Source organism: Dendronephthya gigantea, unplaced genomic scaffold (assembly GCF_004324835.1).
Source record: "Dendronephthya gigantea isolate DGI-Jeju-01 unplaced genomic scaffold, DenGig_1.0 000258F, whole genome shotgun sequence".
NCBI classification, from domain to species: domain Eukaryota; kingdom Metazoa; phylum Cnidaria; class Anthozoa; order Malacalcyonacea; family Nephtheidae; genus Dendronephthya; species Dendronephthya gigantea.
The window spans coordinates 102419-174507 of record NW_021163268.1 but is presented as its reverse complement, the minus strand read 5'-3'; the positions used below and the strand labels follow the sequence as shown (position 1 = coordinate 174507).

General features: G+C 37.5%; 1 protein-coding gene across 1 annotated transcript; it reads left to right on the top strand.

Moving 5' to 3' along the window:
* The first annotated feature begins 24646 nt into the window (after positions 1–24646).
* On the top strand, positions 24647–48041 carry LOC114540968. The gene is made up of 25 exons (XM_028560956.1): positions 24647–24691; positions 25260–25364; positions 25654–25764; positions 33233–33337; positions 33630–33740; positions 34307–34411; positions 34704–34814; positions 35757–35867; positions 37482–37586; positions 37874–37984; positions 39593–39697; positions 39985–40095; positions 40662–40766; positions 41055–41170; positions 41661–41823; positions 42119–42229; positions 42795–42899; positions 43192–43302; positions 43864–43968; positions 44257–44367; positions 44935–45027; positions 45341–45451; positions 46017–46121; positions 46415–46525; positions 47672–48041. The coding sequence occupies exons 1-25, from the start codon at positions 24674–24676 to the stop codon at positions 47762–47764; spliced, it is 2649 nt and encodes an 882-aa protein (XP_028416757.1). The 5' UTR covers positions 24647–24673; the 3' UTR covers positions 47765–48041.
* Positions 48042–72089: the final 24048 nt, after the last annotated feature.

Here is a 72089-nt window from a genome sequence, read left to right as displayed (position 1 = left end):
TTGAGAACGTTTGCAAATGACGAATACCTAATCTCACTGGCTGTCTGAAAACCGTCAAATTTGCATATCGGGGGGATAGCACGCGGAGTCGGCAAGAAGATGCAAGCGCAGGAAAAATCTAATTTTTATGCCAGTCTGAAATTACGGCGCTTTAAAAAAGTTTTTTTATTAAATTATAAAGGTAATTTTGAAGGATATTGTTTGGAAGTGTATTTAATATGTGATTATTAACGCAGCGTTTGTAAAAAAGCGTAAAAAATGTAGCTGTTATAAGAAATATCTCGGACGTACGTATAGTAGGTATATTTAGTTTATAAAAACCTTATATTTTGCGTCGTGTTGCCTCTGTCTTGCTTTCAAAACAAAATTATGTACCTTTAAATATCTCGCGAAGAACAGGCAACAATTTAAACTACAAAGCTACAATTATGGGGAAGGAGAAGACTAACGACAAAGTATATTGTCTCAACACTGATTTTTATATTTGGTAAGTAATTTTTATGTAATGTTTATATAAAGATAATTTGCAGTTAAATATTTAAGAAATACAATCCATAATTGTTTGGTTAAAAAGTACTTTCCTATCAGGGCTAACGTATATAAAGAAACATAATAAAATTATATCATAATTGTCTAACAAACACAATTTGGGTTAAATTACTCAGATTCAGTCCCTTATATGGCTTAAAATACTTTCTCACCAGGAATTATATATACGTAATAAAAAAAGGCAAGTCTTCCTTTTCACGATTACCACACTCATGGGAAAGGGAAAGCTTAAAACTCTATACTTTTACCAATAACATAACGGAAGTAAATCTATGCTATTGCTATACACAGTAGAATCATGCATGATTGGTGTATTAAACTTGAACTGCATTAAAAAAGCTCACCAATAGACATATTACGACTTTTTTACACGCCAGTCAACCAAACTCTTTTAAGTATTTTCTTCGCCAGCATACATCATGTTTATAAGAGTCAATGCGTATTAATGTTGATTTCACGAATCACGACCATACATTTAATATTATGCAGGAATAGTTGACGTGCGGCTTTTCACAAAGGGCCCGAAAACAAAAATCTTTGGTAAAGTACTCGTCCAGAAAAACGCGATTTGAGTTGATCCCTCAATTTTCTACCAATAGAATATTGCTAAATTAAGGTTTCAGATGACACACAAGCAACGTTTCGTAAAATCTCGTCAAGCAGGCAATCCGTGAATTTCCAATAAATAAGAAAATTGAAAAAAGAACGGCTGAAAAACCACATGAGCAATTGATAAAAACATGAATAAAAAAGAACGTAATGCCGAAGAAAACTATTTTTTTTGTTCATTCATACCCTGCCAGCATTCCTTTAGCTTTTTTTCATAATTTGAGCCCAGATCACTACGAAAAATGCATGAAAATACACGTTTTTTTCTCGTCAAACACGACTTTGCTGTTTGCCAAAAACGTGTGTGTAATTTTGATGGTCTGACCGGCTTTGTTCAAGCCAAATGACGTAACAAGTGCTGGGGGAGGTCAAGTGCCAGAATGTTATATTATTATATACACAAGTGCCAGATATGAGGTATTCTGCTATTTCATTGGTTGGCTACTAGACAGATATTAGCTTATATCTGTCTAGTAGAGATAGTAAACAAAATGACTGAAAGATTTGGGGAGTTAAGTGAACTAGAAATTCGGTAACAGCACACCAAAATGCACCGAAAGGGCGACAAAGTTTGGAATGAAAGTGTTTGACGGTAGGCGAAATTTACAGCAAAGAATTAAGAGCACTATTCTTGACGTTTTTCTTTTGTTGGTGTAAGAAGTACGATACAATTTTTTTCAACATTAATATAGACAGTCACTTAATAATTTTTTGAATTTCTTTCGCCCTATTTTCAGAGTGGTTCATCAGCTCAAAAAAATTTGACAAGTACATAACAGAAATGTCAAAAGCAAAGCTGAATATTTGCTTAAAGCAGTTTTACACGTCCGCTAGGCAGAAAGACGGCACAAACAACGATGAAAGCTGTTGGGGCAGCCATCGAAAGGTTTTCAAAGAAAACATCAAAGAAGGGATTTAGCATAGTTGATGACCCTACGTTTGCTGAAGCCAAATTAGTTCGTGATGCTTTTGTTAAAGATTTGAGAGAGTCGGGAAAAATAGCTGGTACAGTGCATAAAAAACCAATTTCCAAACATGAAATTCAGCTTCTTTTCCGTACCGGTGTATTAGGTCCAACAGACACCGTAGACCCCGCACAACTCTTTCGTACAGTTTGGTTTTACTTGAGTTTCTACTTCGGTAAAAGAGGCAGAGAGAACCAACGGCAACTGAAACCAAACATGCTCATCCTGAGGTCAACACCAGACGGTAAAGAATTTTTCGAGCTCAACCGCTAAGTCGCAAGTTCTCTTTTGGCAACAAAAGATCATCAAGGTGGCCTCAATGATCCCGAAGATGAATCCGATGGAAAAATCTACAACATACCTGGTTGTAGCACCTGTTCTGTTCAAACAGTAAAAAAATATTTGAAGCATCTTAACCAACCTCGCAAGCCAGGGTCTTTTACCTACGCTCCACTGCCCACGCCGCGGCAAAGACCCTGGTCATGTGACATCGCAAAATCTCCCAAAATATGGGAGATTTTTAATTAGCGCTTAGTTCATACCATAGGAGGAATGGCAAAGTCGGTATACCATTTCTGCTATTTTTAGCACTTGTCACAATCCACTAACGCAACTAAAAATAGGGATTCACACAATAAATTAAATAAATAGAGCTAGTGTGGCGCAGCAAAAAACTCAAAAGAACAATAAATTGTATGTGTAGACTGTATCATCGTCGATAGAATCGGTTTTAGTATCGTCACAAGTTCTGTTGACATTCAATACAGACACTCGAAGGCCTGTCCTATCTTCTAAATTTGGGCGTTGATGAGCGAATTCAGAGGTCAAATAACAATAACGACACAGGTTATTTCGCTTTGCGGAAGAACAGCGCTCAATATTCATTATTCAGTCCTTAGAAACACGCTGTTTTAACTGATGTGATTTATGCGCTACTTGTGTTCCCACCAATCCCCACACGGGAGAAGCGTAACAAAAGAATCACGTGACCAGCCCTGACCAGGTTCTTTGCCCCAGCGTGGGCCGGGGAGCGTAGGTAAAAGAGCCTGGCTTGCGACAACATGGTCTGGTACACGAACGCGCCTGTCGGTAAAAGAACTCTTGGCAATTTGCTTCGTGTCAGGACGAAAAGAGCAGGTATCGATCCTTCTTTAACCAACCACTCTATCAGGGAAACATCATTAACAGTTTTAGCAAATGCCAACGTCGAAACCCGCTTGATCAAGTCGGTAACTGGCCATAAATCCGATACATCGATCGAGTCATACAGCAGCCGGCCATCCGCACGTCAGCAAGAAGTTATGTCTTCCATTTTGAGCAACTACATAGGCACTAACGGCTCAGAATGTTCTTAAGGTACAATCGAAGAGAAAGAGAATCAGATTCAACACGAATCTAGTACTTCAGCGCCTTGTGTTTTTTCCGAATACGAATGTCAACAACTAGGCCATCCATTTCAAACAAGCGAATTCCAAGAGTTTTACGGCCAAGAGTCATGTGGTTAACTTTCACCACTGCGCTGTTAACATTTACAACTGAACTTCTTTAATCCTGTTAATGCAATTTAACCTCTTGAACGGTTGGAAACTGTCGAGTGATGTTTGCTCAATATGTTTGCTCTTTCGAAGAAGTTTGCATGCCTTCGACACAATTAGATTAAAGCCTTCGACATAATTGTGTTAATTTATTAAGTTGTGCTTGCGCATGACGGAAGCAATGTGAAAAAAATAATTCAGTAATATTAATTAAATTATGCAATGTGTTTGATCGAACTATATCACCTCATATACGACTCGAGTTCGCAGAATACTTGTTAAGTATACAATTAATACAGCTAGAATGTTATAATATATAATACACAGACACGTGTATGTTTAAAATCGTATTATTGACTAAATTTTCGACTTTGATTGACTTGAAATACTTAACTGTTTATTTAGTTTGCATGCATCCAATTTTAACAAAATGCATACATTATACTGATTATAGGAATAAAGGTGTCACGCATGAGAAATCAAAATACATAGTTCACACCCCTCACTTAGTTCATCTTAGTTGTTGTGATTTATATCAAATGAAGATTAGTAAATGCAATAGGATCTGAATCCACCTTTCGAACTACAGGCCGGTAGATAAACATCTTCCTTATTAGGAGATTACATCAATCCATGAATCAAACGGTTGATTTATTACCCATCAAATTGATGAAAGCGCAACAAGACGTCGCAGACCTCGCAAAACTTGGCCATAATGTTCGCACATTTGGAAGAGCTGGCGTGGGAAAGACTACAGTTGTCGAAGAAATAAGGAAAAGATTAACTGAAAATGGAATTAAAGTTGAAGTTCTATCATGAAGTGGGATATCGTGCATGGCTTACAACTGTGGGGCTAAAACTGTCCACGCCCTCTAAGGCTTGAAAACTGCAGAGCTGACAAATAGTTTCTTGATTGAACGTTCCCTTCGACGGCAGAATATACTCGAAAACATAGAAAATGCTAACGCAGTAATTTAGGACGAGATTTGAATGTCCAATGAACGTATTTTTAGTTCAGTAAATCTTCTTCAACACACTGTCTTAAAAAATAACCATCTTTTTGGAGGTGTTCAAATCATTGATTTCTGGCAGTTGAAGCCGATTCCAGGTCCATTCGATAAAGGGAAAGTGATAATATTCTTCGGAGTTGTTTGAGAAGGCATTCAAACATCGATTTAAACTAAAAACGATTTGGCGTCAAGGGGGTGAAGAGTTAAAGTTGAAAGCCGCATTAGATGAAATACGAATGGGACAATGCGATGATGCGACAGAGGAATATCTCCAAGATTTATCCGAAGAACCTATCTTGCATTGCAACTCAAACGAGCCTCCTGTTCATATTTTTTTCAAGAGATTGCCTGTCAGCGTTCATAATTTAGATGTTCTAGCAAAATTACCAGGAGACCTAATGATGTTTGAGGGCAGCAACACGGGTACCCAGCAACGTCTGGAAACCACAGTTCGCAAGATTGTCAGTTTAAAGAAAGGGTGCGATGTAATTCTCACCTATAACCTTAACGCACAACTTAAAAACGGCTCTCGAGGAAAGTTTGTTGGAGCAGAAAATGATTGTTTGGTCGTAAACTTCCCACAAATCGGAAATGTCGCCATTTCTAAAGGAACATGGTACATGTACGACAGATATGGGACAATAAAAGCCAGCAGAACCCAATTTCCCATCGCATTGAGTTACGCAATTACCGTTCATAAGACGCAAGGTATGACGCTGCCAAGTGTCGTGATTCATTCTTCCCAAGAGTTTGTTCCAGGTCTTCTCTTCAAGTTATCGGATTTCATCGTCGGTTCTTATTGCCACCAATAGTTAAACTGTCTTGACATCCAAGACTCCCGTGCTCCGCACTTTGATCAGACATGCTGCAAGAATGTTGTTCTCGATGACAGTTTCTTTGACGAAAAATGACGACGAAATTCTGTATGGCCCCAAAGGTGATACGCTTAGTGATGCAGTGGACGAGGACTTCGTAGCCATCGCAAGAAAGGCTTTTGAGGCAAATGAAGGGAGCTCTGTAGAACTGGAAGACGTCCCATTATGTATGGTGAATTCTAGCAACGAATTGTCCCGACCTCCCATAACGTTCAAGATAGAATCGTTTTTTGGTGACATCGTAAATGATTCGTCTCACGATTCATTCAGTCAATCCTTCGATCGGCAGCATCGTACGCTCTTGCTCATATAGACCTATTTCGCCTACGAAGTGGAATATTTTGGTGTCGGATATATGCGTTGTTTGAGGATCATCTGTCCGAAAATTGTGACGATTTGCACGTTACAAACAGAGAATTCGCTACAGGGAAAGTTCATCAATTGTTTCTCACTCAAGAATATAGAAGTGATGTTGCCAGTGCTTTTAATTTTGTCTCAGAAAGTGGATTAAAATTGATGATGGACAAGAAAGTTTGGCTGCATCCCTCCTTCTACATATTTACCAGCTATTTGTGGGAAAACTGGTCTAGCTAACCCGTGAACGAGAAGCAGAAGAATCAGTGGAGTTCCACGTGCACGTAATGGGCGCAGAAGGTCGAGGGAAAGTCAGGTATATTGGTGGCTGGACAATAAAGAAATGCCTCGATAAGTACCGACCCTATATGTCGTAGAAAATATGTTTTCAACATCACCAGCCGTTCGCGCGAATATAATTGTTGAAATGAAGAAAATCACCTTATTGGAAAACCATGTTAATGTCTAACGTGAATTCCTTGAAACCACCTCAAGCAACATAGAAACGCTCATTGCAATCGAAGTACGACAATATAGGGAGCGAGGACTGTTGCACGTAAGTGACAAAACGTACGAATTCTTCTTGGCACTTGAACAGAAGCGAGAAAATCGAATTAAAACGAACATGCTTGCTGCTCTTCAGAATGATTTGATCGATGACGCAGTAGCAGAGATCACTACATGATGCCCATTTGCGAAGAATGTTTCAAAATATGTTTGCCATTGAAGACGATAACAAGGTGAGAATGATAAAAATGAAATTTACACAAGTCAAAGTTCTCTGGTGTCTCAATAGTGAAAATGTCAGAATAACATAAAACGTAAAATATTAAGGCATATTATTTATATTTTTTACAAATATTCTGATTCGTAGGACCTAGTATATCTAATATACAAAGATGTGTCAGAAGGGTATCTGACTCGTCCCCAGTTGCTTTCGTGTTACGCAAACAAATAATTATAATTATATAATGGCATGTCAACGCGCGGAGGAACGCGCGGAGGGTAATGGGAAGCCGAAGGGAAAATAAGCGACTGGCAAATCCTGCATCCAAGATGGCGACACTCAGTGTGGCGACATCATTAGCTGATCGCAATATTCATAGGCCATTTCATGACGCGTTTCAAATAAACAAGGTTGTTTGCCCTGAAGAGGAATGTTTTAACTTTTATTTTTTGAAAAAACTGGTCTGGGTCAACATCACCGAGTCATTCATAAAAAAGAAGCGACGAAAGAGAGAATTAAATTGGCTTGGCAAACTATGAGGAATTTTTATGGCGAAGAAACCCTGCGATACATCTGTGCTCTATCCGAAAGAAATTGAAAAAAGAGTTTATGAATATTTAATTTATATTGACTTGGATAGAATATTTATGAAAAGTCATTTGCATGACATATTTGCATACGCATGAATAAATTTCCGTTTAGATTTTCGAAGGCATGTGGTTCGATGTTTACGATGCCGAAACGTCTTAAAAAATGGTGAAGTTGTTTGGTAAAGATGCTACCAAAGTCGCGAAGTGTCACGGCATGTTTCTGGGGCACAAAGGTTTATTAAAGAGTTACGCAGAAGAAAGTAAACCTTGTAAAGTTGGTAAAAAACATTTTCTGAATTAGCGCTGTGATACGTAGATATAAGAAATTCATTCCATATGTACAATGATCTAATAAAATGCTACCTCCATCAGATAAAGCATTTTCTTTTTTAGCACATCTTCAGCCAAACTGTTACGCATCCTTGAACTGGGATTGAGATTGAATTGCTCCTCTGTTAAGTTTTCATGGATGTGACAAGAGTTGTTTGCTTGGTCCCATTCATAAGCCTCCCTCCGATGCACCCAAAAGATATTTTTCCCATCTTTAATTTTATTATGTTTCTTTATATACGTTAGCCCTGGTGCAACTCGAGTGCTATCCCTCCGCGGTATGCAAATTTGACGGTTTTCAGACAGCCAATGAGATTACGTATTCGTCATTTGCAAACGTTCTCAAAAGTCAACAGCGCGGGTCCAGCATCGGCCCATTCAAAAAATGAGTAAAATATCAAAAGCTTTTCGCATTTTTCTCCCTTCGATAACTTGTTTTCAATATTAAGGCGGCCTAAGGTATAAACCTTTAATTTAAGATTTAACCATTTTACAAGAATTTAAGGAAAACACTCGTGTGATTTAAAATTAAATACTCCTTAGTCACCGTTTAATCCGAAAATACTTCAATTTATTCCTAAAACTAAGCTAAAATAACAAGAGAAATAAAATCTACAATACTTTTACTATACACTGACTATATTTTAATGATTAAAATCAGTTATGAAAGCGAGAAAAATGCGAAAAGGTTTTGATATTTTACCATAGGCAGCTCAATGGCGAATGGTTTTATTTGAAATAAAAGTGCGCTAAACATTGAAAATTAGAACAAAGCTATCCGTATTTTGATAAAATTTATTCATGCTAACTAAAACCTGACATCCTGCATGTGTATTACGCCAAGACATGTCTTCTGGATTGTCTATGCTGACATTGTTCAGGCAATGTAGGCATTATATATATATATATATATATATATATATATATATATAATATATATATATATATATATATATATATATTATATATATATATATAATATATATATATATAATATATATATATAATATATATATACACCCATTTGCAAAAACGTTGGCCGTAGATAGATAGATACTCGAAATCTAATTAGAATTGCATATGTTGTGTAATATGATTGAAATCCGATGCAAATGTAATCATATGCAATTCTAATTAGACTTCGAGTATCTATCTATCTATCTATCTGCGGCCAACGTTTTTGCAAATGGGTGTATATATATATAAATATATATCCCTAAGACTAGGCTAAAATAATCCCAGAAATGAATTCTACGATGACATGCTTTTAGTAACAAATGGTGAAAAAATGAGCAAATACGAGGCTGTTAAAAAATGTTACCCACAATCGCATATTTCAACTTTGAGCCTAATTAAAGCAGTGCATATAGCAAGAGAAAAAAAAATTAATCACGAACATGGCACGGCTTGCACTGGTTTTGCAACATGTTTATTGCAATTATTTACATTTACACTTTTTAAAAAGAAATTATACGCCGATGGCTTCAACTTGACCACCATCTCTATCGATACATGCAAAGTTGACATCGCCGCCGCATTGCTTGGAATGTTCTCCTTATGTGATTTATTCCTACTTAATATGCATCCGCGGGTAGTTTATTCAGAAGCAAAATTCTTCAATTAAGTCCCAAAGAGAGTTAATTTTCAATCGTTTTAGTCCCAACTCTGAGAGTTAAAAATATGCGATTTGGACTAACACTTTTTATCAGCCTGCTATTTGCTCATTTTTTTACCATTTGTTATTAAAAACATGTCATTCGATAGTTAAAAGCCTAACCTCTCCGAATGTGAAAAAATTCGTTAATCGCATCATTAGTTCACGTACAATAGCGCGCCATAGTTGGATTACCTTTTTTTATACACCCTGTACAGCCTGTCTCATCCGTATTGGAATCCTCAGACGATGGATAAATAACAAATAAAAATTATCTATACCGCCTGAAGTTTTTTATGCGGATGAAACAGGCTGACTGGACGGTTTTTAATAAGCAGTTCTTTTTTAAGAGTTTAGCGAGGATAAAACTCACGTTTTTTCAACCCAAAATGAAGGTAGGAACAAACAAAAACTGTGATGACGAAGAAGAAATGCGGTAGTGCAGTTGTTGACTTTGTTGAGGTTGAAAACAGCAGAAGGCCATTTCTTGTAAAAGACATTATACATTATAATTATCAATCACGCAACGATCATAGCAATAAAACAATATCATAGACAGTACCTGTCCAGAAATGACCAAGCTATAACACCGCAGTTTAAAAAAATAGATTTGTGATTATATATTTTCCGTAATATTTAACATTTTCGCGCAGAGCGCGAGAATTAGGCATCAGTTATCGATGTTGTCAGCAAAGAATGTAAGCTCGTATGCATGGAGACGCCTTTTGGCACTTGGGACAAATCCCTCTTTTACTTCAATCCCCATAATCGTCTCTCAATCTCGTAAATTTTTAACGAACAATAAAGGGGCGAATATGAAAAATTGCATCAGAATTAAAATTGACAATTCACAACGGGATCAGTCGAGTCTTTCCCAAACTGACTCTGGTAGAGAATTTTTTTCCGAATATTGTACTAACTAACGCAATGTCAACGGTCCCTAAAATAGACAAATTAGAATATGCATTAAAGGATAATAACGCAGATATACGTAGTTTTTATCAGCGAAAAATGGCTGAAAGACACTGTCCAGACGAGGCACTTGAGATCGGTGGCTATAGAGTCTTTCGACGAGATAAAATAGGAAATTAATAATTAAGGAGCACGGTGGGGTGTGTTTACATACAAAAGTTTCCTATGTAGCGAACGTTATTCCCGATATACCGAATGAAAATGGCTGTGAAGTTTTGTTTGATCAAAATCAACCCACGCAGTTACTTAAAGGTTTCTTGGTACTTATCGCAACAGTCTTATACCATCCTCCCAGTGCAAATAAGACAATCATACTAGAATACTTGCAATTATCCCTCGAATTACTAGAAATCAAATACCCTAATTGCGGCTTAATCCTGGCTGGAGACTTCAACAAACTGCCAACACGGCATATTTCTCCCCAATTTCAACTCAAGCAAATAGTAAATTTTAGTACAATAGGCTCAAGTAAACTTGACCTGATCCTAACGAACTTGCCTGATTTTTATGATCAGATGTGCCCCTTCATCGGGTTTGTCAGATCATCTTACTATTATCGCCCTATCTAAAGAGAGAACCCATGGTAACCAACGTAAGGAAACAAATTATGTGCTTGACAGGAGACCCAGCAGCATTCACCGTCCTGGAAGATTTCTATGTAAAGTTCCTTGGGATTTAGTGGTTAATCAAATTCAGCCTTGTGAACAAAATCTGAGTAATTTCACCAAAGTTGCAAATTACGGATTAGACACTTTAGTGCCACTTAAGGCTGTAAAGGTTGTGCAATTATGTCTCGAACAATAATACCCTTTAATGTCAATTCACTTTATATACATCATGACGTAATTAGTTAATATTAGTAATAAGTAATATTAGTGAGTTGTTATTTGTTATATCACACTACATCTCCCTTTTCTTCGATTTGTCAACATATAATGTCAACGACTGTATTGTTCTGTCTTATAGTTTAAAACCAAACGGTACTTAGTTATTCTAGTCCCAGATTGTCTCTGGCCTTTAAAGAAAGTGTTTTTATTCTTTTCGGTCTGTTGTTCGTATTCGTATTAGGTGGGTTTTCCTGCTTCTCTTGTTTCTTGTCGCCGTGCTACACTATGGTGTCATTTGGAATACTACGCAGTTGTGCTCTGTTCCTTCTTATAACTTTCGTAGGGGTGTCAACCAAATATGATCTTGGTTTGTTGGATGTTTTGATTACTGTTCCTGTGCAGTTCATATCTGTCACATAAACTGTTGTTCCTGATGTCAAAGGCTTCATTGTTCGAGCATTATCGCGATTATCAAAATTCTTCTTCCTTTGCTTTAAAAAGTTCCTGGTTTGGTAGCTGCAGTGTGAGCTGTTGTGCAATTATTGGTATTGTTGATTTTATCTTTCTCCCCATGAGGAGTTCCGCTGGCGAATATCTACTTGCTAATGGTGTTGATCTATATGCTAACATTGGTTTTGCGGGATCTTTTTCTTTCTTCAAGATTTTTTTCACTGTCCTTACTGACCGTTCTACCTCTCCATTCGCTTGAGGATAACGAGGACTACTGGTACTATGCTTGAATCCCCATTCTTTTGCAAACTGGGCGAACTCGTCACTGTGGTATTGGGGCCCATTGTCGGAACGTACTTCGTCCGGATCCCGTACCTGGCAAAGATAGCTTTTAAAGCTTGTATTATCTTCGTTGAACTTGTATCTTTGGTTAGTGCCACAACTTCAATATATCGAGAATAATAATCTACCACTAGTAGATAGGCCACCTTTTCTAAAATAAACAAGTCTGTTGCGATCAGTTTCCATGGTCTTGCTGGGAGTGGCATTAGGATCAACGGTTCTGCGTGCTGTTGTCTGTACTTGCTGCAAGGTGTACAAATTTCAACCATAGTTTTGATTTGTGCACGAAGTCCTGGCCACCAAACGGATATCTTGGCTCGTTCTCTGCATTTGTTAATCCCTTGGTGACCTTGGTGTATTTGGGCAAGGATTTGGCGTTGAAAACTGGATGGAATAACTAGTCTTGTTCCTTTTAGTAATAATAGTGCATCGGCAAACCGGAACAATCGTGCATTTTATGATACAAGCATGAAATTTGGCACAGCTTCCTAGTTTTACGTGGTGAACATGATGAAAAAGAGACCCCAAACTCAAAATGCTTTTGAATGTGGTTTTTGACCAACACACTAGAACCCAGTCCTCCGAGAGCGTAATACGTTGTAAATGCTAAGGAAAACTATTGTTTGCACGTGAAAGTAGTAATTTGGTACAGTATGGGATGTTAGGAAAGGATCGTTAATGTGGTTGTTCCCATTTGGGGGGCCTACAGTTATGTAAGACGACGTACGTGCACATGCACATGCGTAGTTATGCGTATGTGCAATTGTACTTTAAAGTTTCTACACAACCTCATACTCATCCCAGATCCCTGAGGTGGGACCAAGTATGACATAAATTTGTCTTATTCTCTGCGTATGTTTGTTATGCAAAAGCTATTACTGAGTATCGTCGGTAAAATTTGCCTATATACACATGCAGCAATGGGTATATGTTTCTAAATTTTAACTGTTACTGGATATTATAATAGTGACAATTCAAAGCTACTGTTAAATAGTTCTCATTTTTTCTTTCAAATATAAATATTATATTTTTCGGTATGTACGGTAGATGGGTAACAGTTAGCTATGTACATTGTCCATCACACTTGCAAAGTTCTGTGCAGGGTAAGTCAACACGCTTGCAACCACAACGACTTCCACATTTTTTTGAACAAGAACATCGTTTAAGCTCTTGTAATGCCTTGGACGCCTCGGGAATTATCATCCAATTTGGAATATAGATGCTGTCTTTCACTTGCCAGCCCCATAGTTCTACGTCAGGAAGTATCTGTGCTGCGGTTAAGGACTGTCTCCATACATATCTAAAGAAATAGAACGATTATATCACCTACACCGTTATACTGTAATTTTAGTTTGCTATTTAGATTATCATGTTTTAATATTCTCCTACCCTGCTTGATATGCAGCTCTGTGCCCATGTTGAATAAGAGCATCTCTTGTTGGCGGTAATCCATCTACTGGACGACCTTTCTTTGTAAACATATTTCGTCTAGCGGAATTCACGGTTGAGCAGGGTGAAGAACGATCATACAACAGAAGAACAAATCTCTCCAGATAGGAAATATCAGATTCCGTGATTGTAGGTGGCGTATTTGAAAGCCTCTTGAAAGTTTCACTTACTTCAGGGTAAGACTTCCATGTCTCCCATGCTGATTTTTTCCCTTTACCCGCGAATGAAGAAGTTGTGTCACAGCCAGTGAAAGCATACCAAAACAACAATCCGGAGCATAACTGCTCGCCCATTTCTTGGGCATACTCATGAATGGGCAACCAGCGGCGGTGCTTACCAGTTCCGAACTCTATCCACAATGCTCGGATATCTAGATCACGGAAAACAGCTATGCCAATCACCACTACATCGGTATCTACTGTTTTAATTATTAGCTTCTGGTATCCAGATCGAGACATATTCTTAGCGTGTAGAAACATTCTCGTGTCGGCCTCTTCGTGGTTGCATGGGGAGAGTGCAAGACATGCTTCTGAATCGTAGTTGCTGTAGACGTTATCATCAACCGCAATGAGCAAACGTAGATTCTTTAATTTTTCGTTCTGGGTGCATTTCCGCGCAAGAAGACGAAAGAGTTCTTCTTTGTTTCCATTGACACGAAGGAAGCTTTTCCAGTTGCGACTCACCGGTGTAGATTCTTTAACGCGAATTCGGCTGCCAGTACCTCTTTCATCTCTCGTAGACCCTTTAATGCTCTTTTCCCGATACACATCGAAAACAACGTCGATTCGAACAAAAGACTTGGACAGCAAATGGTTAGCAAATTCATTGTCACAGTACTCGCCAAACGTTTTGGATTGGGAAGCAGGAGTCATCTGGACAATAGCGGCTCCATCTAAGATCAGGCCCTCTGCCACAGGTTGTTCAACAATTTGGTTTCCAAATTTCGACAATAAGGTGAGACAGTCTGATTTATCAGTATGCCGTATCTTTCCATAAACAGACAAAGCAGGAGGATAACTGTGATTTTCGTGAGCGAAAAAGTCGTTTAAATCGCTTTCCCTTGTTTGGCATGCAACATAGAGCGAGGCATATAAATTGCAATCTTCTTTCAGGGATGAAATCTTTGCCTGGGTCTTTTTTGTTGAAAGGGTATTTTTCTGCCTAAAAAGAGCCAACTTGTTTTTCTTGATCACATCAAAAATAGACATGGTAGTTTGGACGAGGCGTTCTTTCCTGAATGTTTCGTATTGCTTCTTCCCAATTGCCCGGGCCCCGCGAACAGACTTCTTTGCTTCTTCATTCATTATTACTTTGCTTCCCAATCTGATCAGTACATCCCCGTCCTCTTCAAAAGGGTTTCCCTCTTCAATAAATGCTTCATACAACAAGCAAACATCATTTCTAAATTTTTTTTCAAAGCTAATCGTGTTTTCATGATGACTTCTTGCCTTAACTCCCGCATCCTCAGTAATGAGGTCACCATATTCGGAAATCATTCTTGCAATTTCAGGTCCACCAACCATCCACTGCATAAGCGCTCTAGGGCTTTGTAGAATACCGATCGCACCACCATCATCTTTTACGAGTTTGTTGTTTTGCTCATGTGCTTGATCCGTTGCCATGCATGAAAATTTTCTCCCAGACTTGAGAACGGTAAACTTTCCACTTGCGAATTCTTGATACACTGCAGGATGTCTCGTAGACAAACCTCTTAAATCTTTCAGGAATACTGGAAGCCAACGGGAATAATGGACATGGTCCAAGGCGAACATCCATGGTATAATCTGCTCAATAGCGTCACAAAACATTGCAAAGTTTGCCGTTCTAATACTCTTAACAAACATAAGCAGAAGTAGCTCGAGCTCATATACGACTAAGAAATACTCGAAATGAGGTGACCTCTTTGTAGCAACATTCAGCCAACTATCAAAATTTTCTTCGTTAGCACTGACCTCCTCTGCTTGAAAGGCTTTCTTTAAGAGAAGATGCAAGACAGCAGCCGTAACCTGGTGTGCGTATCTGGTTTTCTTTACATGGGATGCTGATAATAGGCCCTCGGACGTTCCAGCCGTGAATATCTGTGCTGTTGTTATGAGCTCATTCCATCCACTTCCTTCCAACCAATCACCGATCATGCTCATTGTTGCCATCTCAATATGTAACCCACCCATCATAAAAAAAAACTGGTCCTCACCATAATGGCCAGGAAATTGCCATTGCACCTGCTTCCCAAGAGCATAAACTGGTTGATCTGCAGTAATAACTGGTATTTGGCCTTTATTTAGACTATCCACTGCTCGTTTCACGACATTCATTGAATGCTTCACCACTGCAACGGAGTTCACATTTTCGTTAATAAGTGGCATTAGTGCGGATGGGCATTTATGTTGGGAGAGTGTTTCAGGTTGCTGGTTCTCATGAAACGCAGACCAAGAAAGCTTTATTGTGCCAAGACCCAGATGAGCATCTCCGTTGGTAAGTTCTTCTGTTTGTTTTAACCAAGCTTGACTTTCTTTTACAGGAAAGTGTTTTATTTCGTCCAGTTTCCAGTTGATTGATGACAACGGCAGTTGAGCATTAGCTTTGCACACTTGTTTAATATCCATGTAGTATCCCGGCAACACGGGCTTGCTCGTTTCATTTGACTTGCGCGTTATATTCACTGCAATGATATTGGTTCTAACTGGAATATCTGGATGCTGGAAAAGTGAGATACTTGTTCCGTGAAAATGCTCTTGGGCAGATGTAGCTGTAACATTATGATCAATGTTGTCAATGGCAGATGTTGTGAATAAACCATTCTTCAATGATGGCGGAATGACCACTTGCTTTTCGTTGTATGCAATGCACAGTTGGTTGGTAATCTTTTCTTTGATGTCGCAAACTCTGTCATACGAAATACTGACACCCAAATGCGAGAGCTTATTAACCAATCCAGCCTTACGGGTTTTGCTGTGAACCATTAAACCAATGTAAATGGGAAGCGGTGTTTCTCGATCTAACTTATGTCGCCTCTTGCCACCACTGGGCTTCTGTTTAGTTGAATTAAATCTGATAAGCTGAGCTATATTGTTAGCTACGCTAGTAGAACCGTTTTCCTCCCCAGAGACAGAATCATCATCATCATCATCATCATCAGGATTGACAGCGACACTGGGAGAATAACATTCACCTTCCAGCATCATACGTATCAAACATACTAAGCTTTTGGGGACAGACGAATGTACATATTCTGGATCAAAATGTCCCTCAAAATTAGGAAATTCTTCAAACAAGTCCCTCCTAATTATTTCAGCCGCCCTTGACAGACATATGCCATCATCTTGCGAGTTACGTAGACATGCATCAAACAAAGCTTCGCCAGTTTCCTCTTGGAAACTAAGCAAAATGTCTCTGCCCTTTTTGTATTCCTGCAGTCCGGAAACATGGAGCAAAAGCTGTTCCTTTAGCCTTGTGCTGTGGACTTCAACAGTTGTGCCTCCGTGATGCTTCATATTTGCGATAAAGAGCTTTTTTAGTTCACTTAATTTAAAAACTGGGGACGATTCTGATGTCTTCCTTGTGTATTTAATATAATTGATCACCTCTGACAATGCTATTCCATGAACCATCGAATCATCGTCTAAATTCGGCTGTTTTTTCGTGTCTCTAAGACGATTGTACAAATCGACAAGACATCTTCTATGATAAAATGCTTCAATTGCGACCATATCACCTTCACTTAACTTAGATAATAATTTTGCATCATGAAGCTCCATAGCTGTGACACGCTGATCCAACTCCAGGGTACAAGCTCTTTGTAAATTTTTTTTGTCATCTGCCTTATCGCAAAAGAAACACGTAGATTTAACAAAATTGAAACTTTCATAAGTTGAACGGGTGCCTTTCCGTAACGTTGAAGCGTCCCCTGAGGAGGAATTATTATAGCTCTTTTTACCGGATCGCTGTAGTGCTCTTTGATAATGATATTTGTCATACTTATTACGGCAAGACTTGTGATACTTTCCTTCATTGTCAGCAAACGACTGTGCGAGTGTTTGGTTTTCGTTTTTAAAAGTTTTAAGATTTATTCCATCACAAAGCATTCCAATTGATTCAAAGCGTTGCAAATCTTCAGCAAGACTGCTGTATCCTGCTTGTTTTTCATGTTGATTAGTATTTTTTGGGAAAATGAGCCTTTCGGGTTTTTCAGTTTGGCAAATAAGACAATGATCCCAGTTGATGCTTGGTAAACAGTTATCATCGGCGCTCACTAACTCGAACTTACGTTTAGACATGCATGTATACAGCCTTCCGGTGTCTATATAATAATAATATATAGATACAATGTAATGGACTAGTTATTAAGTTAATGAAAACTTGCACAATTATTACACTTTAAAAGATTATCTGCCACAGGTGAAGAAGATAGAATTGTCTTTTGAAAGTATATAGAATAAATCCCATATTCCCGTTTCTTCGTCTTTTCATAAAGTTGATCCTGTAGGACTAATTTTTGTAATGACATTTTCACGTTAGATTTATATTTCGGTGATAATGATAAAAATAAATATAAAAAAACGAAAAACGCCTGACTCACCTTCGTAAAAGGGAAACAACAGTTAGGTAGGTTGATAGAAGATGTTATATGCACACACAGTGCCCATCAAATAACAAAAGATCGAAGAATTCAATGTTTTTAAATAAATTAGTTCGTGTTTTCAATTCTTTTTAACTTTTAAGAAAAAGAAACAAGTATTTTTTCGCAGTTGCACATTCTGCGCCCGCGATCTCTAACCGCTGCACTTCAGTACTTCATGTTGCGAAAATGAAAAAATGTGTTGGTCAAAAACCACGTTTACAAGCATTTTGAGATTGGGGTCTGTTTTTTATCGTGTTCTCCACATCAAACTGAGTAGTTGTGCCAAATTTCATGCTTGTATCATAGAATGCACGATTATTCTAAACATTCAAGCTAAGCTGAATATAACCGGTCAACAATTGTGAGTTGTGGAGGTCCCGATGTCCATGCGGTGTTTTTGACCAGCAGCTCGCGAATGGGTTTTGTCATGACTGCGAGATTGGTGGTAAATTTGAGGAATTGATTCACCATACCCAGGAAGGAAAGGACTTCATGTAGGTTGGTTGGTGGTGGCATTTTTAGGATTGCTTGTATTTTCTCTGGGTCTGGTTTTATGCCGTCAGATCCAACAATCTGACCTAAACATTTCACGCTGGGGACGTTGAATACACACTTTTCAGGATTGAGGGTGACGTTGGCATCGCCGAGTCGTTGGAGTACATTTTCCAATCTTTGGTCGTGCTCCTCTTGCGTTGTGCCATATATTAGAACATCATCAATATTGCATTCGACACCTTCTCAGCCTTCGAGGATTTCAGACATACACTTCTGAAACTTTTCAGAGCCTGAGCTTATTCCAAAGGGAAGAACATTAAAGCAATATCGTTCCCATGGGGTGAAGAACGTTGTGGGAGGTCTTGCCTTTTCTGACAGTCTAATTTGCCAGGATCCCGAGTTCGCATCTAATTTTGAGAAATGGCGAGCACCAGCAAGGTTTGCAAATGTTGTTTCAGGTATTGGTAGTGAGCTTTGTGAGATCTACACATATCCGAACCTTTCCATTGCTTTTTGGTGTTACCACCATCGGGGCGCACCATTCAGTCCGATCTTCAATTCGCGATATTACTCCGTTTTGTTCCATTCTTTTTATTTCTCGTTGAGTTTCTTTGCGGAGTGGAATCGGTACTTGTCGTGGCACTGTGATGGCAAACGGGATTGCATCTTTAGTGATTTTGATATCGTATTCGAGGTTTTTAATTTGTCCGAGACCAGTGAAGAGATTGGGATGCTTTTCTCTTATGTTTTTTTCTGTTTCAACCTTGTTTAGTACATCCACGTTGACTGGATCGATTAGCTTCAGATTTTGGTATGCTTGCCTTCCGAGTAGTGGTCTTTCTAAGTCTTTCACTACAAATATTTCTTCTGTCGTTTTCTGGTCTTCATGTCGGAGCTGTGATGCGAATGTTCCAATAGAGTTCAGCTTGTGCTTACATGGACTTGTGCTTCTAGTGTAGTGGAGCTTTAGAGGAGCTTTAGAGGTAGATATTTTTAATGGTATCACTGTGACGTTAGCGCTACTGTCGGTTTTGAATCTGATGTTTTCTTCATTTACTTTGATGTCGGCAGTCCACAGTTTACTGGTAGTGTTGCCCACAGTGTCTAGGTGTAATATTTCAATCAAGAAATATGCCTCATCTTCTGACAAATTCTCTTCCCTGTTTTCTTGCCTGAAATTTAATTCGTTTATTTCTTGCTTTCGGAATTGTTGGCCCGTTTGGCTTCGACATGCCTTTGCCCAATGTCCCTTCTTCGAACAATTATGACATATGGACTCACTTGCTTAGCACAATTGCCCGTGGAGTGTGGTGTTCCGAGACACGGTGAACATTTGGGCTTGTAAAATTTGTTGTGTTTACTAGTACTCTGAGTAAACTGACCTTCACGGGAACGTTGTTGCTTTCTATTCCTAGATATGTTGTCGATATTGCGCTCGCTATTTCCTGTAACTTTTTCTTCGTGAATAACACTTTGTTGCTTTTTGATTTCCTCGCTTTGTCTTGCTTGAGACATAGCTTTCTGTAGAGTGAGATTTGGATCTAGTTGTAACTTCTCCGATAGTTTTTTGTTTTGCAGTCCAACTACGATTCGATCTCGTATCAATTGATCTTTCAGTACCCCAAATTCGCAGTACTTGGCGAGGCAATGTAGGGCGGTAATCAAGCTTTCCACTGGTTCGTTTTCGTCTTGAGTTCGAACATTAAATTTCGCTCTTTCGAAAATCACATTTCGTTCATTGATGAAGTGATTTTTTAACTTGTTTCGAACTGTTTCGTAGCTTTTGATCTCCTCGTCGCTCTGGCCAAACGATGTGATTATATCGTCTGCCTCATCGCCCATAGTACAGATAAGCGCATTGACTTGTTTCTCTTCGTCTTTTCTTTCTTATTGAGTTCTGTAGCAATTCTAAACCGCTCAAATCGGCGAATCCATCGGGTCCATTCTGAGGATTGAAAGCTAAACTTTGACGGCAGTGTTATTTGAAACTTCGCACAATATTTTCTTCGTCGCCGTTGCTTAATTCTGCCATATTTATAAATAGCTATTTTGTATAGATCCCACAGCTGCCACCATGTGCAATTATGTCTCGAACAATAATACCCTTTAATGTCAAACACTTATATACATCATGACGTCATTAGTTAATATTAGTAATAAGTAATATTAGTGAGTTACTATTTGTTATATCACACTACAAAGGTTAACAAGAATGATCAACCCTGGATGAACAGCAACCTAAAATGTTTGATAAAAAAGAGGCTGAAGGCTTTTACACAAAACAATAATACCTTGTATAAACAGCTACGGAATAAAGTTGTTATGTAGCTTTATTTTCTATTTACGCGAGGTAGGAGATCTTTACAAGGATCGACTAAAGTTCACTAATGTTCTCTTCTTTCTCCGTCCTTCTCTTCTCTTCTTCAAATATTCGTCGTTGCTGTCACTGTCTTTGGTATTGTAAGGTTGAGCTTCTCCAACGTTTAATATGCTTTTTACTCCGCTAGTCCACTGAATGTTCTGTTGCTGTGCGCCTCCTTTTATAATAAAATTTGAGGGGATCTTGAAGACGCCTGTGCAATGTTATGTGATTCACACAATCCAATCAGTGTTGTAGGTTGTATGTGTGGGTTGGCGTTAGAAGCTTGGTCCAGCTCTCATACTTTGTTTACTTAAGGCCGGTGACGCACTAGTCAAGTTGGTCTTTTACTTAATCGATCACTGTTAAAACTTGTTCACAACTTAAAATATTTATCATCAACTTAAAGTACAATTATCAACTTAGTACTCTGTGAACCGTATCTCAACTTATAACTATTTTACAAATAATTTCATCGAATTAAGCTTTTAGTGCCATAAGGCTTCAAGTGCTTAACCGAGCAAAATATAACAAAGAAATGATTGACACAAACTAGTTTCCGCCTAGAATTTATGTTCTTGAGTCGTGACACTTGTACTTTGTACGACTGTCACTACGACATACTATTGTTTCGGAGGAAATCCCATGGGCTGTCACTCATGACAGGAAAAGTAATTTTGTGATTCCGAAGGGTCATAATAATATTTACTTCACACTTCATCTTATGTGACATGTTCCCCAAGTAAGTTCCTCGTCGATATTGACCTTCTATTTCTTAACAATGCTAAATTACATTACACCGTTTATTACTCATAACGATAAAACGAGGTATCATTTGTGTGAGCCAGCGACCAAAAAAGCGTTAAAATATGAATGAGGGGGAATGGACAGCGAATTGCATTAAGCTCATATTCAATACCAAAATTTAAATATGTATAACCATTCATTATCATCTAAAGGCATTCAACGTCAAGAAATAAACGTACAATAGCATGAATAAGGCGGCCAATGAAATCTAGAGAATATACATCAAAGTCAAAAAAAAACGTACACAAATGCGGACAGCATATATAATATACATATAAGTATAGAATATATATCCTTAAAAAGTATTGCTTTCCAAAAAACGTCCACTATACTGTCAGTTTCATCCGCATAGAAATCCTCAAGGCGTCAACAAATAACAAATAAAAATTGTCTACCGCCTGAAGATTTCTGTGCAGATGAAACGAACTGAGTGGACGGTTATAAATAAGCAGTTCTTTTTTTCAAAAGTTTAGCCCGATAATGAAATTCACGTTTTACTTAATTCATATATTTCAACCCAAAACGAAGGTAAAAACAACCAAAAATTGTGATGACGAAGAAGACTGTGGTAGTGCAGTTGTTGATTTTGTTGAAGATGAAAACACCAGAAGGCCATTTCCTGTAAAAGACAAGGTATAATTATCAATCGTGCTAGGATTAGCAATAAAACTAGATGCATAGACATAGTACAGTACCTGCCCAGAAATAAGCTAGCTATAACACCGCAGTATAAAAAAATATATTTGAGATAATATTTTTTCTGTAATATTTAATATTTTCGTGCACAGTGTTAGAATTACGCGACAGTCATAGATCTTGCCAGAAAGAATGTAAGCTCATGGAGACGCCTTTCAGCACTTGGGACAAATCCTTACTCTTAAACTTGCAATATTACGCGTCTTTGTATACTTTAATTTCTTAGGATTCAGTAAAGGACACGTTTGCAGTTAGAGTCTTGCCGAACTCAGCCAATGCAGATAACCGCGAAACATTGTACGAAATCGTTTCCAAGTCAATGTCGAATGGGCATAAAGTAAGGTCCGCTCTCTCCATTTTCGCGTTTTTGGTTTTACTCGCACACAAAAACCTAAAACCTTCATAAGTTTTTGTGTAATTAATTTATAACAGAGAAAACACACCACAATATCAAAAGAATCCAACCCTATGCATTCATATTCACAACGTCGTACCCAGGGTCTTTTGTCTTCACGGGGCGGGGAACTACGTAACGAAGAATCCAACCCTATCCACCATCTATATTCAATCGTTTATTTATAAGTATTAAAGTAAATTATTTTAAACCTTAGGCGCTTATACGTACGAAAATGCGCACAGCATATATAATATACATAAATATAGAATTTATCCTTAAAAAGTATTGCTTTCCAAGAAACGTCCACTATACTGTCAGTTTCATCCGTATAGAAATCTTCCAGGCGTGGACAAATAACAAATAAAAATTGTCTACCGCCTGAAGATTTCTGTGCAGATGAAACGAACTGAGTGGACGGTTATAAATAGGCAGTTCTTTTTTTCAAAAGTTTAGCGATAATGAAATTCACGTTTTACTTAATTCATATATTTCAACCCAAAACGAAGGTAAAAACAACCAAAAATTGTGATGACGAAGAAGACTGTGGTAGTGCAGTTGTTGATTTTGTTGAAGATGAAAACACCAGAAGGCCATTTCCTGTAAAAGACAAGGTATATTTCATCAATCGCGCTAGGATTAGCAATAAAACAACATGCATAGACATAGTACAGAACCTGTCCAGAAATGAGCTAGCTATAACACGGCAGTATAAAAAAATAGATTTGAGATTATATTTTTTCTGTAATATTTAATATTTGCACAGTGTTAGAATTACGCGTCAGTTATGATCTTGCCAGAAAGAGTGTAAGCTCATGGACACGCCTTTCAGCACTTGGGACAAATCCTTACTCTTAAACTTGCAATATTACGCGTCTTTGTATACTTTAATTTCTTAGGATTCAGTCAAGGACACGTTTGCAGTTAGAATCTTGCCGAACTCAGCCAATGCAGATAACCGCGAAACATTGTACGAAATCGTTTCCAAGTCAATGTCGAATGGGCATAAAGTAAGGTCCGCTCTCTCCATTCCCGCGTTTTTGATTTTACTCGCACGCGAAAGCCTAAAACCTTCATAAGTTTTTGTGTAATTAATTTATAACAGAGAAAACACACCACAATATCAAAAGAATCCAACCCTATGCATTCATATTCACAACCTCGTACCCAGGGTCTTTTGTCTTCACGGGGCGGGGAACTACGTAACGAAGAATCCAACCCTATCCACCATCTATATTCAATCGTTTATTTATAAGTATTAAAGTAAATGATTTTAAACCTTAGGCGCTTATACGTACGAAAATGCGCACAGCATATATAATATACATAAATATAGAATTTTATCCTTAAAAAGTATTGCTTTCCAAGAAACGTCCACTATACTGTCAGTTTCATCCGTATAGAAATCTTCCAGGCGTGGACAAATAACAAATGAAAATTGTCTACCGCCTGAAGATTTCTGTGCAGATGAAACGAACTGAGTGGACGGTTAAAAATAGGCAGTTCTTTTTTTCAAAAGTTTAGCGATAATGAAATTCACGTTTTACTTAATTCATATATTTCAACCCAAAACGAAGGTAAAAACAACCAAAAATTGTGATGACGAAGAAGACTGTGGTAGTGCAGTTGTTGATTTTGTTGAAGATGAAAACACCAGAAGGCCATTTCCTGTAAAAGACAAGGTATATTTATCAATCGCACTAGGATTAGCAATAAAACAACATGCATAGACATAGTACAGTACCTGTCCAGAAATGAGCTAGCTATAACACCGCAGTATAAAAAAATTGATTTGAGATTATATTTTTTCTGTAATATTTAATATTTTCGTGCACAGTGTTAGAATTACGTGTCAGTTGTGGATCTTGCCAGAAAGAGTGTAATCTCATGGACACGCCTTTCAGCACTTGGGACAAATCCTTACTCTTAAACTTGCAATATTACGCGTCTTTGTATACTTTAATTTCTTAGGATTCAGTCAAGGACACGTTTGCAGTTAAAGTCTTGCCGAACTCAGCCAATGCAGATAACGCGAAACATTGTACGAAATCGTTTCCAAGTCAATGTCGAATGGGCATAAAGTAAGGTCCGCTCTCTCCATTCCCGCGTTTTCGATTTTACTCGCACGCGAAAGCCTAAAACCTTCATAAGTTTTTGTGTAATTAATTTATAACAGAGAAAACACACCACAATATCAAAAGAATCCAACCCTATGCATTCATATTCACAACCTCGTACCCAGGGTCTTTTGTCTTCACGGGGCGGGGAACTACGTAACGAAGAATCCAACCCTATCCACCATCTATATTCAATCGTTTATTTATAAGTATTAAAGTAAATTATTTTAATCCTTAGGCGCTTATACGTACGAAAATGCGCACAGCATATATAATATACATAAATATAGAATATATATCCTTAAAAAGTATTGCTTTCCAAGAAACGTCCAATATATTGTCAGTTTCATCTGTATAGAAATCTTCCAGGCGTGGACAAATAACAAATAAAAATTGTCTACCGCCTGAACATTTCTGTGCAGATGAAACGAACTGAGTGGACGGTTATAAATAGGCAGTTCTTTTTTTCAAACGTTTAGCAATAATGAAATTCACGTTTTACTTAATTCATATATTTCAACCCAAAACGAAGGTAAAAACAACCAAAAATTGTGATGACGAAGAAGACTGTGGTAGTGCAGTTGTTGATTTTGTTGAAGATGAAAACACCAGAAGGCCATTTCCTGTAAAAGACAAGGTATAATTATCAATCGTGCTAGGATTAGCAATAAAACAAGATGCATAGACATAGTACAGTACCTGTCCAGAAATGAGCTAGCTATAACACCGCAGTATAAAAAAAAGATATTGAGATAATATTTTTTCTGTAATATTTAATATTTTCGCGCATAGTGTTAGAATTACGCGTCAGTTATAGATCTTGCCAGAAAGAATGTAAGCTCATGGACACGCCTTTCAGCACTTGAGACAAATCCCTACTCTTAAACTTGGAATATTACGCGTCTTTGTATACTTTAATTTCTTAGGATTCAGTCAAGGACACGTTTGCAGTTAGAGTCTTGCCGAACTCAGCCAATGCAGATAACCGCGAAACATTGTACGAAATCGTTTCCAAGTCAATGTCGAATGGGCATAAAGTAAGGTCCGCTCTCTCCATTTTCGCGTTTTTGGTTTTACTCGCACACAAAAACCTAAAACCTTCATAAGTTTTTGTGTAATTAATTTATAACAGAGAAAACACACCACAATATCAAAAGAATCAAACCCTATACATTCATATTCACAACCTCGTACCCAGGGTCTTTTGTCTTCACGGGGCGGGAAACTGCGTAACGAAGAATCCAACCCTATCCACCATCTATATTCAATCGTTTATTTATAATTATTAAAGTTAATGATTTTAAACCTTAGGCGCTTATACGTACGAAAATGCGCGCAGCATATATAATATACATAAATATAGAATATATATCCTTAAAAAGTATTGCTTTCCAAGAAACGTCCAATATATTGTCAGTTTCATCTGTATAGAAATCTTCCAGGCGTGGACAAATAACAAATAAAAATTGTCTACCGCCTGAACATTTCTGTGCAGATGAAACGAACTGAGTGGACGGTTATAAATAAGCAGTTCTTTTTTTCAAAAGTTTAGCAATAATGAAATTCACGTTTTACTTAATTCATATATTTCAACCTAAAACAAAGGTAAAAACAACCAAAAATTGTGATGACGAAGAAGACTGTGGTAGTGCAGTTATTGATTTTGTTGAAGATGAAAACACCAGAAGGCCATTTCCTGTAAAAGACAAGGTATAATTATCAATCGCGCTAGTATGGAATGCCGAAGTGGACAAAAGTCCCTGAGAACTTTTTTATAGACGCGAGAATTTTTTTATAGACGCGAGAATTTTTTTATAGACGCGAGAATTTTTTTATAGACGCGAGAATTTTTTTATAGACGCGAGAATTTTTTTATAGATGCGAGAATTTTTTTATAGATGCGAGAATTACTTTGTAAATGCGAGAATTCTTCTACAGAAGCGAGAATGCTTTTATTTATTTATAGTTGCGAGAATTATTTTGTAGAAACGAGACTTTTTAGACGCAAAATATTTTTATATTAGGGCAAGAATTTTTTATTATACATTTTATACTGACTGCCAGTTCTACTTATACTTATGGCGGGAAATAATGTGCAGTTGTCACTTGTCACTCATGGCAGTTATACGGTTATACACAACACAAAATGGCGGCTAGAAATTCAGTTTCAGCAACAAGACCCGCACGGGCCGCAAATGAGATTTTAACGCAAATATTAAGTCATGTTGGGGAATTATCTGATGCTTTAAGTCCTTCTGCCAGTATCGGATCGGCAAGCCAAGGTACCAGCACTCGAAACACAGGCAATACTATAAACCAAACAGTGGAGGAAGAGGTCAGGAAAGTGTTTGGACGATCTGAACGACCATCCAACACGCTAAATACAGCTGAAGGTATTCAAATCCAAACGCATAGATCAGGAAATAACTTGACAAACGCAGTAAATCATCGGTATAATGCTAGACGATATTTTAGTGGTCACCAACGCTCCGCAATGACATCCAATAACAGCAAACGCAAGAAGAAAAATGTGCATGGTGGTCCCTTCACACGTGACATAATATTGCTCACTGGCCCCGAAGACAAGGATGTTCCTAGGCAAAGTAACAAGGTTTTCCTGCAAGAGAATGGGCATATACTTAATGCATTCAACTTTATGAGAGAATGGAGCCATATTGATGTGGAAATAGCGATCCGCAATACATTTGAAGGAAAAATTCCTGAGAATGTTGATATTGAGATCCTTCAGTCAGTCCACACATCGTTACATACACCATCATTGCCTCCAGGTCAATGTTTGACTGGTTTGGTTATGAGCAAAGTGTTTGCCAACAATAAACCAGTTTACATCAGACCATCAAAGAAAATCCTCTTCCAGCCTGATGAAATTGAACGAAAGAGACAAAAACATGAATTACCTTCTGATATATTTGATGATAATTCTGATGACAATACCTTGGCAAACTCACATATAGATATCATCAACTCTACGAAATCTGTTGACATGCCAATTGGTAAGATAGCTTTGCAGTCTGCTTCAATTAAGTATTTAATAGATTTTTAGTGCACTTGTTGGGTGACTTACCAGCTGATTTTAATTTCCATGCATATAATTTTCTAGGTGGGGTGATTGAAAATCCAGAAGAGCATCCAGCATTATATAATGCTGAATATGTACCAGATGAGGTGGCTAATGAAGTTGCTATCCGTGCAGAAGCTGCAATTACAAATGTTGAAGTTGCAGAAGTGGCAGAATGTACTATTACAAATACTGTTCAACAAGGTAGCTTGCATTTTTAACAATCAAGTTCATTATTTATTTGGTATTAGCATGCCATTTCTCTACATTTTCAATCAATCCATCCTTATTTCCAAATTCCAACATGAAAATCATATTGTATATATATAATATATATATATATATATATATATATATATATATATAATATATATATATTATATATATATATATATATATATATATGTATATATATATAATTATTTCATATGTATATTTTACAAATTAGACATTTTTCTATAAGCATATGTAATAAACAATCCGTCAGTAATTAAATCTATAACTATTAAATCTATAACTATAAGTATTAAATCTATAATAATGTTTTTTATAAGAAATGATTTTAAAAAGACACTTGATATAAGCAGAATGGTAATTAAGCACATGCTTGTAAACTTTAAAAGAGCACTGAGTCAGGTTTTATTATGCAGAGTCTTCTCATTAAATTTATTATTGTAGGTCACAATTACTTCCTGTTATTATTGTCAATATCAAATTACCTTTTCACCTGTAGTACCCACTCAACTGTCGTACACAATCAGAAATTGGGGGTGTTAGCCTGTAAATATTAAACAGTAAACACATTCTTCATTATCCTATATAAACTCATCTGTGACAAAGCATTGAGAATTTTATTTAACCTGTTCATACTATTAGATGCTTTTGAAAAGAAATGGAAGTGTAATTTGCAAGTTGACAACAAACATAGTCCTGATTTAGGAACGATGCTTTGAAAAGTTATCTTAACTTGATAGTAAATAGTTATGTATTTATTTCATATGTATATAGTTATGTATTTATTTTAAAGGTATATATACACTTCCTTTACTTTTGTATGGAGCACATAATTCTATACTCAAAATATTAATTGGCATTATATTTGTATAATTAAGATCCTGTAGATTGGGCATGTGATGAGATTCCCACCGGCACTGATGATCATCTCTTGGAAGATGCGCCTGCACTTGTTAAAGAGATTGCCATTCATCGTAGCAATGTGTTGAAAGACATGATTGCAGCCTTTAAAGAGGAGGAAGTTCTTAATTGTGCTCTTGAAATAGTTTTTATTGATAACCAAGGAAAGATTGAAGAGGGGAGAGGCTCTGGAGTGAAAAGAGAAGCATTCAGTTTATTTTGGAGCGAGTTCTACGACTCTTTGACGCTCGGCGCTTCTGAAAAAGTTCCAGCCATTCGGCACGATTATCAAATGACCGAATGGCAAAGTGTCGGGCGTATCCTTTTTGTCGGCTATTCCAAGTTTAGTTATTTTCCTATCGGATTGTCAAAAGCATTTATAGCTTCGTGCTTTTTCACAGAAGAATTACTCCCGAATGAATGGCTATTGGATTCTTTTCACCGATACATAGCTGCAGACGAGAGTGAAACTCTCAAGAAGTGTTTGACTCCGGAATGCGGGGACCTTGGAAAAAACGAAGATCTTCTTGATTTCTTAAGTGCCTACAAGTGTTATCGGGTCGTTAGCAAGGAGAACATGCCAACAATTATCGACGAGCTTGCTCATCAAGAATTGATTCAACGTCCGAAATACATAGCAAATGCATGGATTCCTATCGTTAACAAGCTTAAACAACACCCAGAATTTACTAGCATAGAAAGCTTGCATGCTCTTTATGAGGCAAAAAAGCCATCTAATAAAAAAGTTTGTAATCTTTTAAGAGCTAATCCCAGCACTGACGCCGAAAGAGAGTGTCTGTCTCATTTGAAGAGGTTCATTAAATCTCTCGACCACGCTATGCTTCGCCTATTTCTGCAGTTCATAACCGGTAGTGATACCCTTGCTGTGGAAAAGGTTGATGTTGGATTTAATGAAGAAATTGGTTTTAGTCGTCGTCCAACAGCCCACACGTGTGGTCCTCTTCTGGTCATTCCGGCTAGTTACCAGTCATACAATGAACTGTCTGAAGAATTTAGTAGTATTCTTCGTCGTCATGGAGAATGGTCATTTCATATCGTATGATTTCCAAAGAGTTAAAGACTAAAAGACTAAAAACTGCCAAAACATAGCTTTTGATTATATTGTTACGGTTACGTTGTATGTTTTATTAACATGGATTAATTATAATTCACATTTTTTACATAAGAAAAGTTTGATGTCAAACATAACATATTCAAATTTGGTTCCCTTATCGTTTGCTGCCGTGTTCACGCTTTGAAACGATTTGTATACATAAAGTAGCGATTTGTAAGAAACGATTTGTATAAATAATGATACCGTTTGTAAAAGTGTTAAAACTAGGCTTTGAACAAGGTATTACACCATATATTTTATGTACACATTAGTATATTTTATATTATATACATTTTTGTTCATGAAAAGTGCCCCCTCAAACAATCGCGAACTGTTTGGTAATGATTTAAACCATGGTTACCATCATCGTCTTGGGGAGTTGGAACTAGTTCTTTTATTTCCATTATCTGCTCGTTGTTTAAGTGAATGGTGCTTTCTGGAACAATTACCATATTGTCCGTTTCAATGTCAACGACGGGCCCATCAGGATCAATGCCATAAAGCCCTATATCGCCATCTATATTAACTTCATCGCATTCACTTATCTCTGAATACCATAGTGCTAGGGGGGATTGATGGCGCATTGTACGGAGACCGTGACAGTTCCACTGGTTCACAAACTCTTCTACCGAAGCTTGTACTGCAGGTAAATATACGTAATGCAACGCAAACAAATCCACTTCGTCATGAACATTAAGAAGGTCATTCTCTTCCATGAATTTGAAAAGATCTTTATAATACGCGGATACGACCCTGTTTAATTCCGCCCACAGGCGCTCGATCCTTTGGTTGTGCACACTACGGCCACAAATGAAACTTCCACGATTTAATCCCCGGTTTCTGATCATAAAACGAGCAACATCAACGTTTTCAACGCCCTTGTCGCCTCTTACTCTTAAAGGCAGTCCATATTCTTGCGTACCTTGTATAAAATATTCTAATGCTGTACGTGCTAGATTGTTGGTACAGCATTTTAGGTATATAATAGTCCTGCTATATCCATCGATACATCCATGGAACACAAACCTCCAACTGATTAGTTTGTGATTAGAATCAATGTGCCATAGATTATTTGGCTTTCTTACGTTATATGCTCGTCGTTGAATAGCGCACCTTCGCCGAATTGCACGTTTATTGGCATCAATTGTGTGCATACATCTCGGATCTTCCATCTCTGGACATTGATACCTCTTGCACGCAATGCCCCTCGTACATAGGTTTCCCCTGAGTAAGGTGTCAATCTTAAAATGTCTCTAACGCAGGTTTCTAGCTCTTCATTGGAAATATCATCGTATGAATCATTCATGCCGCATTCTTTTCTTCTTCGGTAGATCGTCTTAACACTAACGCCCAAACAGCTAGCTATTGCAGTCCAATGCATGCCAGTACTACGGAGAATTTCAATTTGCTCTTGAGCAATGGAGTACCGTCGCCTACCGCCGGAGCTCCCTTCGTGATGAAGCTCTCTTTGTACTCTGCCAACTCTGGCAGCTTCTTCGTTGGATGCACTTAGTTCAGTTCTAAGATAATCGATTCTTGTCATCAAAATATCGAGTAAGCTTGCAACTAACTGTCCAACTATAAGTGTTTCATCATTGCCAATAGCTAAAGACATAGCAGTTAGAATTTGAATGAAGTCTTCCAAACGGTCTGTAAAATGCGAAGCAAATAAAATTATGGACAACTCGCTCGTATCAATCCTGTCTAACAGTCTTGTAACGACAGAAAAAATTCTGCAATTCTTCATCTTCACCGAAGCCAAATTAAGCGCGTTAAAAACGAGAGCACATATAAAAACGAAGTAAACCATGTTGAACGCAATTTGAAATAACAGTAATAGCGTCTATATAAAAATTTTCATTTGTATAAAAAATGTTTGCATTTATAAAAAAAATTCGCATTTATAGAAGCATTACCGCATCTAAAAAACTATTCTTGCATCTATAAAAAAATTCTCGCAACTATAAAAAAATTCTCGCATCTAAAAAAATTCTCGCGTCTATAAAAAAATTCTCGCGTCTATAAAAAAATTCTCGCAACTATAAAAAAATTCTCGCATCTATAAAAAAATTCTCGCATCTATAAAAAAATTTTCGCATCTATAAAAAAATTCTCGCAACTATAAAAAAATTCTCCCGTCTATAAAAAAACTCTCGCGTCTATAAAAACATTCTCGCGTCTATAAAAACATTCTCAGGGACTTTTGTCCACTTTGGCATTCCATACGCTAGGATTAGCAATAAAACAATATGCATGCAAAGACATAGTACAGTACCTGTCCAGAAATGAGCTAGCATAACACCGCAGTATAAAAAAATAGATTTGAGATTATATTTTTTCTGTAATATTTAATATTTTCGAGCACAGTGTTAGAATTACGCGTCAGTTATAAATCTTGCGAGAAAGAATGTAAGCTCACGGAGACGCCTTTCGGCACTTGGGACAAATCCCTCCTCTTAAATTTGCAACATTACGCGTCTTTGTTTACTTTAATTCCTTAGGATTCAGTCAAGGACACGTTTGCAGTTAGAGTCTTGCCGATTTCAGCCAATGCAGATAACCAAGAAACATTGTACGAAATCGTTTCCAAGTCAATGTCGAATGGGCATAAAGTAAGGTCCGCTCTCTCCATTTTCGCGTTTTTGGTTTTACTCGCACACAAAAACCTAAAACCTTCATAAGTTTTTGTGTAATTAATTTATAACAGAGAAAACACACCACAATATCAAAAGAATCCAACCCTATGCATTCATATTCACAACGTCGTACCCAGGGTCTTTTGTCTTCACGGGGCGAGGAACTACGTAACGAAGAATCCAACCCTATCCACCATCTATATTCAATCGTTTATTTATAAGTATTAAATGAAATTATTTTAAACCTTAGGCGCTTATACGTACGAAAATGCGCACAGCATATATAATATACATAAATATAGAATTTTATCCTTAAAAAGTATTGCTTTCCAAGAAACGTCACTATACTGTCAGTTTCATCCGTATAGAAATCTTCCAGGCGTGGACAAATAACAAATAAAAATTGTCTACCGCCTGAAGATTTCTGTGCAGATGAAACGAACTGAATGGACGGTTATAAATAGGCAGTTCTTTTTTTCAAAAGTTTAGCGATAATGAAATTCACGTTTTACTTAATTCATATATTTCAACCCAAAACGAAGGTAAAAACAACCAAAAATTGTGATGACGAAGAAGACTGTGGTAGTGCAGTTGTTGATTTTGTTGAAGATGAAAACACCAGAAGGCCATTTCCTGTAAAAGACAAGGTATATTTACCAATCGCGCTAGGATTAGCAATAAAACAATATGCATGCAAAGACATAGTACAGTACCTGTCCAGAAATGAGCTAGAATAACACCGCAGTATAAAAAAATAGATTTGAGATTATATTTTTTCTGTAATATTTAATATTTTCGAGCGCAGTGTTAGAATTACGCGTCAGTTATAGATCTTGCGAGAAAGAATGTAAGCTCATGGAGACGCCTTTCGGCACTTGGGACAAATCCCTCCTCTTAAACTTGCAACATTACGCGTCTTTGTATACTTTAATTTCTTAGGATTCAGTCAAGGACACGTTTGCAGTTAGAGTCTTGCCGAACTCAGCCAATGCAGATAACCGCGAAACATTGTACGAAATCGTTTCCAAGTCAATGTCGAATGGGCATAAAGTAAGGTCCGCTCTCTCCATTTTCGCGTTTTTGGTTTTACTCGCACACAAAAACCTAAAACCTTCATAAGTTTTTGTGTAATTAATTTATAACAGAGAAAACACACCACAATATCAAAAGAATCAAACCCTATACATTCATATTCACAACCTCGTACCCAGGTTTTTAGTCTTCACGGGGCGGGGAACTACGTAACGAAGAATCCAACCCTATCCACCATCTATATTCAATCGTTTATTTATAAGTATTAAAGTAAATGATTTTAAACCTTAGGCGCTTATACGTACGAAAATGCGCACAGCATATATAATATACATAAATATAGAATATATTCCTTAAAAAGTATTGCTTTCCAAGAAACGTCCAATATACTGTCAGTTTCATCTGTATAGAAATCTTCCAGGCGTGGACAAATAACAAATAAAAATTGTCTACCGCCGGAACATTTCTGTGCAGATGAAACGAACTGAGTGGACGGTTATAAATAAGCAGTTCTTTTTTTCAAAAGTTTAGCAATAATGAAATTCACGTTTTACTTAATTCATATATTTCAACCCAAAACGAAGGTAAAAACAACCAAAAATTGTGATGACGAAGAAGACTGTGGTAGTGCAGTTATTGATTTTGTTGAAGATGAAAACACCAGAAGGCCATTTCCTGTAAAAGACAAGGTATAATTATCAATCGCGCTAGGATTAGCAATAAAACAATATGCATGCAAAGACATAGTACAGTACCTGTCCAGAAATGAGCTAGCATAACACCGCAGTATAAAAAAATAGATTTGAGATTATATTTTTTCTGTAATATTTAATATTTTCGAGCACAGTGTTAGAATTACGCGTCAGTTATAGATCTTGCGAGAAAGAATGTAAGCTCATGGAGACGCCTTTCGGCACTTGGGACAAATCCCTCCTCTTAAACTTGCAACATTACGCGTCTTTGTATACTTTAATTTCTTAGGATTCAGTCAAGGACACGTTTGCAGTTAGAGTCTTGCCGAACTCAGCCAATGCAGATAACCGCGAAACATTGTACGAAATCGTTTCCAAGTCAATGTCGAATGGGCATAAAGTAAGGTCCGCTCTCTCCATTTTCGCGTTTTTGGTTTTACTCGCACACAAAAACCTAAAACCTTCATAAGTTTTGTGTAATTAATTTATAACAGAGAAAACACACCACAATATCAAAAAATCAAACCCTATGCATTCATATTCACAACCTCGTACCCAGGGTCTTTTGTCTTCACGGGGCGGGGAACTACGTAACGAAGAATCCAACCCTATCCACCATCTATATTCAATCGTTTATTTATAAGTATTAAAGTAAATATTTTAAACCTTAGGCGCTTATACGTACGAAAATGCGCACAGCATATATATATACATTATAGAATTTTATCCTTAAAAAGTATTGCTTTCCAAGAAACGTCACTATACTGTCAGTTTCATCCGTATAGAAATCTTCCAGGCGTGGACAAATAACAAAAATTGTCTACCGCCTGAAGATTTCTGTGCAGATGAAACGAACTGAGTGGACGGTTAAATAGCAGTTCTTTTTTTCAAAAGTTTAGCGATAATGAAATTCACGTTTTACTTAATTCATATATTTCAACCCAAAACGAAGGTAAAAACAACCAAAAATTGTGATGACGAAGAAGACTGTGGTAGTGCAGTGTTGATTTTGTTGAAGATGAAAACACCAGAAGGCCATTTCCTGTAAAAGACAAGGTATTTATCAATCGCACTAGGATTAGCAATAAAACAACATGCATGACATAGTACAGTACCTGTCCAGAAATGAGCTAGCTATAACACCGCAGTATAAAAAAATTGATTTGAGATTATATTTTTTCTGTAATATTTAATATTTTCGTGCACAGTGTTAGAATTACGTGTCAGTTGTGGATCTTGCCAGAAAGAGTGTAATCTCATGGACACGCCTTTCAGCACTTGGGACAAATCCTTACTCTTAAACTTGCAATATTACGCGTCTTTGTATACTTTAATTTCTTAGGATTCAGTCAAGGACACGTTTGCAGTTAAAGTCTTGCCGAACTCAGCCAATGCAGATAACCGCGAAACATTGTACGAAATCGTTTCCAAGTCAATGTCGAATGGGCATAAAGTAAGGTCCGCTCTCTCCATTCCCGCGTTTTCGATTTTACTCGCACGCGAAAGCCTAAAACCTTCATAAGTTTTTGTGTAATTAATTTATAACAGAGAAAACACACCACAATATCAAAAGAATCCAACCCTATGCATTCATATTCACAACCTCGTACCCAGGGTCTTTTGTCTTCACGGGGCGGGGAACTACGTAACGAAGAATCCAACCCTATCCACCATCGATATTCAATCGTTTATTTATAAGTATTAAAGTAAATTATTTTAAACCTTAGGCGCTTATACGTACGAAAATGCGCACAGCATATATAATATACATAAATATAGAATTTTATCCTTAAAAAGTATTGCTTTCCAAGAAACGTCCACTATACTGTCAGTTTCATCCGTATAGAAATCTTCCAGGCGTGGACAAATAACAAAAATTGTCTACCGCCTGAAGATTTCTGTGCAGATGAAACGAACTGAGTGGACGGTTAAAATAGCAGTTCTTTTTTTCAAAAGTTTAGCGATAATGAAATTCACGTTTTACTTAATTCATATATTTCAACCCAAAACGAAGGTAAAAACAACCAAAAATTGTGATGAAGAAGACTGTGGTAGTGCAGTTGTTGATTTTGTTGAAGATGAAAACACCAGAAGGCCATTTCCTGTAAAAGACAAGGTATATTATCAATCGCCTAGGATTAGCAATAAAACAACATGCATAGACATAGTACAGTACCTGTCCAGAAATGAGCTAGCTATAACACCGCAGTATAAAAAATGATTTGAGATTATATTTTTTCTGTAATATTTAATATTTTCGTGCACAGTGTTAGAATTACGCGTCATTATGATCTTGCCAGAAAGTGTAAGCTCATGGACACGCCTTTCAGCACTTGGGACAAATCCTACTCTTAAACTTGCAATATTACGCGTCTTTGTATACTTTAATTTCTTAGGATTCAGTCAAGGACACGTTTGCAGTTAAGTCTTGCCGAACTCAGCCAATGCAGATAACCGCGAAACATTGTACGAAATCGTTTCCAAGTCAATGTCGAATGGGCATAAAGTAAGGTCCGCTCTCTCCATTCGCGTTTTGATTTTACTCGCACGCGAAAGCCTAAAACCTTCATAAGTTTTTGTGTAATTAATTTATAACAGAGAAACACACCACAATATCAAAAGAATCCAACCCTATGCATTCATATTCACAACCTCGTACCCAGGGTCTTTTGTCTTCACGGGGCGGGGAACTACGTAACGAAGAATCCAACCCTATCCACCATCGATATTCAATCGTTTATTTATAAGTATTAAAGTAAATTATTTTAAACCTTAGGCGCTTATACGTACGAAAATGCGCACAGCATATATAATATACATAAATATAGAATTTTATCCTTAAAAAGTATTGCTTTCCAAGAAACGTCCACTATACTGTCAGTTTCATCCGTATAGAAATCTTCCAGGCGTGGACAAATAACAAATAAAAATTGTCTACCGCCTGAAGATTTCTGTGCAGATGAAACGAACTGAATGGACGGTTATAAATAGGCAGTTCTTTTTTTCAAAAGTTTAGCGATAATGAAATTCACGTTTTTTAATTCATATATTTCAACCCAAAACGAAGGTAAAAACAACCAAAAATTGTGATGACGAAGAAGACTGTGGTAGTGCAGTTGTTGATTTTGTTGAAGATGAAAACACCAGAAGGCCATTTCCTGTAAAAGACAAGGTATATTTATCAATCGCGCTAGGATTAGCAATAAAACAACATGCATAGACATAGTACAGAACCTGTCCAGAAATGAGCTAGCTATAACACGGCAGTATAAAAAAATGATTTGAGATTATATTTTTTCTGTAATATTTAATATTTTCGTGCACAGTGTTAGAATTACGTGTCAGTTATGATCTTGCCAGAAAGAGTGTAAGCTCATGGACACGCCTTTCAGCACTTGGGACAAATCCTTACTCTTAAACTTGCAATATTACGCGTCTTTGTATACTTTAATTTCTTAGGATTCAGTCAAGGACACGTTTGCAGTTAGAATCTTGCCGAACTCAGCCAATGCAGATAACCGCGAAACATTGTACGAAATCGTTTCCAAGTCAATGTCGAATGGGCATAAAGTAAGGTCCGCTCTCTCCATTTCCCGCGTTTTGATTTTACTCGCACGCGAAAGCCTAAAACCTTCATAAGTTTTGTGTAATTAATTTATAACAGAGAAAACACACCACAATATCAAAAGAATCCAACCCTATGCATTCATATTCACAACCTCGTACCCAGGGTCTTTTGTCTTCACGGGGCGGGAACTACGTAACGAAGAATCCAACCCTATCCACCATCATATTCAATCGTTTATTTATAAGTATTAAAGTAAATGATTTTAAACCTTAGGCGCTTATACGTACGAAATGCGCACAGCATATATATATACATAAATATAGAATTATATCCTTAAAAAGTATTGCTTTCCAAGAAACGTCCAATATATTGTCAGTTTCATCTATAGAAATCTTCCAGGCGTGGACAAATAACAAATAAAAATTGTCTACCGCCTGAAGATTTCTGTGCAGATGAAACGAACTGAGTGGACGGTTAAAATAGCAGTTCTTTTTTTCAAAGTTTAGCAATAATGAAATTCACGTTTTACTTAATTCATATATTTCAACCCAAAACGAAGGTAAAAACAACCAAAATTGTGATGACGAAGAAGACTGTGGTAGTGCAGTTGTGATTTTGTTGAAGATGAAAAACCAGAAGGCCATTTCCTGTAAAAGACAAGTATTTATCAATCGCGCTAGGATTAGCAATAAAACATGCATAGACATAGTACAGTACCTGTCCAGAAATGAGCTAGCTATAACACCGCAGTATAAAAAAATGATTTGAGATTATATTTTTTCTGTAATATTTAATATTTTCGTGCACAGTGTTAGAATTACGCGTCAGTTATAGATCTTGCCAGAAAGAATGTAAGCTCATGGACATGCCTTTCAGCACTTGGGACAAATCCCTACTCTTAAACTTGCAATATTACGCGTCTTTGTATACTTTAATTTCTTAGGATTCAGTCATGGACACGTTTGCAGTTAGAGTCTTGCCGAACTCAGCCAATGCAGATAACCGCGAAACATTGTACGAAATCGTTTCCAAGTCAATGTCGAATGGGCATAAAGTAAGGTCCGCTCTCTCCTTCCCGCTTTTGATTTACTCGCACGCGAAAGCCTAAAACCTTCATAAGTTTTTGTGTAATTAATTTATACAGAGAAAACACACCACAATATCAAAAGAATCCAACCCTATGCATTCATATTCAACCTCGTACCCAGGGTCTTTTGTCTTCACGGGGCGGGGAACTACGTAACGAAGAATCCAACCCTATCCACCATCTATTCAATCGTTTATTTATAAGTATTAAAGTAAATGATTTTAAACCTTAGGCGCCTATACGTACGAAAATGCGCACAGCATATAATATACATAAATATAGAATTTTATCCTTAAAAAGTATTGCTTTCCAAGAAACGTCCACTATACTGTCAGTTTCATCCGTATAGAAATCTTCCAGGCGTGGACAAATAACAAATAAAAATTGTCTACCGCCTGAAGATTTCTGTGCAGATGAAACGAACTGAGTGGACGGTTATAAATAGGCAGTTCTTTTTTTCAAAAGTTTAGCGATAATGAAATTCACGTTTTACTTAATTCATATATTTCAACCCAAAACGAAGGTAAAAACAACCAAAAATTGTGATGACGAAGAAGACTGTGGTAGTGCAGTTGTTGATTTTGTTGAAGATGAAAACACCAGAAGGCCATTTCCTGTAAAAGACAAGGTATATTTATCAATCGCACTAGGATTAGCAATAAAACAACATGCATAGACATAGTACAGTACCTGTCCAGAAATGAGCTAGCTATAACACCGCAGTATAAAAAAATGATTTGAGATTATATTTTTTCTGTAATATTTAATATTTTCGTGCACAGTGTTAGAATTACGTGTCAGTTGTGATCTTGCCAGAAAGAGTGTAAGCTCATGGACACGCCTTTCAGCACTTGGGACAAATCCTTACTCTTAAACTTGCAATATTACGCGTCTTTGTATACTTTAATTTCTTAGGATTCAGTCAAGGACACGTTTGCAGTTAAAGTCTTGCCGAACTCAGCCAATGCAGATAACCGCGAAACATTGTACGAAATCGTTTCCAAGTCAATGTCGAATGGGCATAAAGTAAGGTCCGCTCTCTCCATTCCCGCGTTTTCGATTTTACTCGCACGCGAAAGCCTAAAACCTTCATAAGTTTTTGTGTAATTAATTTATAACAGAGAAAACACACCACAATATCAAAAGAATCCAACCCTATGCATTCATATTCACAACCTCGTACCCAGGGTCTTTTGTCTTCACGGGGCGGGGAACTACGTAACGAAGAATCCAACCCTATCCACCATCTATATTCAATCGTTTATTTATAAGTATTAAAGTAAATTATTTTAAACCTTAGGCGCTTATACGTACGAAAATGCGCACAGCATATATAATATACATAAATATAGAATTTTATCCTTAAAAAGTATTGCTTTCCAAGAAACGTCCACTATATTGTCAGTTTCATCGTATAGAAATCTTCCAGGCGTGGACAAATAACAAATAAAAATTGTCTACCGCCTGAAGATTTCTGTGCAGATGAAACGAACTGAGTGGACGGTTATAAATAAGCAGTTCTTTTTTTCAAACGTTTAGCAATAATGAAATTCACGTTTTACTTAATTCATATATTTCAACCCAAAACGAAGGTAAAAACAACCAAAAATTGTGATGACGAAGAAGACTGTGGTAGTGCAGTTGTTGATTTTGTTGAAGATGAAAACACCAGAAGGCCATTTCCTGTAAAAGACAAGGTATAATTATCAATCGTGCTAGGATTAGCAATAAAACAAGATGCATAGACATAGTACAGTACCTGTCCAGAAATGAGCTAGCTATAACACCGCAGTATAAAAAATATATTTGAGATAATATTTTTTCTGTAATATTTAATATTTTCGCGCATAGTGTTAGAATTACGCGTCAGTTATAGATCTTGCCAGAAAGAATGTAAGCTCATGGAGACGCCTTTCGGCACTTGGGACAAATCCCTCCTCTTAAACTTGCAACATTACGCGTCTTTGTTTACTTTAATTTCTTAGGATTCAGTCAAGGACACGTTTGCAGTTAGAGTCTTGCCGAACTCAGCCAATGCAGATAACCGCGAAACATTGTACGAAATCGTTTCCAAGTCAATGTCGAATGGGCGTAAAGTAAGGTCCGCTCTCCCATTTTCGCGTTTTTGGTTTACTCGCACACAAAAACCTAAAACCTTCATAAGTTTTTGTGTAATTAATTTATAACAGAGAAAACACACCACAATATCAAAAGAATCCAACCCTATGCATTCATATTCACAACGTCGTACCCAGGGTCTTTTGTCTTCACGGGGCGGGGAACTACGTAACGAAGAATCCAACCCTATCCACCATCTATATTCAATCGTTTATTTATAAGTATTAAAGTAAATTATTTTAAACCTTAGGCGCTTATACGTACGAAAATGCGCACAGCATATATATATACATAAATAGAATTTCCTTAAAAAGTATTGCTTTCCAAGAAACGTCCACTATACTGTCAGTTTCATCCGTATAGAAATCTTCCAGGCGTGGACAAATAACAAATAAAAATTGTCTACCGCCTGAAGATTTCTGTGCAGATGAAACGAACTGAGTGGACGGTTAGGCAGTTCTTTTTTTCAAAAGTTTAGCGATAATGAAATTCACGTTTTACTTAATTCATATATTTCAACCCAAAACGAAGGTAAAAACAACCAAAAATTGTGATGACGAAGAAGACTGTGGTAGTGCAGTTGTTGATTTTGTTGAAGATGAAAACACCAGAAGGCCATTTCCTGTAAAAGACAAGGTATATTTATCAATCGCGCTAGGATTAGCAATAAAACAATATGCATGCAAAGACATAGTACAGTACCTGTCCAGAAATGAGCTAGCATAACACCGCAGTATAAAAAAAATAGATTTGAGATTATATTTTTTCTGTAATATTTAATATTTTTCGAGCACAGTGTTTAGAATTACGCGTCAGTTATAGATCTTGCGAGAAAGAATGTAAGCTCATGGAGACGCCTTTCGGCACTTGGGACAAATCCCTCCTCTTAAACTTGCAATATTACGCGTCTTTGTATACTTTAATTTCTTAGGATTCAGTCAAGGACACGTTTGCAGTTAGAGTCTTGCCGAACTCAGCCAATGCAGATAACCGCGAAACATTGTACGAAATCGTTTCCAAGTCAATGTCGAATGGGCATAAAGTAAGGTCCGCTCTCTCCATTTTCGCGTTTTTGTTTTACTCGCACACAAAAACCTAAAACCTTCATAAGTTTTTGTGTAATTAATTTATAACAGAGAAAACACACCACACAATAAACAGAAAGAATCACAACCCTATGCATTCATATTCACACACGTACCCAGGGTCTTTTGTCTTCACGGGGCGGGGAACTACGTAACGAAGAATCCAACCCTATCCACCATCTATATTCAATCGTTTATTTATAAGTATTAAAGTAAATTATTTAAACCTTAGGCGCTTATACGTACGAAAATGCGCACAGCATATATAATATACATAAATATAGAATATATATCCTTAAAAAGTATTGCTTTCCAAGAAACGTCCAATATATGTCAGTTTCATCTGTATAGAAATCTTCCAGGCGTGGACAAATAACAAATAAAAATTGTCTACCGCCTGAACATTTCTGTGCAGATGAAACGAACTGAGTGGACGGTTATAATAAGCAGTTCTTTTTTCAAAAGTTTAGCATAATGAAATTCACGTTTTACTTAATTCATATATTTCAACCCAAAACGAAGGTAAAAACAACCAAAAATTGTGATGACGAAGAAGACTGTGGTAGTGCAGTTATTGATTTTGTTGAAGATGAAAACACCAGAAGGCCATTTCCTGTAAAAGACAAGGTATAATTATCAATCGCGCTAGGATTAGCAATAAAACAATATGCATGCAAAGACATAGTACAGTACCTGTCCAGAAATGAGCTAGCATAACACCGCAGTATAAAAAAATAGATTTGAGATTATATTTTTTCTGTAATATTTAATATTTTCGAGCACAGTGTTAGAATTACGCGTCAGTTATAGATCTTGCGAAAAAGAATGTAAGCTCATGGAGACGCCTTTCGGCACTTGGGAAAAATCCCTCCTCTTAAACTTGCAATATTACGCGTCTTTGTATACTTTAATTTCTTAGGATTCAGTCAAGGACACGTTTGCAGTTAGAGTCTTGCCGAACTCAGCCAATGCAGATAACCGCGAATTATTGTACGAAATCGTTTCCAAGTCAATGTCGAATGGGCATAAAGTAAGGTCCGCTCTCTCCATTCGCGTTTTTGGTTTTACTCGCACACAAAACCTAAAACCTTAATAAGTTTTTGTGTAATTAATTTATAACAGAGAAAACACACCACAATATCAAAAGAATCCAACCCTATGCATTCATATTCACAACGTCGTACCCAGGGTCTTTTGTCTTCACGGGGCGGGGAACTACGTAACGAAGAATCCAACCCTATCCACCATCTATATTCAATCGTTTATTTATAAGTATTAAAGTAAATGATTTTAAACCTTAGGCGCTTATACGTACGAAAATGCGCACAGCATATATAATATACATAAATAAAATTTATCCTTAAAAAGTATTGCTTTCCAAGAAACGTCCACTATACTGTCAGTTTCATCCGTATAGAAATCTTCCAGGCGTGGACAAATAACAAATAAAAATTGTCTACCGCCTGAAGATTTCTGTGCAGATGAAACGAACTGAATGGACGGTTATAAATAGGCAGTTCTTTTTTTCAAAAGTTTAGCGATAATGAAATTCACGTTTTACTTAATTCATATATTTCAACCCAAAACGAAGGTAAAAACAACCAAAAATTGTGATGACGAAGAAGACTGTGGTAGTGCAGTTGTTGATTTTGTTGAAGATGAAAACACCAGAAGGCCATTTCCTGTAAAAGACAAGGTATATTATCAATCGCGCTAGGATTAGCAATAAAACAATGCATGCAAGACATAGTACAGTACCTGTCCAGAAATGAGCTAGCATAACACCGCAGTATAAAAAAATAGATTTGAGATTATATTTTTTCTGTAATATTTAATATTTTCGTGCACAGTGTTAGAATTACGCGTCAGTTATAGATCTTGCCAGAAAGAATGTAAGCTCATGGACATGCCTTTCAGCACTTGGGACAAATCCCTACTCTTAAACTTGCAATATTACGCGTCTTTGTATACTTTAATTTCTTAGGATTCAGTCAAGGACACGTTTGCAGTTAGAGTCTTGCCGAACTCAGCCAATGCAGATAACCGCGAAACATTGTACGAAATCGTTTCCAAGTCAATGTCGAATGGGCATAAAGTAAGGTCCGCTCTCTCCATTTTCGCGTTTTTGGTTTTACTCGCACACAAAAACCTAAAACCTTAATAAGTTTTTGTGTAATTAATTTATAACAGAGAAAACACACCACAATATCAAAAGAATCCAACCCTATGCATTCATATTCACAACGTCGTACCCAGGGTCTTTTGTCTTCACGGGGCGGGGAACTACGTAACGAAGAATCCAACCCTATCCACCATCTATATTCAATCGTTTATTTATAAGTATTAAAGTAAATTATTTTAAACCTTAGGCGCTTATACGTACGAAAATGCGCACAGCATATATAATATACATAAATATAGAATTTTATCCTTAAAAAGTATTGCTTTCCAAGAAACGTCCACTATACTGTCAGTTTCATCCGTATAGAAATCTTCCAGGCGTGGACAAATAACAAATAAAAATTGTCTACCGCCTGAAGATTTCTGTGCAGATGAAACGAACTGAGTGGACGGTTATAAATAAGAAGTTATTTTTTTCAAAAGTTTAGCAATAATGAAATTCACATTTTACTTAATTCATATATTTAAACCCAAAATGAAGGTAGAAACAACCAAAAATTGTGATGACGAAGAAGGCTGTGGTAGTGCAGTTGTTGATTTTGTTGAAGATGAAAACACCAAAAGACCATTTCCTGTAAAAGACAACGTATAATTATCAATCGCGCTAGGATTAGCAATAAAACAATATGCGTACATAGACATAGACATAGTACAGTACCTGTCCAGAAATGAGTTAGCTATAACACCGCAGTATAAAAAAATATAGATTTGAGATTATATTTTTTCTGTAATATTTAATATTTTCGCGCACAGTGTGAGAATTACGCGTCAGTTATAGATCTTGCCAGAAAGAATGTAAGCTCATGGAGACGCCTTTCGGCACTTGGGACAAATCCCTCCTCTTAAACTTGCAATATTACGCATCTTTGTATACTTTAATTTCTTAGGATTCAGTCAAGGACACGTTTGCAGTTAGAGTCTTGCCGAACTCAGCCAGTGCAGATAAGAGCGAAACATTGTACGAAATCCTTTCCAAGTCAATGTCGAATGGGCATAAAGTAAGGTCCGCTCTCTCCATTTTCGCGTTTTGAATTTACTCGCACGTAAAAGCCTAAAACCTTCATAAGTTTTTGTGTAATTAATTATAGAGAAAACACACCACAATATCAAAAGAATCCAACCCTATGCATTCATATTCAATACCTCGTACCCAGGGTCTTTTGTGTTCACAGGGCGCGGAACTACGCAAAGAAGAATCAAACCCTACCATCTATATTATATTGTTTATTTTATAAGTATTATCGTAAATGATTTTAAACCTTAGGCGCTAATACGTACGAAAATGCGGACAGCATATATAATATACATAAGTATAGAATATACTGTATATCCTTAAAAAGTATTGCTTTCCAAGAAACGTCCACTATACTGTCAGTTTCATCCGTATAGAAATCCTCCAGGCGTCAACAAATAACAAATAAAAATTGTCTACCGCCGGAAGATTTCTGTGCAGATGAAACGAACTGAGTGAACGGTTATAAATAAGCAGTTATTTTTTTCAAAAGTTTAGCGATAATGAAATTCACATTTTATCTAATTCATATATTTCAACCCAAAATGAAGGTAGAAACAACAAAAAATTGTGATGACGAAGAGGACTGTGGTAGTGCAGTTGTTGATTTTGTTGAAGATGAAAACAGCAGAAGGCCATTTCCTGTAAAAGACAAGGTATAATTATCAATCGCGCTAGGATTAGCAATAAAACAATATGCGTACATAGACATAGCAGAGTACCTGTCCAGAAATGAGCTATCTATAACACTGCAGTATAAAAAAATAGATTTGAGATTATATTTTTTCTGTAATATTTAATATTTTCGTGCACAGTGTCAGAATTACGCGTCAGTTATGGATCTTGCCAGAAAGAATGTAAGGTCATGGACACGCCTTTCAGCACTTAGGACAAATCCCTACTCTTAAACTTGCAATATTACGCATCTTTGTATACTTTAATTTCTTAGGATTCAGTCAAGGACACGTTTGCAGTTAGAGTCTTGCCGAACTCAGCCAATGCAGTTAACAGCGAAACATTGTACGAAATCCTTTCCAAGTCAATGTCGAATGGGCATAAAGTAAGGTCCGCTCTCTCCATTGTCGCGTTTTGAATTTACTCGCACGTAAAAGCCTAAAACCTTCATACGTTTTTGTGTAATTTATTTGTATCAGAGAAAACACACCACAATATCAAAAGAATCCAACCCTATGCATTGATATTCACAACCTCGTACCCAGGGTCTTTTGTGTTCACGGGGCGCGAAACTAAGCAACGAAGAATCAAACCCTACCATCTATACTTAATCGTTTATTTTATAAGTATCATAGTAAATGATTTTAAACCTTAGGCGCTTATACGCACGAAAATGCGGACAGCATATATAATATACATAAATATAGAATATATATCCTTAAAGATGATGTAAAGTCCGTTCTGAGCATATATTTTGCGCATAACAATGTTTGTTTACGTTGGTTATATAATCTTTACATGACGTATGCGTCGTTATAGTTTTCTTATTTTATTCTCGCTCGCCCGGCTGTGATCTGTGATGAATATGCTTATTTTATATTATATTTTGAAGAAAACATTATGATATTTTGAAGAAAATATAAAGCGAAGCTTATAAATAAACCGGCTGTTATTTAAAACTTTATATATTTGTAATTATAGGACAAGCGAGAAGGTAGCGTCTGTAGCGACGACAAATAGCCTCGCCATTTCGGGCCTTATTCAACAAAAAAATTCTTGGAGCATTTCTTTCAGCATAATATTGCTTTTTTCTAGCAGCCTTATGATAAGATAAGTTTTCATCGTGACTCGCAATTCGAGCCTCTTCGCATTGCGACGTAAAATAAAATAATTGTGCTCCCGAACTGCCGTTTGTAATACAATGCACTAATATCGCATATCACGTTCCAAAAGTTTTTCCCCCACTGATGGAATGTGTTGCTGCGTGGAATATATGCGCAGAACGGACTTTACCTCATCTTTAAAAAGTATTGCTTTCCAAGAAACGTCCACTATACTGCCAGTTTCATCCGTATAGAAATCCTCCAGGCGTGGACAAATAACAAATAAAAATTGTCTACCGCCTGAAGATTCCTATGCAGATGAAACGGACTGAGTGGACGGTTATAAATAAGCAGTTCTTTTTTTCAAAAGTTTAGCGATAATAAAATTCACGTTTTATTTAATTCATATATTTCAACCCAAAATGAAGGTAGAAACAACCAAACATTGTGATGACGAAGAAGACTGTGGTAGTGCAGTTGTTGATTTTGTTGAAGATGAAAACACCAGAAGAATTGTATAAATATCTTTAAGCATGCAGTTTAGTTTAACATAATGTCTCTAAATACAGTTTATTGACTTGACGTCTCGACTGGACACTTGGTCTTGTTTTCCTGTCTTGTTGGTCACCCTTGTTCTTGCTTGTTATAGTGTATATAGTGCCTGCTCAACAGACTCAGGCTAAACTGTTGCAATAACATCATCGCCTTAATTCATAATCTTCGTATAATCAATAAAGGTAACCTGAAAATATAAATTAAATGCATAAGAGGATCTGGCATTTACAATTTTCCAATTTAAGATGCAGTGCGCAAGCATCGTTAATAGACCATGGTAAATGATAACCAATTTATGAATTAAGATTTATTTTGTAACAGAATTAGGATGTATGCCAGTATACACAGGTATAATTAAAGAATATAATTATCTTGAAATTGAAAAATTGGGTCTGGGTACATCTCATATAGTGTCTTTAAAATGGAAAAATTTATTTAATTATGTAGCTAGTAGTCAAGTCAATTAAAAGGGTAAGCTAGTTCTCAACTCTATTAAAAAGTAAAACTACTCTGGAACATTCAGTCAAATCAACTATCCAATGTGTACAGCATTTAGAAAGCAAATACAGTAGAGTGAGGACAAAAATTGGTCCTTTGGAATGTTACTGACCCCCAAAAGGAATACAAAATATTAAACATATTCATCAAGATTATACCTAGCAAATTATATGCTTTCTTTATGCGAAGCATAAACAATAGCATAAACAGCCTTATGCATTTATCGATATACTTATAAATTTGCTTTTCAAAAGCACCTAGAACAATTAAATTTTGAAAGATAAAACGTATGACTCACCAAGTCTCTCTTGTGATGTCGAAACTGTTCGCGTCGCCATGCGCTTCGGTAGTCTCGGAATTAGAATGAAGCAGACTTTTCACTCTCAACCTACTAGGGACCTTCGAAGAGCAGTCATGAATTTCTTTGCATCGTTTGTAAAGGAACCAAAAATTTATTCTTTACAAACAGATAGAGACAAATGTTTGACACAAATGATTCGAAAAGCACTGCAATACAAGACGCGTGGGTTTCACACCTTGCGACATTCTTATTGTCAAGGTGTGGAGTTTGGGTTTTGGTCGAGGGTCGAGGGTAGAAAGTCGAGGGTCGAGAGTGAGGTCGAGGGTAAAGTCGAGGGTAAAGTCGAGGGTAAAGTCGAGGGTCGAATTTTATTGCATTTTACAACCGGCAATGTCGAGGGTGAAGTCGAGGGTAATATATTTTCCGCCTTATTGTCCGAAACTATTATAAGTGTTGCATGTGAATAACGCAGGCAGCTCACCGGTTCTGCAAACAGTTGCATGTTACAATGTTGTTTTGAATTCACTGGAAAGAGTAAAATAGCCATAGAAAGAATGTGGTATATTTGTTATTTTCGCATTGCTATTTACGCGTTACGACTAATTATTAAGTTTAACCCGTTTTGGAAGTCTGACTTGTAAAATATAATGCCCAAAGATTCATAAATTGCAACTGCAATCTGTATGTATACTTGTAACATGTAATTTGTATAGATTACGCTGTATCGCATATTGCATAGAAGAAAATATTAACAATAATAATATTAATAATTAATAATTAATATTATTAACAATATAATATTAGTATAGGCAAATTGTGAATTTCTACAATTGACCCTCGACTTCACCCTCGACATTGCCGATTGTAAAATGCGATAAAAATCGACCCTCGACTTTACCCTCGACTTCACCCTCGACCTCACTCTCGACCCTCGACTTACTACCCTCGACTCTCGACCCTCGACCAAAACCCAAACTCCAAGGTGTGCTGTCAAACACACCAAGGTGTGTTTACACACATTAATGAACAAAAGGAAAGGTGTGCAAAAGAGGTGTTTTCGCTAACACACAAAGGTGTTTTCCCTACACACCAAAGTGTGTTTTCTTAAAGAGCGTAGAAAGGTGTGCCAAATTACACAGATGGTTGTCCAATACTGTTGCAAGCATACGGGTCGTTCGTTTCGTAAATTTTTTTATACGGATGGTAAAGTGCTTTAGGCATTTCTATTCGTTAGATCGAAGTAAGCAACCATTCGCACCATTGGTATTGAATAGATTCTTAGTTTACGATCCGTAAATAGACTATGTCGATTCGTAAACGCATTTTGTCGACTAGAACATGAGGCATGGAAACTAGCGTGTGTCTAAGGCGTAAACAGCTGTAAGTAGTATACAGAATAGGGGTTCTGGAGCGGGTGGTGCGGGTGGTGCACTTAGCACCACACATGAAGTCATCGATTCCTAAATGTTTTAATTTATTCCGGCATTTTAATATATTCGAGCTTTGCCGTTTATTGCTATAGCAATTTTTCAGGGTATTTTACTACCATTTCTTTATTTACATGACTACATCGTTTAGTAATGTCTGGTTACTTAGTTATATTAAACGGTAGGCGATTTCCCGCCGTATGTTGTTCTTATCGTCGTTCGTATGCCTGTAGTGATTTAGCGGTCGTTTGATTACATACGACTGCGTTTTATTTCTAACTGCTCCTCTACCGCTTATACCGTCTGCTTATCTGCAATCGATGTTTTATAGATTTATATTTGCTTATGTTCTGTTTAGAGATCTTTAGAGGCTTTAGAGATCTCATGCAGTTACATAATTAATCATAATTTAACGCTCTGCCTGTTTTTACACAATGATTGTGCAATAATTTATTATTCATATATATATATATAAGTACGCGAGGAATGGGGTAAACAATGAAGCGTAAATACGCACAATAGCGTAAATACGCAGGATATGTTTGTTTGACAGCAATTTACTTAAATTACACAAATGCCGGTTTACTTCACACAGTAAGAATTTGCGAAGAGTATATTTTATTTTACTAGGATTACACATTTGTATGTCAATATTTAGTACCATTAGACAAATGTTCATTTTAAAAGATTCGTTTTCTATGTATGCTTTGTGATACAGTTCAGCTCATAGGTTAACCCTGATTTAATTGTCCTCATATATCATAATGTCAATATGCCGTTGACACACGATCATTTCCATACATCAATTTTCGTGTTATCGAGTTACTCAAAGTTTACTTGCATGGAATATGAGGTGGAATATCGGTTACAAATTTTGTGCGATGAGCAGATGAGTACCTACCTGCTCGTAACTGCTCGTCTGCTCAATGAGATATTTCATACCCACTTGAAATTTTTGTTGATAAAAATGAAATGTACAAAATGTATAGCGGCCGGAAAGAAAATTTCAGACATGGATTAAATTTAAAGTCTAATTATCATCATCGTCATAATCTTCACTGTCTTTATTTTGCTCGTCATCTTCCGTGAATCTCGTGGTCGCTTAAAAGCCTTTTAATAAGAAACTTTCTCTTATCAACTGCAGCTTCTATTGCTTCTTCTGGGTCAAAATCATCATTTTGAATAAACGATTCTTTTGTGTGCATTATTTTCCTATGTACTGAATCTTTCTTTAGTTGTCTTATCCACAAAAAGCGCTCTAAATAGATATTTTCTAATTCTTTCTGTAGTAAGTAAGCTTTCTCTTTAGCAGATTGCTCGTCGAAACCTCTGTCGTTTATGAGGCGTTCTTTCATTTCCTCGAAAGCTGTGTTACTTCTTTGTTTTGCTTCTTCTATTAGTGGTATCCAGGGATTCATTTCTTCTCCAGATTCTAAGTCAGTCGTCGTCGAACTTCCTGACTGCTGAGTAGAAGTTGTTGAGACATCGTCACGGAAATCTCTTTCTTGACTGTCCGAGTCTGTGGCAGCAGTGTCTTGTTTCATCAAAAACCAAAAAACCTGATTGTTGGGCTACCTATGCAAGAATAGACAAAAGAGTGAACACGTTTAATGAGTATCTGTCTCAAAGGATAGTGCGCATGCGTATTACGTGTTTTTCTATGTCCCACAATCAAACGGTAAAAGTTTCGTATTTATATTTCGTCGTTCGTGCAGAAACTGATCAACTGATAACTTAAATTTTCATCCGCTGCGAAACGAAATCGGCTGTGTCATATCAGTTCTGTAAGGAATTGGTATATTATCGACGGTTAACTGAAGAGGCTTAGGTAAGACGTCAATTAAATTTATTACTTCCAAATTCCAAGTAGTTGCTGTGCCCTTGTTGGCTGCACCAATGAAGAAAGAATCTGAGGTGCCCCTTGGGAAATGTCTAGCAACGAACGGGTTCAATTGTTAATTAATGTGCGAAGACTTCTTAGTAGTTGCTGTGCCCTTGTTGGCTGCACCGATGAAGAAAGAATCTGAGGTGCCCCCTGGGAAATGTCTAGCAACGAAAGGTTCATTTTAGTTGTGAAGTTTATTTAAGGCTGTTTGGTCAGAAAAACTAACAGACTTATCTGTTTTAGAATGGATAACACTTGCAGGACTTGTTTAAAACAGTTCACAGAGCTGCGAAGTTTGCGTCGTCATGAACGGTCTATTCATGGTGAAAGAAGGTTTTGTTGTGATCATTGTGGCGAGTCTTTCAGACGAAAAGATGCTTTGAGGCGGCATCAGAAGCGTCATCAAAAAATGATTACACACACGTGCAACAACTGCATGAAAGATTTCCACCGTCGAGATAAATTAGTAGAACATCAAGTTCATTGTCAAAGGAATCCACTGAAGAGAAAGCGTAATGAAGGCGATAATAGTCCGGCCCAAAGAAAATGCGAGTTCAAATTGGAGAAGGTGAACCCGATAATCAAGTCGAAGAAGATAACCCTTGCAGTTCTACTTCGGCGTTTGAAGATTCTTTGAAGAAGATTGAGTTGAAACCGCGGAAAGATCAGAAACAGGACGTGTCCCACTTCTTACGCGGCAAGACAAAATCCATTTTGAGTCACCTTTCCAACGAATTAGCAGAGAAAAGAGGCATCAAATGGTTCATCAGTGTTAAAGTACGATTCGTCAAACCTAAACCCAATGGCGAGAGTCTGACTACCGAATCCCACTTCCGCAGTCTCTGCATGAAAACAGTAGACCAGCACGAACTGCATAATCAACTAGAGGAGGCCAAGCAAAAAACCCAGTCACTAGTTTTATTTCAAAAAGAAGGAAGTGGTTGGGTATTAGACGAAATCCTTCATCTTGACCTGAGTATAGCTCAGTATACTCCAGTAAAAGGATCCAGCTACGTCCCTCTCCCTAGCAAGATAAACGCCAAGAAAGCAGTAATCAACATCAAGAATTCTGATAACAAATGCTTCATGTGGTCTGTCCTCGCCGCTCTTCATCCAGTGAAACAGAGTGCAGAGAGATTGCATCATTATCAACAGTTTCAAGATGAACTAGATTTTGCTGGCATCGAGTTTCCTGTTACTGTTGACAAGATTGGAAAATTTGAGCGTCAGAACAATATTTCCATTAACGTGTTTGGCTTCGAAGACGTGCTTTTCCCCTTGTATATCACAAAAGAACACTTTAATACCCATGTGAATCTGTTGCTATACTCCCAGGGAGAAACTAGGCATTACTGTCTTATAAAAGATCTGAATAAATTCCTTTACAGTCAAAACCGTTACAAAGGTCGTATGTATTACTGTCGGTACTGTCTACATGGATTTATCCGAGAAGACCTACTTCAAGACCACGAGCCCCACTGCTCACAACACGGTCCTCAGCGTATTGAACTCCCGAGTGAAGATAACGCCCAACTGGTCTTTAAAGAATACCACAAGCAGTTGAAAGTGCCCTTTGTGATCTATGCTGATTTCGAAAGTCTTACAGCAAAGATTGACTCAACCCCACCAAATCCTGAAAAATCCTCCACTGAAAAATACCAACACCACCAACCATGTGGATTTTCCTACATTGTTGTATCCGACCATGAGAAGTACTCCAAACCGCCTGTTGTGTATCGTGGAGAAGGCGCCGTCGATAAATTCCTAGAGTGTCTAGAAGAAGAACAAAAATATATTCAAGAGAAACTTGATTGGGTCGAACCCATGCGCATTGAGAGAGAAGAAGAGCAGGCATTCCAAGATTCAGTCAATTGTCATATCTGTGGGTTTGAGCTGGGTGCTGATCGTGTTCGTGACCATTGTCATCTCACCGGAAAGTACCGCGGAGCTGCACACAACGATTGCAACTTAAACTATAGTTTTAATGGTCGAGTACCCGTTATTCTTCACAATCTACGCGGTTACGACTCTCATCTCATCATGCAAGGACTTGGTAAACTTAAAGACAAGAAGATCAACTGCATTCCAAACAACACCGAAAAGTACATCTCCTTCTCCATCAATAATCTGGATTTTATCGACTCTCTGCAATTCATGAATGCATCGCTGGAGAAGTTAGTATCCAATCTAGCAAAGGATGGTGTTGACAAGTTCCCCACTCTAAAGAAATACATCGACAGCGATAAAACACCCATTTTGCTGAGAAAAGGTGTCTACCCCTACGACTACATGGATTGTACAGAAAGATTTGAAGAACCAACCTTACCACCGAAGGAGTCATTTTACAACGTGTTGAATGATGAACACATTTCAGACGAAGATTACACCCACGCGATGAATGTATTTAATAATTTTACCTGTCGGAACATGGGTGATTACCATGATTTGTACTTGATGTCAGATGTTCTACTTCTCGCAGACGTGTTTGAAAATTTCCGAAGTGTGTGTCTCAAAGCTTACAACCTAGATCCTTGTCACTTCTACACAAGTCCTGGACTAGCCTGGCAAGCTTGTTTGAAAATGACCGATGTTGAACTCGAGCTTCTAACTGATCCAGACATGTACTTATTCATCGAAGAAGGTCTTCGCGGTGGAATTTCAATGATTAGCAACCGCTATGGTAAAGCCAACAATCCATACGTTCCCGATTATGACCCAGAACAAGAGACCTCCTACGTGATGTATCTTGATGCTAACAACCTCTATGGCTGGGCTATGTCACAACCTCTACCCACAGGTGAATTTGACTGGCTAACCGACCAAGAGATTGCAGAACTTGACATCACGGACGTTGCGGACGATGACGATGAAGGCTACATATTGGAAGTAGACCTACACTATCCGTCCGAATTACACGATCTTCACAACGATTATCCTCTAGCACCAGAGAAAATGAAGATTTCTTCAGAAATGTTGTCACCATACTGCCAGGATCTGTCGGAAAGTTTGCAACTTCGTGGTGGGGCTGTATCTAAATTGGTGCCGAATCTCCGGAACAAGACCAATTATGTAGTCCATTACCGCAATTTAAAGCAATACCTGGCACTTGGCATGAAGTTGACAAAGATCCACCGCGTTTTGGTATTCCAACAAAGCCCGACACCGCAGAAATTGGTGTTTAAGACGTTTCAACCCGAAAATCTAATCGCTGGTTCACAATTGTGCATTTCTGTATCGCCCTATCAAAGAGAAACCTTTTGAATATCTTAAAAAAGTTCAATTTTTCTTCTGAATACGCATTCTGCAATCTTTTGACAGCTCATCAAACACATCTGACCGCTGTGAAATGGCCATTTTGAGGCTTAAAGTATACACAAGGTTATTAATTCAGACGATTCGTTTTTACCGTGAGCAAGCTTCAAATCTTTTGTGCAAGACATATTTTCTTGAATATTTATAAATCTTTTTCCTCACCAAGTTTGAAGTCTAAGTATCGAGAATTGCGGCTAAGCCTATACCAATTTCCGCGGTGTCACAAAGCCCATGGTTAAAGACCTACATCGATTTCAACACCGAGAAACGAAAACATGCAGCAAACGACTTCGAGAAAGATTTCTACAAGTTGATGAATAACTCGGTGTTCGGAAAAACCATGGAAAATTTGAGAAAGCGCGTCAACGTCAAGCTCGTCAACGATAAGACGAAACTATCGAAACTAACAGCATCTCCATCCTTTGACTACTTCCGCATATTCTCTGAAGATTTAGCAGCTGTCAACATGAAGAAGACGAAGCTTTACCTAAACCGTCCAATCTACGTCGGATTCACCATCCTGGATCTCTCCAAAGTACTCATGTATCAGTTTCATTACGAGTACATGAAACCCAAGTATGACTGCAACGCAAAGTTGTTGTTCACAGACACGGATAGCCTTTGTTACGAGATAAAGACCGACGACGTTTATCAAGACATGTTGCAAGACATCGATCTCTTTGACACATCCGAATACGCACGAGACCATCCACTGCACAGCCTGACGAACAAGAAAGTCCTTGGCAAAATGAAAGATGAAACGCATGGCATACCCATCCAAGAGTTTGTTGGGTTGCGACCGAAGATGTACTCCATTCTCTATACCGAAAACGACAAGCAAGTGGAGAAGAAAACGGCTAAAGGCATAAAGAAGTCCGTCACAAAACGAAAGCTTCGGCACATCAACTACAAGGAATGTTTGTTTGATAAGAAACGGACAATGGCCAGCATGAATCAGATTCGAAGTGAACGCCATGAAATCTACTCCATTAAATTGAACAAGATTGGTCTTAGCCCTTATGACGACAAACGCTATATTATAAAGGATGGAGTGAACACTCTTGCTTATGGACATTACCAAATCATAAGCACAGACGAGTGAAATATCAACGGTTTTATTGTTGTTGAGCAATACATAAGTTACGTTTTAAAGTTATAAATTATTGCAATTGCATGAAATACAAAGTTATGTTACAATGTTACGTGTTTATAAAGTTGAAGTTACATGTTTATTTATATTAAGAGGAGGTTTTTTCATGTTTGGAAAATGCTCAAACCTTATAAAATCATAATATTGTACGCATGCGTGGATGCATTAAGGTGTGTTTTGAAAGTTTGTTGTTGAATGTTGGGTTTACATAGAAACAAACTCTCCTCTAAGTTACGTTTTAAAGTTATAAATTGTTCTGAAAGTTAATAAATTGTTCTCAAAGTTAATAAATATTTGAAAGGAATCCTTTGATTATTCTCAGTCTTCAGTTTGCGGTATATTGATCCAGATTCTACCACATCTATCTAGTCTAAAAATGCAGCCATTTTGCTGGGATATTGTTTGGATTGTCTTTTGTATGTTCAACACTGTCGTTTTTCCTCTTTAGAACTCTGGGCTTGCTGTTTTCCTTGCTTATCTTTCTGGTGCTTAATAATTCATTCACCACGTCTTGCTGTTGTTTGTTCTCATGTCTGTTCTCATCATCAAGAGTGTTCTCATTTGCTCTGTTGTATACCACACATTTCCCTTTCGGCTTTAGTTTGGCTTCTTGTAGGTATTTCCTTCTTTGGTCAATATCGAGCAGATGCACATCCGCAAGATGATTTGCCAATCTTACAAGGTATTTTGCACCGCAATTGGGAACGGTACAATCACGACAAACGCGCTTTGCCATGTCTACGGTTTGAAGAACAGGGTGCAAATGAGCTGTTTCCTCTGATTACTGACTTTTATTAGGGCCAATCGGCCATAGTACAGGCCAATCGGGCCAAAGTCAGGCCAAAAAGGCCAAAAAGGCCAAAATAGGAGATACAGCTCCTCCCAATCCCATAACCTAGTATGAACAGTTCTTTCTCGATTCTTTTACATATCTTTCCCACTGTCTTCATCACAGTTTTGGATCGTTTGATTGTCATAGAAGGCTTGGCTGTTTGCTTGCTTCCCAATATCTTGTTCAGTAAGTTGGTTTTATTTCGGCGTTTAAATTTATGCTGAGGCATAAAGGCTTGTCTGGCAGATTTACTATCTTGTTATGAGAATGTTTTTTTTCTCGATTCTTTTACACTTAAACGTTACCCCTGCTTTTCGGATCATCACCAATTCAGTTCGTTTGTGTATCGTAGTACAGTTAGTCATTCGCTTGAGCTTGAGTTTCTTGATCTTGTGCAGTTTGGCTTTTTTCTGATCTTTAACATTTTTCTTCTTTTTAATGGTCCTTTTACGTAGATCATTTACCATAGTTGATTTTGAGCGTAAAACCTCTTTCTTTGAAGATGCTCTAGGAGATATCGTTTTGTGTGCACACTTGGCTGGCATATTGCAAACCAAGGATACAGTTTAAAATCATGTTATTTTATACATATGATTTTCGCGATCACAGCGCTTCTTACCAAAACCTAAAAGTTTCTTCTTTTAGCATCCGTCTTCGATCTGTACAAAAATTACATCTCCCTTCAGCACGTGTATATTTGAGCAGCTCCGGACTGTCTACACATGCAGGGGTTAATGTCCGTTAGGGTTTCGATAAAAGCCTCCGTGACCTTTGTCTCTGAGATTTTTGACAACGCCTCATCGAAATACATGCATAAGTGTTCGTCTTTTTCCATAGCGAGACATTGATGGTTTGGCTGAGATAAATTTTCCATTATGATGCAATGATGATATCTCAACTTGTGGTTGAAAATTGTGCATCACAATTTTCAACCACAAGTTGAGATATCATCATTGCATCATAATGGAAAATTTATCTCAGCCAAACCATCAATGTCTCGCTATGGAAAAAGACGAACACTTATGCATGTATTTCGATGAGGCGTTGTCAAAAATCTCAGAGACAAAGGTCACGGAGGCTTTTATCGAAACCCTAACGGACATTAACCCCTGCATGTGTAGACAGTCCGGAGCTGCTCAAATATACACGTGCTGAAGGGAGATGTAATTTTTGTACAGATCGAAGACGGATGCTAAAAGAAGAAACTTTTAGGTTTTGGTAAGAAGCGCTGTGATCGCGAAAATCATATGTATAAAATAACATGATTTTAAACTGTATCCTTGGTTTGCAATATGCCAGCCAAGTGTGCACACAAAACGATATCTCCTAGAGCATCTTCAAAGAAAGAGGTTTTACGCTCAAAATCAACTATGGTAAATGATCTACGTAAAAGGACCATTAAAAAGAAGAAAAATGTTAAAGATCAGAAAAAAGCCAAACTGCACAAGATCAAGAAACTCAAGCTCAAGCGAATGACTAACTGTACTACGATACACAAACGAACTGAATTGGTGATGATCCGAAAAGCAGGGGTAACGTTTAAGTGTAAAAGAATCGAGAAAAAAAAACATTCTCATAACAAGATAGTAAATCTGCCAGACAAGCCTTTATGCCTCAGCATAAATTTAAACGCCGAAATAAAACCAACTTACTGAACAAGATATTGGGAAGCAAGCAAACAGCCAAGCCTTCTATGACAATCAAACGATCCAAAACTGTGATGAAGACAGTGGGAAAGATATGTAAAAGAATCGAGAAAGAACTGTTCATACTAGGTTATGGGATTGGGAGGAGCTGTATCTCCTATTTTGGCCTTTTTGGCCTTTTTGGCCTGACTTTGGCCCGATTGGCCTGTACTATGGCCCGATTGGCCCTAATAAAAGTCAGTAATCAGAGGAAACAGCTCATTTGCACCCTGTTCTTCAAACCGTAGACATGGCAAAGCGCGTTTGTCGTGATTGTACCGTTCCCAATTGCGGTGCAAAATACCTTGTAAGATTGGCAAATCATCTTGCGGATGTGCATCTGCTCGATATTGACCAAAGAAGGAAATACCTACAAGAAGCCAAACTAAAGCCGAAAGGGAAATGTGTGGTATACAACAGAGCAAATGAGAACACTCTTGATGATGAGAACAGACATGAGAACAAACAACAGCAAGACGTGGTGAATGAATTATTAAGCACCAGAAAGATAAGCAAGGAAAACAGCAAGCCCAGAGTTCTAAAGAGGAAAAACGACAGTGTTGAACATACAAAAGACAATCCAAACAATATCCCAGCAAAATGGCTGCATTTTTAGACTAGATAGATGTGGTAGAATCTGGATCAATATACCGCAAACTGAAGACTGAGAATAATCAAAGGATTCCTTTCAAATATTTATTAACTTTGAGAACAATTTATTAACTTTCAGAACAATTTATAACTTTAAAACGTAACTTAAGAGGAGAGTTTGTTTCTATGTAAACCCAACATTCAACAACAAACTTTCAAAACACACCTTAATGCATCCACGCATGCGTACAATATTATGATTTTATAAGGTTTGAGCATTTTCCAAACATGAAAAAACCTCCTCTTAATATAAATAAACATGTAACTTCAACTTTATAAACACGTAACATTGTAACATAACTTTGTATTTCATGCAATTGCAATAATTTATAACTTTAAAACGTAACTTATGTATTGCTCAACAACAATAAAACCGTTGATATTTCACTCGTCTGTGCTTATGATTTGGTAATGTCCATAAGCAAGAGTGTTCACTCCATCCTTTATAATATAGCGTTTGTCGTCATAAGGGCTAAGACCAATCTTGTTCAATTTAATGGAGTAGATTTCATGGCGTTCACTTCGAATCTGATTCATGCTGGCCATTGTCCGTTTCTTATCAAACAAACATTCCTTGTAGTTGATGTGCCGAAGCTTTCGTTTTGTGACGGACTTCTTTATGCCTTTAGCCGTTTTCTTCTCCACTTGCTTGTCGTTTTCGGTATAGAGAATGGAGTACATCTTCGGTCGCAACCCAACAAACTCTTGGATGGGTATGCCATGCGTTTCATCTTTCATTTTGCCAAGGACTTTCTTGTTCGTCAGGCTGTGCAGTGGATGGTCTCGTGCGTATTCGGATGTGTCAAAGAGATCGATGTCTTGCAACATGTCTTGATAAACGTCGTCGGTCTTTATCTCGTAACAAAGGCTATCCGTGTCTGTGAACAACAACTTTGCGTTGCAGTCATACTTGGGTTTCATGTACTCGTAATGAAACTGATACATGAGTACTTTGGAGAGATCCAGGATGGTGAATCCGACGTAGATTGGACGGTTTAGGTAAAGCTTCGTCTTCTTCATGTTGACAGCTGCTAAATCTTCAGAGAATATGCGGAAGTAGTCAAAGGATGGAGATGCTGTTAGTTTCGATAGTTTCGTCTTATCGTTGACGAGCTTGACGTTGACGCGCTTTCTCAAATTTTCCATGGTTTTTCCGAACACCGAGTTATTCATCAACTTGTAGAAATCTTTCTCGAAGTCGTTTGCTGCATGTTTTCGTTTCTCGGTGTTGAAATCGATGTAGGTCTTTAACCATGGGCTTTGTGACACCGCGGAAATTGGTATAGGCTTAGCCGCAATTCTCGATACTTAGACTTCAAACTTGGTGAGGAAAAAGATTTATAAATATTCAAGAAAATATGTCTTGCACAAAAGATTTGAAGCTTGCTCACGGTAAAAACGAATCGTCTGAATTAATAACCTTGTGTATACTTTAAGCCTCAAAATGGCCATTTCACAGCGGTCAGATGTGTTTGATGAGCTGTCAAAAGATTGCAGAATGCGTATTCAGAAGAAAAATTGAACTTTTTTAAGATATTCAAAAGGTTTCTCTTTGATAGGGCGATACAGAAATGCACAATTGTGAACCAGCGATTAGATTTTCGGGTTGAAACGTCTTAAACACCAATTTCTGCGGTGTCGGGCTTTGTTGGAATACCAAAACGCGGTGGATCTTTGTCAACTTCATGCCAAGTGCCAGGTATTGCTTTAAATTGCGGTAATGGACTACATAATTGGTCTTGTTCCGGAGATTCGGCACCAATTTAGATACAGCCCCACCACGAAGTTGCAAACTTTCCGACAGATCCTGGCAGTATGGTGACAACATTTCTGAAGAAATCTTCATTTTCTCTGGTGCTAGAGGATAATCGTTGTGAAGATCGTGTAATTCGGACGGATAGTGTAGGTCTACTTCCAATATGTAGCCTTCATCGTCATCGTCCGCAACGTCCGTGATGTCAAGTTCTGCAATCTCTTGGTCGGTTAGCCAGTCAAATTCACCTGTGGGTAGAGGTTGTGACATAGCCCAGCCATAGAGGTTGTTAGCATCAAGATACATCACGTAGGAGGTCTCTTGTTCTGGGTCATAATCGGGAACGTATGGATTGTTGGCTTTACCATAGCGGTTGCTAATCATTGAAATTCCACCGCGAAGACCTTCTTCGATGAATAAGTACATGTCTGGATCAGTTAGAAGCTCGAGTTCAACATCGGTCATTTTCAAACAAGCTTGCCAGGCTAGTCCAGGACTTGTGTAGAAGTGACAAGGATCTAGGTTGTAAGCTTTGAGACACACACTTCGGAAATTTTCAAACACGTCTGCGAGAAGTAGAACATCTGACATCAAGTACAAATCATGGTAATCACCCATGTTCCGACAGGTAAAATTATTAAATACATTCATCGCGTGGGTGTAATCTTCGTCTGAAATGTGTTCATCATTCAACACGTTGTAAAATGACTCCTTCGGTGGTAAGGTTGGTTCTTCAAATCTTTCTGTACAATCCATGTAGTCGTAGGGGTAGACACCTTTTCTCAGCAAAATGGGTGTTTTATCGCTGTCGATGTATTTCTTTAGAGTGGGGAACTTGTCAACACCATCCTTTGCTAGATTGGATACTAACTTCTCCAGCGATGCATTCATGAATTGCAGAGAGTCGATAAAATCCAGATTATTGATGGAGAAGGAGATGTACTTTTCGGTGTTGTTTGGAATGCAGTTGATCTTCTTGTCTTTAAGTTTACCAAGTCCTTGCATGATGAGATGAGAGTCGTAACCGCGTAGATTGTGAAGAATAACGGGTACTCGACCATTAAAACTATAGTTTAAGTTGCAATCGTTGTGTGCAGCTCCGCGGTACTTTCCGGTGAGATGACAATGGTCACGAACACGATCAGCACCCAGCTCAAACCCACAGATATGACAATTGACTGAATCTTGGAATGCCTGCTCTTCTTCTCTCTCAATGCGCATGGGTTCGACCCAATCAAGTTTCTCTTGAATATATTTTTGTTCTTCTTCTAGACACTCTAGGAATTTATCGACGGCGCCTTCTCCACGATACACAACAGGCGGTTTGGAGTACTTCTCATGGTCGGATACAACAATGTAGGAAAATCCACATGGTTGGTGGTGTTGGTATTTTTCAGTGGAGGATTTTTCAGGATTTGGTGGGGTTGAGTCAATCTTTGCTGTAAGACTTTCGAAATCAGCATAGATCACAAAGGGCACTTTCAACTGCTTGTGGTATTCTTTAAAGACCAGTTGGGCGTTATCTTCACTCGGGAGTTCAATACGCTGAGGACCGTGTTGTGAGCAGTGGGGCTCGTGGTCTTGAAGTAGGTCTTCTCGGATAAATCCATGTAGACAGTACCGACAGTAATACATACGACCTTTGTAACGGTTTTGACTGTAAAGGAATTTATTCAGATCTTTTATAAGACAGTAATGCCTAGTTTCTCCCTGGGAGTATAGCAACAGATTCACATGGGTATTAAAGTGTTCTTTTGTGATATACAAGGGGAAAAGCACGTCTTCGAAGCCAAACACGTTAATGGAAATATTGTTCTGACGCTCAAATTTTCCAATCTTGTCAACAGTAACAGGAAACTCGATGCCAGCAAAATCTAGTTCATCTTGAAACTGTTGATAATGATGCAATCTCTCTGCACTCTGTTTCACTGGATGAAGAGCGGCGAGGACAGACCACATGAAGCATTTGTTATCAGAATTCTTGATGTTGATTACTGCTTTCTTGGCGTTTATCTTGCTAGGGAGAGGGACGTAGCTGGATCCTTTTACTGGAGTATACTGAGCTATACTCAGGTCAAGATGAAGGATTTCGTCTAATACCCAACCACTTCCTTCTTTTTGAAATAAAACTAGTGACTGGGTCATTTTTTGCTTGGCCTCCTCTAGTTGATTATGCAGTTCGTGCTGGTCTACTGTTTTCATGCAGAGACTGCGGAAGTGGGATTCGGTAGTCAGACTCTCGCCATTGGGTTTAGGTTTGACGAATCGTACTTTAACAGTGATGAACCATTTGATGCCTCTTTTCTCTGCTAATTCGTTGGAAAGGTGACTCAAAATGGATTTTGTCTTGCCGCGTAAGAAGTGGGACACGTCCTGTTTCTGATCTTTCCGCGGTTTCAACTCAATCTTCTTCAAAGAATCTTCAAACGCCGAAGTAGAACTGCAAGGGTTATCTTCTTCGACTTGATTATCGGGTTCACCTTCTCCAATTTGAACTCGCATTTTCTTTGGGGCGGACTATTATCGCCTTCATTACGCTTTCTCTTCAGTGGATTCCTTTGACAATGAACTTGATGTTCTACTAATTTAATCTCGACGGTGGAAATCTTTCATGCAGTTGTTGCACGTGTGTGTAATCATTGTTGTGTGTGTTTTTTTTGATGACGCTTCTGATGCCGCCTCAAAGCATCTTTTCGTCTGAAAGACTCGCCACAATGATCACAACAAAACCTTCTTTCACCATGAATAGACCGTTCATGACGACGCAAACTTCGCAGCTCTGTGAACTGTTTTAAACAAGTCCTGCAAGTGTTATCCATTCTAAAACAGATAAGTCTGTTAGTTTTTCTGACCAAACAGCCTTAAATAAACTTCACAACTAAAATGAACCTTTCGTTGCTAGACATTTCCCAGGGGGCACCTCAGATTCTTTCTTCATCGGTGCAGCCAACAAGGGCACAGCAACTACTAAGAAGTCTTCGCACATTAATTAACAATTGAACCCGTTCGTTGCTAGACATTTCCCAAGGGGCACCTCAGATTCTTTCTTCATTGGTGCAGCCAACAAGGGCACAGCAACTACTTGGAATTTGGAAGTAATAAATTTAATTGACGTCTTACCTAAGCCTCTTCAGTTAACCGTCGATAATATACCAATTCCTTACAGAACTGATATGACACAGCCGATTTCGTTTCGCAGCGGATGAAAATTTTAAGTTATCAGTTGATCAGTTTCTGCACGAACGACGAAATATAAATACGAAACTTTTACCGTTTGATTGTGGGACATAGAAAAACACGTAATACGCATGCGCACTATCCTTTGAGACAGATACTCATTAAACGTGTTCACTCTTTTGTCTATTCTTGCATAGGTAGCCCAACAATCAGGTTTTTTGGTTTTTGATGAAACAAGACACTGCTGCCACAGACTCGGACAGTCAAGAAAGAGATTTCCGTGACGATGTCTCAACAACTTCTACTCAGCAGTCAGGAAGTTCGACGACGACTGACTTAGAATCTGGAGAAGAAATGAATCCCTGGATACCACTAATAGAAGAAGCAAACAAAGAAGTAACACAGCTTTCGAGGAAATGAAAGAACGCCTCATAAACGACAGAGGTTTCGACGAGCAATCTGCTAAAGAGAAAGCTTACTTACTACAGAAAGAATTAGAAAATATCTATTTAGAGCGCTTTTTGTGGATAAGACAACTAAAGAAAGATTCAGTACATAGGAAAATAATGCACACAAAAGAATCGTTTATTCAAAATGATGATTTTGACCCAGAAGAAGCAATAGAAGCTGCAGTTGATAAGAGAAAGTTTCTTATTAAAAGGCTTTTAAGCGACCACGAGATTCACGGAAGATGACGAGCAAAATAAAGACAGTGAAGATTATGACGATGATGATAATTAGACTTTAAATTTAATCCATGTCTGAAATTTTCTTTCCGGCCGCTATACATTTGTACATTTTCATTTTTATCAACAAAAATTTCAAGTGGGTATGAAATATCTCATTGAGCAGACGAGCAGTTACGAGCAGGTAGGTACTCATCTGCTCATCGCACAAAATTTGTAACCGATATTCCACCTCATATTCCATGCAAGTAAACTTTGAGTAACTCGATAACACGAAAATTGATGTATGGAAATGATCGTGTGTCAACGGCATATTGACATTATGATATATGAGGACAATTAAATCAGGGTTAACCTATGAGCTGAACTGTATCACAAAGCATACATAGAAAACGAATCTTTTAAAATGAACATTTGTCTAATGGTACTAAATATTGACATACAAATGTGTAATCCTAGTAAAATAAAATATACTCTTCGCAAATTCTTACTGTGTGAAGTAAACCGGCATTTGTGTAATTTAAGTAAATTGCTGTCAAACAAACATATCCTGCGTATTTACGCTATTGTGCGTATTTACGCTTCATTGTTTACCCCATTCCTCGCGTACTTATATATATATGAATAATAAATTATTGCACAATCATTGTGTAAAAACAGCGAGAGCGTTAAATTATGATTAATTATGTAACTGCATGAGATCTCTAAAGCCTCTAAAGATCTCTAAACAGAACATAAGCAAATATAAATCTATAAAACATCGATTGCAGATAAGCAGACGGTATAAGCGGTAGAGGAGCAGTTAGAAATAAAACGCGGTCGTATGTAATCAAACGACCGCTAAATCACTACAGGCATACGAACGACGATAAGAACAACATACGGCGGGAAATCGCCTACCGTTTAATATAACTAAGTAACCAGACATTACTAAACGATGTAGTCATGTAAATAAAGAAATGGTAGTAAAATACCCTGAAAAATTGCTATAGCAATAAACGGCAAAGCTCGAATATATTAAAATGCCGGAATAAATTAAAACATTTAGGAATCGATGACGTCATGTGTGGTGCTAAGTGCACCACCCGCACCACCCGCACCACCCGCTCCAGAACCCCTATTCTGTATACTACTGCTGTATCCCCAAACCGACTGTGTCCATTTGTAAATAGGGCAAGTTGTGTCTATAGGATAAGGCGATGAAGAGATTGTCGATCCGTACCATTGGTATCAAATGGACCGTTGGTTTAGGATCCGTAAAAACAGATTTTGTCCATTGGTAAAAAGGAGATGTGCCAAGCTACAGACCCCTCTAAATCTTGTCGATTCGTACTATTGGTATCGAATGGACTGTTCGTTTACGATCCGTAAACAAACTGTGTCGATTCGTAAATTGGGCCAGATGTGTCTGGGATAGGCATCTGAAAAGCTTGTCGATTCGTACCATTGGTGTCGAATGGACAGTTAGTTTACGATTCGTAAACAAACTGTGTCGATTCGTAAATTGGGCCAGATGTGTTTGGGATAAGCATCTGAAAAGCTTGTCGATCCGTACCATTGGTGTCGAATGGACTGTTCGTTTACGATCCGTAAACAGAGTGTGTCGATTCGTAAATAGGGACGATGTGTCCAGGATAGGCCTCTGAAAAGCTTGTCGATCCGTACCATTGGTATCGAATGGACTAGTGTTCGTTTACGATCCGTAAACAAATTGTGTCGATTCGTAAATAGGGAAGATGTGTCTAGGACAGGGCTCTGAAAAGCTTGTCGATCCGTACCATTGGTATCGAATGGACTGTTCGTTTACGATCCGTAAACAGAGTGTGTCGATTCGTAAATAGGGCAGGATGTGTCTAGGACAGGGCTCTGAAAAGCTTGTCGATCCGTACCATTGGACAACTTCACAAGATATGTCTATTAATAAAATAGAGATGTCTTTAAGTTAAAGACAAAACGTTAGAAATGTATTTTCTTAAACTCTGAATTGTTTTGATGGCTTTCATAATTTTCTAATTATATTGGGCTCTCATATTTATCATAAGAAGTCGTTTTCCGCCTGGCAAATCTCTAGCTACGATATTAAAATAGACTTGTTATATGTAGCTACTATAGCGACGAAACAATCCATTCGAAAATGACATAAGGAGGGCAGCCGTTATTGAAAAGGAACAGCGTTAATTTAAACGTATCTTTATCACAAATTGTTTTCGATCGACACCTTTTCGGGGACAAACCTTAGTCGCATCACTCGCATGGTGTTAAATTACTTTATTTACAAATGGACAAAAACCTTCAGAGGCCTATCCTAGACACATCGTCCCTATTTACGAATCGACACACTCTGTTTACGGATCGTAAACGAACAGTCCATTCGATACCAATGGTACGGATCGACAAGCTTTTCAGAGCCCTGTCCTAGACACATCATGCCCTATTTACGAATCGACACAATTTGTTTACGGATCGTAAACGAAAAGTCCATTCGATACCAATGGTACGGATCGACAAGCTTTTCAGAGGCCTATCCTAGACACATCGTCCCTATTTACGAATCGACACAGTCTGTTTACGGATCGTAAACCAACAGTCCATTCGATACCAATCATGTGCATGTGCTATATATAATGCATTAACATTTTGCGGATTTTAATAACAACGCATGTTATATTGCTCGTATTTTTCTTGAAAACGAAGGAATATCATATATAATTAGACTATTGTATTGATAGGAATATCTTGGGTACCATAATATTACATAGAAGTGATATCTAACGGGGTTTTTTAGCAATGCGTGTTTTGATTTCATACTCCAAGGGAATCTATGTCTATGCGTATAGCGGTTGGTAAATGAAAGTTTTCCATTAAAAGTATACATGCATGCACTATTTAATCATTGCTGGGGTTTTTTTGACAACGAGGAATGTTAGCTACATTAATACTCATATACAGGCAAATACAGGCAGTTATCTTGAGTGCTGCATGCATGTATTTAGTAAAGTAAAGCTTTGTGATGTATGACGCATATACAGTTATTGCATGCAGGGGAACATTGCATGCATGCAGGTTTTATCGAGAATGCTTGTGTTTGGTCGCTTTTATCGAGAATGCGCGTATATATATATATATATATATATATATATATATATATATATATATATATATATATATATATATATATAATATATATATATATATATATATATATATATATATATATATATATATATATATATATATATACAGGGTGTATCAAAAAAAAGGTAATCCAACTTCAACACGCTATTGTACGTGAACTACTCAGTCTATGAACGAATTTTTTTCACTTTCGGAAAGATCAGGATTTTAACTATCGGATGACATGTTTTTAATACGAAATGGTGAAAAAGTGAGCACATACGAGGCTGATAAAAAATGTTAGTCGCAATCGCATATTTTCACCTTTGGGCCTAATTAAAGCAGTGCATAACAAAAGAAAAGAGCAATTAATCACGAACATGTCACAGCTTACACTGGTTTTATGCCGCATTGCTTGGAATGTTCTCCTGATGTGATTTATTCCTACTTGATATGCATATGCGGTTAGTTTATTTAAAAGCAAAATTCTTCAATTAATCCCAAAGAGAGTTAATTTTCAATGGTTTTAGTCCCAACTCTCAGAGGTGAAAATATGCGATTTTGACTAACACTTTTTATCGGCCTCCTATTTGCTCATTTTTTCACCATTTGGTATCAAAAACATGTTATTCGATAGTTAAAAGCCTAAACTTTCGGAATGTGAAAAAAATTCGTTAATAGAATGAGTAGTTCACGTACAATAGCGCACCAAAGTTGGATTACCTTTTTTTTGATACACCCTGTATATCGCTCGTTTTTGTCTTGAGAACGAGGAATGCTACATATACCTATATAGTGTTCTATTTTACTGATAGATATGCATATCTTGTGCGCTATATATATATATATATATATTAATATATATATATAATATATATATATATATAATATATATATATATATATATATATATAATATATATATATATTGCAGTGATATCTTGGGGCTTTTAATAACAACATCTTATATTGCTCGTGTTTTTCTTGAGAACGAGGAATATTATATATCAGTAAATAGTCTATTTAATTGATAAGTCATATCTTGGGTAAAAAATATTGAAGCGATATCTAGCGAGTTATTTTAAAAACTCGTGTACTGGTATCGTCCTCAAAAGGGGTCTAAGCGTATAGCGGAAACGGTGTTATTTACGATTGGTAAATGCACGTTTTCCATTCGTACGGTTGGTACGGATGGTACGAATCGACAGTCGTTTCGTGTATGGGGATATCGTACTCCACAGGGGTTTAGACGTATAGCGGAAACGGTGCTGTGATGAATTTTTTACAATTGGTATATGAACGTTTTTCATTCGTACGGTTGGTACGGAACGAATCGACAGTCGTTTCGTGCGTGTATGCGGATATCGTACTCCAAAGGAGCGCACTCGTTAATAAATTTACAAATGGTAACTGGGTTTTTTCCATTCGTACGGTTCGTACGTCAGTCGGGATTCAGTCCGTTTGTATGTCCCGTTTTACCATCAGTATCGATCCGTGAAAAGTGTCACGAAACGAAAATGTAGTTTACGAATGGTGAAAAAGGTTGTCGATCCGCACGCATGCGACAGTATTGGGCATGTATGATTACACACCATGGCGTGCAATTAAGCACACCTTGGTGTGCAGTCAAACACACCTTAGTGTGTAATTCTACACACTTGTTTTTGTGTGTATAATGATAATAATGATAGGTGGTTTCCTTTGCCATACAAGTGCTCAACATAAGGAGCTATATACAACGTTTAAGAAGGCTATTTACACATAAAAAACTTCAAATTTGTTTCGAAAGCCGAATCTAGCGAGTGCTCTTTCGTCAGATCTGAAGTGTGACAGCTAACTTCGGTTTTATTTATACTCGTTTATTTATATATACGCATTATTTTTTCTTGTTTTATATGCCATTTTTGACAAATTTTTGCACTTTTCAATAATACGTATTAAAAGTAAAACGCTGATATCTCATATTTCATATTCTGATGTTGTCCCTGAGCGGGCGCGGGAGTGCAGTTGTTAAATTTGTTGAAGATGAAAACACCACAAGACCATTTCCTATTATAACAATGACCTATATATAACACCATAGTTGTGGTTCTGTTCAAGAGACCGCAAACGCGGCCGCAGAGGAAATCCCCGTTTGGTTCTCGAAAAAATTAGACTTGTAATATTTATTTTACGTCACGTTTACAGTTAGAGTTTTACCGAGCTTGTCCCATGCAGATAAAATTGAAACAATATACGAAATCGTTTCCAAGTCAATGTCGAATGGAAATAAAGTTGCTAATTCTGGGCTGCTTTCCATGTACTGTTGCGTTTTTTTTGTAGTTTAATATAAAGCTGCAAACCTTCATGCATAAGTTGTTGTATAATTAATTATTTTATAACAGAGAAAACACACAAAATCGGTAAGATATGACAGAAATTTCTTAAGGTTTTTCGATATGATTATTGTGTTGTCGTTCTTAGCTGTTCCTAATATTCCGTTCGGAAGCGAACGGCAACCGCGATCGTATTTTTTCCCTTGCGGTCCTTTACGGTTTCTATTGGTCGAACGCGACCGAACTGCAACCTCAACCTTAACCGCAGCCCAAGCGCAACCGCAATGTTAGGCTATTTTCGGGCAGTGCGGTATGTTATATGGAACAGTTTACAGTCTATTCCATTTGCGGTCAATTATTCGGTTTTATAATTCTTCACATGATACACAATATAATGATTTTAATTTCTAAACGCAACTATCGCCATCACAATACTAAGAATATATGTCTATGGATGCAAAGTCCTAAAATAAGGCCAACATTAGATCACGGTTAAACAAATTATCTGTTATCACCACTTTCAATTAGGGGTAATCAGAACAATTCCAAACTTTCACGCGACAGTGTTCTGTTCCACTCCATTACTGCATGATCCTGAAATCTGGAGTACTCCAAGCAATAAATGGAACAACCCTCCTATTGTCCCTTATAGGCAATGAAAGTGATATAACCTCACCAATCATGTGATAATCTATATTTAGGCCTACTTATACATTTTTCAACCAATCAAGGAAGAAACCAATCAAGAGGGCTGTGGTAGTGCGATTGGTTTCCATTAAGGACATTGACAAGAAATAAAAAATAAGTTTGTCTTATCGTAAACTGGAACGCTAACTCCTGACAAACATGCCTATATCATAGGAATCCCAATAAAAGTACTATTTGAAATTATACAACTTGGTCCGCTATGAGTTCAGTGATCACACCCACCACCCGATTAGCACCTCACTACACGTATATAAACAGGTTTCATTATTTCTCATTGCCCGTATGTAAGTGCTAACGAAAGATCTGCTGTACCTGCTGGCGCGCTGCCTCCAGAGCAGCCTGGAATCGACTGACCTTCGTTCCGCTCATTCTCGTACCCAGAGCCCTTCTTACGCGCGGTCCTGTAGGGCGCGACGAGGGGCTCTGGCGAAATCCAAATCAATCCGGCTTCTGATTGGTCGCCAAAATTCTAATACCGGAAGTGAGTAAGCAGACGAAAATAACATCCGCTAATTAATAATTTGAAATGTTGACAGGTTCATATATTCAAATAGCTGTAATGTAACTAATATTATTACACTTTTATGAAATGGCAGAGACACACCGAAAAAGCCACTTCACAATTTGAGTTCACATGTATGTCGTTGTTGCGGCGTTAATGCAAGTCATAGAATTTATCTTTTCGGCGACAAATCTAAAGAAGATGGGATTTTAAAAGCAATCGAAGAGTTAACGAAGAAACGTATATCTAAAAAGGATGAACTTTCCAAGTACGTTTGCCGTCCTTGCTCTCGAAAT

Coding starts and splice junctions, on each gene's coding strand:
- LOC114540968 (XM_028560956.1), top strand. Junction 37,587..37,873: donor CATTTCCTGTAAAAGACAAG/GTATATTTATCA, acceptor TTAATTTCTTAG/GATTCAGTCAAGGACACGTT. Junction 39,698..39,984: donor CATTTCCTGTAAAAGACAAG/GTATATTTATCA, acceptor TTAATTTCTTAG/GATTCAGTCAAGGACACGTT.